This window comes from Eriocheir sinensis, unplaced genomic scaffold (genome assembly GCF_024679095.1).
Source record: "Eriocheir sinensis breed Jianghai 21 unplaced genomic scaffold, ASM2467909v1 Scaffold301, whole genome shotgun sequence".
In the NCBI taxonomy this organism is placed as follows: domain Eukaryota; kingdom Metazoa; phylum Arthropoda; class Malacostraca; order Decapoda; family Varunidae; genus Eriocheir; species Eriocheir sinensis.
This window is the reverse complement of record NW_026111612.1, coordinates 199,518-271,606: the sequence shown is the minus strand read 5'-3', so window position 1 is coordinate 271,606 and position 72,089 is coordinate 199,518. Positions and strand designations below refer to the sequence as shown.

At 45.0% G+C, this 72,089-nt stretch overlaps 1 protein-coding gene and 2 long non-coding RNA genes across 21 annotated transcripts; all 3 read left to right on the top strand.

Annotated features, from left to right (window-relative positions):
* The first annotated feature begins 42,133 nt into the window (after positions 1–42,133).
* LOC126991576 (complement factor H-related protein 4-like) lies at positions 42,134–56,649 on the top strand. Its single transcript, XM_050850297.1, has 9 exons — positions 42,134–42,247; positions 43,009–43,099; positions 45,572–45,651; positions 47,349–47,469; positions 48,716–48,922; positions 49,542–49,621; positions 50,875–50,995; positions 53,161–53,355; positions 54,271–56,649. Exons 1-9 carry the CDS (start codon positions 42,164–42,166, stop codon positions 54,465–54,467), a joined length of 1,176 nt encoding a protein of 391 aa, XP_050706254.1. The 5' UTR covers positions 42,134–42,163; the 3' UTR covers positions 54,468–56,649.
* A 2,276-nt stretch (positions 56,650–58,925) lies between these two features.
* LOC126991578 (uncharacterized) lies at positions 58,926–63,488 on the top strand. The gene is made up of 3 exons (XR_007745662.1): positions 58,926–59,053; positions 61,901–62,085; positions 62,203–63,488. It is a non-coding gene; the product is annotated as an uncharacterized LOC126991578 (long non-coding RNA).
* A 1,736-nt stretch (positions 63,489–65,224) lies between these two features.
* LOC126991580 (uncharacterized) lies at positions 65,225–68,985 on the top strand. 19 transcript variants are annotated; one of them, XR_007745674.1, is made up of 7 exons: positions 65,801–65,843; positions 66,261–66,400; positions 66,539–66,678; positions 66,984–67,263; positions 67,404–67,622; positions 67,763–68,207; positions 68,791–68,985. It is a non-coding gene; the product is annotated as an uncharacterized LOC126991580 (long non-coding RNA). The 19 variants fall into 19 exon arrangements; XR_007745667.1 differs by lacking the exon at positions 65,801–65,843 and adding an exon at positions 65,961–66,120; XR_007745679.1 differs by lacking the exon at positions 65,801–65,843 and adding an exon at positions 65,963–66,120 and having other exon boundaries at positions 66,261–66,339; positions 66,479–66,678.
* The last annotated feature ends 3,104 nt before the right edge of the window (positions 68,986–72,089 follow it).

Sequence of the window (72,089 nt, the reverse complement as noted above, 5' to 3'; positions counted from 1 at the left end):
CACAACCGTAGAGTTCAATATGTCCTGCGACAAGCAAGCATTGTCCCTTCAGATTGGAAAAAGGCTAACGTGACACCCTGATTTTTAAGAAAAGGAGACAAAAGTACCAGGTAATTACAGGCCCATTAGTCTAACTTCGGTTGTAGGTAAGCTACTTGAGGGCATACACTAGAGACAAAATTGTGAGTTACCTGAAAGCCACTCATTAATTGGGGACTCACAACATGGCTTCCTGGGAAACAAAAAGATCCTGCTCTATCAAATCTATTAACCTTTTATAAATCCTAATTCTCTCTTCACTGTTTATGACGCAGAATTCAAATCACTGGACGTAGTCTATCTTGATTTCCAGAAAGCGTTTGATAAAGTCCCGCATCATAAATTACTTTACAAATTAAAACAAATAGGTGGCTGACGGTCAGGTAAAACCAATGGATCGCGAATTGGTTGAGCAAATGTGACAACAAAGAGTAGTATTGACGGATTTAACTCAGAGTGGGCGCCTGTCACTAGTGGCGTCCTCAGGGCTCGGTTCTGGCCCAGTGCTCTTTCTTCATTATTTTACATCAACGACGTGATGTTGGACCCAATAACCGCATTAGTAAATTTGCAGACGACACAAAGATTGCAACTCGGTTCTCACTGACGAAGACAGGCAAAGCCTCCAAGAGGATTTGCACAAAATTTCAGCTTGGTCGGATAGATGAGATGCCTTTTAACGTAGACAAGCTAGGCCCCAAGTTAACGAGGAATAAAAGTTTGATTACGAAATGCGCGGCGTTAACCCAAAGCGTTCAATGCGTCAAGGACTTAAATAAAATCGCGTCAAACCTCAAATTTCACAGCAATGCATCGATGCAGCAAATAGCGAACAGAAGGTTACTTCATTAAAAGAAACTTTTTATTTAAGAATAAAGATGTAATAATTCTGCCTCTACAACAGTTTAGGTCAGACCCACTTGGAATATGCGGTACAGTTTTGGTCGTCTCCCCCACCATGCAAAGGATATTGCTAAATTAGAAGGTGTTCAGTCGGGCAACGAAATTGATCCCTTCCTTGCGCAACAAAATCCTACGAAGAAAAGGCTTTTCTACCCTTAACATGTTTCCTCTTGAGAAACGTCGCCTCCGAGGAAACTGATCGAATGTTTTAAAAAATACTTAATGGTTTGTACGAATGTAGACAGATCAACATTAAGCTTTGGTGACCGATGACACACTTTGCGCACGAGGAACAATGGCGTAAAACCTGATGTAGACAAGTAAATTCAGGACTGCACCAAATCGTTCTTTCACCAACGTTGTAGTAGCGAGTATCGAATAAGTTCCCCATCATCAGTGGTCCAGTGTAACACGATTGACTCCTTCAAAATAAGCTCGACCGTCACTTCCTCCGCGTAACTTAATATCAACTAGAGTAGAAAATGCAACGTTTTGGAGTCTTCTGATTAATGTAAAATCACTTTGAGTTTAAGGACAGACCAGTCTGGATCTATGTCTGTGTGGTCTGGATTTTCTTATGTAAATCTATCTATGTAAATACGCCAAATTTTCTGTCAAAGCAAGACATCTCAGTTCATCAAACTTGTTTCTTAGGCTACGCGCATTGAAACTAAGGACTCTTAGGTTATCTTGAGGCTTGGTAATAGAGGTGGTGGTACTTGCGGGTTCATGGTTACGCGTTTGTTGCGATGCATGGCGTCTATTTACGCGGTCGGGGTGGAGGGACGTGGCTGAGAGCGGTTTTTTGATCGGGTGTCACGTACTGCATCGTTGAGGAGCCTCCCGAATCTGGCTGCCCCGATGGGGGGACAGGTGTATTCCGTCCCTGTGGAAGAGTTTACTCTGGCCGTAGAAATTGTCCCAGGCGTTAAAGAACTGAACGTAAAGGGGCTCTCACACATTCCCGGTCCCGGTCGCGACAGTCCCCGATGACTCCCGATAAGCCAGTTGCCGGACGACCGGCTGTAAGATCGGGGATTGTCGGCGGCAGACCGCCGGTCTACCGCCGGTCGACCCTGAGGACCGTAGACGCAGCCGACCACCGCCGGTCAACTTTAAAATTTTCAAAGATATCGGCGATGCGCCCGGTCGACCGGCGGTGTCGAAAAATGCGCCCTCCTTGGTTAGGAGGGGGTCGAGGGGGGCGAAGCCCCCTCGTTAGCAGGTCATAAAGTTCGGTTGGAGTAGTTTAAATATGCTCCCCCACCTAAGAAAAAAAAAAAAAAAAAGATTTTCCGGCGCATCATACATGTGGGGGGGGGGGGGGTCCAGGGTGGGCGCAGCCCCCCTTGGTTAGCAGGGGGGCGAGGGGGGCTGTTAGGTTATATAGTTGGGACTTTCCTTACTTTCGAGACTAGGGATTTTTCCTTAATTTAGGGATTTTTCTAGGGAAATTTTGGAAACCCATTTTTCAGTGATTTTGGCTTCCCCCCAAACCCCAGTTCCCCAGGCTTGTCTTGAGGGGTAGGGGGGGGCTGGAGTGGCGAAGGGGGAGGCGGACTTCTTATAAAGTATTACCAAAAAAAAATCTACTATATGACTGGGTTTGCATACAATCTACAAGAAAACTATTCATGCTATATAAGTCTGCACATGAGAAAACCTTATCCTGCTTGTATAGTTTTTTTTTTTTTTTTACAACAAAGGAGGCAGCTCAAGGGCACACACAAAAAAAGCCTGCTAATCGCTGCTTCCATAAATTAATCAAGAGGTGCCCAAAACCAAGGTCAAATTTGGGAGGAGAGGTGTCCTGATACCCTCCTCTTGAAAGAGTTCAAGTCGTAGGCAGGAGGAAATACAGATGAAGGAAGATTGTTCCAGAGTTTACCAGCATGAGGGATGAAAGAGTGAAGATGCTGGTTAACTCTTGCATAAGGGGTTTGGACAGTACAGGGATGAGCATGAGTAGAAAGTCGAGTGCAGCGGGGCCGCGGGAGGGGGGGAGGCATGCAGTTGGCAAGTTCAGAAGAGCAGTCAGCGTGGAAATATCGATAGAAGATAGAGAGGCAACATTGCAGCGGAATTTAAGAGGTAGAAGATTATCAGTATGAGGAGGAGAGCCCCTGTATATGGATAGTAACTGCGCGGGGGAGAAGAACTGGCGGAGACGATACAGAATGCCCAACCTCGAGGAAGCTGATTTAGCGAGAGAGGAGCTATGAAGTTTCCAGTTGCGATTTTGAGTTAAGGATAGACCGAGGATGTTTAGTGTTGAAGAAGGTGACAGCTGAGTGTTGTCGAAGAATAGGGGATAGGTGTTTGGAAGATTGTGTCATGTTGATAGGTGGAGAAATTGAGTTTTTGAGGCATTGAAGGACACAAGGTTCCTTCTGCCCCAATCGGAAATGATAGCAAGGTCTGAGGTTAAGCGTTCTGCAGCCTCCAGTCTGGAGTCGTGTACTTCCTGTTTTGATGGTCTTCTATTGAAAGAAGTTGAATAATGCAGAGTGGAGTCGTCGGCGTACGAGTGGACAGGACAGTTTGTTATGGAAAGAAGATCATTGATGAGATACAGTATATGTATGATAAAACTGTATATGCCTTTCACAAGATTCACATGCAAAATTAAACAATGTATTGACTAGCTTCTAGGTATGAGTGTGTCCCATTAGGGGCAATGATCTAGTACAGAGTTGAGTTTAGTGTAGAACACCTTCTCATCAGTCTCACACATCTTGATAAGAGCATACACTGTTTTTGCCATTGAGCGTGCTGCATTCACTAGAGCTAATCCATTGCCTATCTCTTAGACTGGGGCCAGCAATCTGGGTGGGATTAGTCTCCACCATTAGACACCACCCTCCTCCAGTTGGTTGGAACGAAGCACTCCACTCTCGCAGGCGACAACCTAACCTAACCTAACCTAAGGCCTGGTACCAAAATGAAATAAATGGAAATAAATCTGATATCAATTTGCAAAAATATATCTGAGGAACAAAAGATGGAAAATGACAAGAATTGAACTATGAAACAAGAATTGTCGGCTTGAAGATGACCTCAACTGACTAAGAATGACAAGATGTATGCAATGTGACAGGTCCGAATTGAGTCTTGAAAATGATTTCTGATGATTAAGAATGACATGATCTACTGAATGACAACTGTCATCTTTGAAAATTACCTCAGCTGAAATAATACTGCATGAATTTAATCACCCTTTTTACATCCCTCTCCAACATTCTATTCCATTATGTTACTACTGTTACCATAATCCCCTTTTCTCTCTTATATACGTACATCACTCAAGTAGCATGTGCTCTATCATATCGTCAACCCCCTTTCAAACATACATGAATGTCATACCTACTTCCCCATCAGGCACCAGTGCTCCCACCTGCCTCTCCCTTGTCCACCGCCCTTGCCAGGCGGCTCCCAAGACTTGCCTCCTGAGCACTGTCAAATCTCTTCCTCAGCTCCTCATCTCTCCTCAATGCATGTATCATGCATTCCTGAGCCTCTAACTTCCTCTTGTACCCACACACTTTGCAAACGTTGTTCACCTCTAACACACACCTCTCTGCTGCGCCTGACAACTGTCCCACATCTAAAGTTCTTGACCATCGTTATTTCCAGCACGGTAACCTCCTCTCCGGCCAATAGGCTACTCACTAGTCTTCCCCAGCTTAGCTTGGCTGTACGGACTAGAGAAAATACTTACTCGTGGTAGTTTTCGTTGCTGGTGCCATTTGTTTGCAATCACCTTCCTTGATCCTGATTGGCTGTCTTCTTTGTTTCGATGATTTCCATTGGTTGCAATCACAGCAGCTGGTAATCGCTGCCCGCCCTCTACCGCCTCACTCGTGAACCATAGGACCAACCCTTAGTACCCCGTGGCAACCGGGCTGTGCACTGCGGCACAGGACGGTCCTAGTATGGAGCTAACTAACGATGGGACCAGTGACTTACAACCATTGCCTGACTTACAACCACCTTTGAGCATCCGGGCACTGGTGTATTATTAGAGAGACAAGGGTAGCAAGTAATTAATTTACATAGAACAATTTTTTATTCAGTATATACTTTCTTAATAGGAAAAGTAAAGATTTGCTGCTAAATACTAAATAGATATGGTTTCCTTAAAAAAAAAAAAAAAAAAAAAAAAAAGGACTATCGAAATATTTATTCTTTGAATAAATAACTTATGACCCCCACCACCCCATCTCGGTGAATCTTTGAAAGGGCAGTTTAGGTTCTAAGGGGAGGATATATATATATATATATATATATATATATATATATATATATATATATATATATATATATATATATATATATATATATATATATGGGCACTTGGTCGGTGGCACCTCCGCTCCGACCTTTCCTGGACCAGACTAGCTAAAAAGTCTGGGCGATTTTTCAAAAGAAGTAAGTAACAGGTGACAGGCGAAATTTTGGGTCCAGACTTCCGCACCTGAGATTTTCAAAGATAAAAAAACGACCAATGTCCAAGGGCATTACTTTCGCTGCTTTGGCGAATACCAGCTGATCACTGTGTCAATTTCTTTTTTCTTTTCAGAATCTTTGACATTTAGTGATTCACTGCGATTGTTTAGTGTTTAGTGTTTACAAATAACATGGACAGATACGTGAAAAGAGGTGATAGCGACAGCAGGAGCAGGTGTGTCAGGGGGTCAGTGCGTCAATAAGCTACCGACCTACAGAACCAACACGCCTGCACCGTCAGCCTCCAGAACCTTGAACTAGTGACGTCAGACCTCATTTCTGTGTTATTTACGCTGACATTTCCTTGTTCATATTGAGAAAATGTCTGGATGAAAATTGGCCAGTAATTAGAAAGAATGGGAAATGTAAGAATAGACTCGCTAGAGAGGCCCAGATTTGACATTCCCAATATATTTTCTCTCTCTCTCTCTCTCTCTCTCTCTCTCTCTCTCTCTCTCTCTCTCTCTATCTAGATATATATATGAAGCTTGCCTTGTACTATTTTGTTTTATTTTTGAGGTGCGGACTAGTTTTTCAGGCGCTTTAATAGTTTTATGTGCAAGTAGGAGGTCCGTAGCGGACCGAGCGAAATTTTGCCACAAGACAGGTGCCAGACTACCCAGAGGTCCAGTGCGGAGGAGCGGTAGCGACTACCCCAATCCAGTAACGCTTAGCTTGATATATATATATATATATATATATATATATATATATATATATATATATATATATATATATATATATATATATATATATATATATATATATATATATATATATATATATATATATATATATATATATATATATCATTTCCTCTGATACCCCAAACTTATCTTAGTGCCTTCCATGTATCTGATCTAAATGATGAAAGGAAGTATAATCCTAGCTGTTATATCTTTTATATTTTGCATAAATATCACATATGTATAATGTATTTCAAAATGAAACAAAAAGTGATCTATTACACAGACAATAACTAAAATTCAATGTGTTTACATTTTATAAACTTGTAGCCAAATGTAAGCTCATATATCTTGTTTGCATTTTTTTTCAACAGTGTTTATAATTTTCAAAGTGCAATATTTTTTTTTTGTAAATATCCTACAATATTAGAATAGTTAAAAAATGTACAGTAGTCATTTCTTTCCTTATTTAAAAAAAAATCTTCAATAAATAATGCAGGCATCATGTGTACCTATAAGTATAATAACCTTTTCATACATATTCAGGCCAAATTATTCCCACAGCAAAAAAGAGAAAAGGCATGTTTTACACATAAACACGAATATATACATTACCTAACACCAAATTAAATATGAATGTGAAAAACACAGAAAATCAATTATAATAACAAAATCGATTATAATAAAAAAATTATTTTAATAATAACAACTGATTTTTTTTATTAAAAAACCTGTTTTCTTCCAACCGATATATATATATATATATATATAATATATATATATATATATATATATATATATATATATATATATATATATATATATATATATATATATATATATATATATATATATATATATATATATATATATATATATATATATATATATATATATATATATATATATATATATATATATATATATATATATATATATAAAATATGGTATGGTAAGGCACCCATCTTGTATATCAGCTCCCCCCTTCACCTCGAGCTGGATCTAACACTGAGGGGTTTATTGTTACCAAAAGAGTGGCAAAGGTTGCCATACCTTTTCTGAAAGCCTGGAATCTCAGCTTTTTAATGACATATGTGATGGCCATCTAAGAAGCGTAGCTGTTACAAGTTATTGCACATAATGTAAACTAAGGTTGCGAAAATTATGCGTACGAACCAAAGCAGAATAGGTCAATCAGGGTGTTTCGGACCTTAAGGTGGACCAGGGTGATTTGGACCACCTACTTTCTTTGGGCTCTGGTTTCTATATAAATGGAAGTTATGCTGTTCTGCATATCCCATGTAGTTGAGCAACTATTCTAGCATTTTGAGTGTGATTATGGACCCATAAATCGATGTGTAACAAATGATGAAACAAAAATGAATGAGCTTTGCAGAAGAGGAATGCAAGAATGAAGTGGTAGAGGAAACACATTCCACTTTCACAACCATATCTCTATCAGCAGAGGGGAATAAATCTGAGATAGGGAAGAAAAATAACTACAAAAATTGGGAAAAGAAACAAATATCTGGATACACAGCAAAGAATTTATATAGATAGTTACTATGCAGTGTACTTTGACAAAAACTATTATGGTGGAAGAGTTTTGCAAATGGACAATGATAATGTAACCTTGACGTTCATGTATAACAAATCTAATAGTAGTCTTTTTGACTGGACTCAGGGATGATATTTGTTCTGTACACCGAAGTTCATTTTTCATGGTCCATTGATTGTAAGGAGTACAGTGCCTTTCATTTTTTATTTGAAAAGTCTTCTAAATGAATACAATAACTTTACACTCTATGTAAAGGAGTTTGCTGAGGTATGAAACTAAAACAGAAGACATAAAGGAAGCATTAATTTCTGTATCTATGTTTTTTCATATTTTTTTTACTGTGAGGTCAAAGTAAAGTCATAACCAAATTACATTTGTTGTTAATCTCTGAATATGACCAGCTAATATTTTTGAAGGAAATTAATGATTTTTTATGTTGGTCCATAATCACCCCAGGCTGGTCAACAATCACCCCAGAGTATAGTCCAAATCACCCCATTTTTTCTCTACAATGTGGTCCACACTTTTTGATATGTATCTTTATAAGTTACAGTGGAAATTAGTTTTAACTCCAGTATCACATAGGCAATGACTCATTTATATTTGCATTGAATAGTCTTTTTTTATTTCAAAAAATATGGGAGCTAAATCAGTCTGTCAAAACCTGGTCTGAATCACCCCGGTTGACCTATATCTCAAATTCTAAAAATGGTACAACAAATGAGGCATGGATTCCTATGTTTTAGGGCATGGCAAACCCAAATTTGACAAGGTCATGACCTTTTGGCATGGTCAATCACATCTTTTTTTACTTTACTAAATGATATCACATTTCTCTCTGTTAGTCGTTACCGAAAGAGTGGCAAAGGCTACTATACCTTTTCTGAAAGCCTGGAATCTCAGGTTTTTAATGAGATATAATGGCCATCTGAGAAGCGCAGCTGTTACAAGTTATCGCACATAATGTAAACAAAGGTTACGAAAATTATGCGTATGAACCAAAGCAGAACAGTAAGATACCTCAAAAAAAAACAACAAAAAAAAAAAAAAAAAAAAAAAAAAAAAAAAAAAAAAAAACACCTGTATAACAACAAATGAGGCATGGATTTCTATGTTTTAGGGCATGGCAAACCCAAATCTGACATTGACACTGCTGTAAAAGGTCATTGACCTTTGAAAAGGTGACTGACTATGATTTTGTCATAGTCAATCACATTTTTTACTCTTTCACACAAATGATATCATATTTTTCTCTATTTTCCCTGTCCAGAATTTTTGTAAAGACAGATGTATACATTCTTGAAATCCCAATGAAATGCTCTTTCAAATGATATATAACATTTGTATAATATACATTCATAATAATAATAATAATAATAATAATAATAATAATAATAATAATAATGACAACAATAATAATGAAAATATGTTTTAGGCATTTACTATGTAGGTTCTCATATCCCAGAACTACAAGTGTTTGGTGAAATCAAGACGAGAGCATTGTGTTTTTTCTTTTTTCAGGTGCAAGATCAGCAAATGGCATGGAGTATTCACAGCTCACTTGGCATGTACGCATATATTTACACCCAAATGAATGATGACATGCAGCTGATGACGCAAATCATGATTTCCATGGGTGTAGATATGCATTAAGGTGACACTTATTTGCCGACTTATGAATTTCAACTGGGACGAGCAGTCAGAATGTTCCATTTGCTCAAAAAACACCGTGTAAAATATTTTTGAAAAATATTTATATTTAGAGGTCACTCAATGAGCTTAAAGTTTATTTTTCAAAATTAAGTTACTATGGTTCTTGATTTACAATTGTAATTCATAATTAAATTTTGGCTAGCATCTTAAGTAGAAGACTAATCAACACAATAGAAATACCAATTTATGCACAAAAACAAATTAAATAAAATCAAAATAAGGCACAGCACCCACTCTGTATGTCACGTTATTAGAAATAAATAATGAAATACATGAATAAGGTGTAGCCTAGCAACCACTCTGCATGCCATGTGATCTATATCATACAAATATATATATATATATATATATATATATATATATATATATATATATATATATATATATATATATATATATATATATATATATATATATATATATATATATATATATATATATATATATATATATATATGGATCTGCCACTGTTCATTAGTGTCATAAAAATCTTGTAGAATTTGGGAACAGCCTAACACTGACTCACTACCGCTTCCACTATACCATGATATTTACAGTAGTTGCTTGGGTGATGCTGTGAGAGACAGATGCATAGTGTCGCTTCCCTCTTTACTATATGCAGTTCTACACTGCAGCCTTGACAATAAGGGCCTTTTTTTTTTTTTATGGTACCATGGCATCTGGAGCCAGAGCTATGACAAGTGTCTACCTACTTGATTCAGTCGAGTCTACTATCATGGGGAGCATGCTGCCAACATGCAAACAGGTGCTTCAATACTATCTCTACCTCCATCTTAACCAGAAGATGAAGACCAAGGAAGCAGCAGCGGAAACGATTAACCTAGTGAGTACCTTCTGGGATCAAGCAGATATTCCAATGCAGAAAGTGCAGCAAGCGAGAGAGAAAGTTGTACGACTACATGATAACTGGAAAAGTCTAAAGGAGAAAAAAACGGGCAAACAGAAAAACAACAGAAGAATGAGAATGATTTTCTTCTGTCCCCCTATCGCCTCTTTGACATTGCACATGAAGATGCAATTTCAATGATTACAATCGCCGAGGACAGGGAATTTCTATGAGCACAGAGGAAGGAGGTGTGCCGGGGCACAATGGCAACAACACGGGTCATGTCTCTTGCACGTTGAAAAGAACAACAGCAGAGGGATGAAGAGAGGAAAGAACAGCGAATGAAGCGCTCTCAAGCTGAAAAGCGTAAACTGGAAGAAATAACTGAACTGGTATCCAGCTCTACATCAAGTTCCAGCAGCTCCAGTCCCATTCATTCCCCTTTTCAGTGTCATGGTGCAGAAGAGGCTGCTGACAGCTGTGTTGCAGGGCCATCTTCAGTCGTCATACCCCCAATAAAGTGCACCAGGAGCTCGAAGAAAATCATGAATGCACAACTCTCAGCTGTGATGGATAGTGCCAAGATATCCGATCGTGCAGTTCATATACTTGCACCAGCTGCAAAAACCCTTGGTCATGACCCCAAAGAGCTGGTGTTAATCCGCGAGTCCTTCCGGCGAGACCGGATGAAGTTTCGTGCATAGGCTGCCAAGGAAATTAAAAATTCGTTCAGGCCTTTGGTGCTGCTGGTTGTGCACTGGGATGGCAAGATGGTGCAGACAATGGCAGGTGGTGCTGCAGCTACAGGCGACCGACTTTCTGTTCTGGTATCAGGACATGGTGTTGCAAATCTATTGGGAGTCCCAATCCTTCCCAGTGGCACTGGACAAGCAATGAGCGATGCTGTGATGACTACTCTCTAAGACTGAGGAGTAACGGATCACATTTCTGCCCTATCCTGTGACACCACAGCTTCGAACACAGTGATTTTGGCAGGGGCATGTGCCATAATCGAGCAACAGCTCAAAAGCAGAGTTCTTCACCTCGCTTGTTGTCATCACATCATGGAATTGGTGTACGAGAAGGCATTTACAGCATGCATTGGCCATTCCTCTAGGCCTGACATTTCTCTCTTCAAGCTATTTCAGACCAAGTGGAAGGACTTGGACAAATCTCTGCCTGAGCCGTTCACAGACAGACATGCCACCACATCTTGAACGTGGCAATGACCTCATGATTGGGTTCAACCGACTACTGGAAGAACACATGCCACCAGACGACTACAGGGAGCTACTAGAGCTGTCTATAATCATCTTGGGTGGACAGCCAGAGCGTGGGATCAGGATATTGCATCCTGGTGCCCTTCACCATGCCCGCTGGATGGCAAAACTCATCTACGCCATCAAGATCTACCTGCTCCAAAATTCAGAGCATTTTCGCTTCACTGCAAGCGAAAAATATGGAGTTCAACGATTCATCGCTTTCAGCATCTCGACGTACATCGTGTCTTGGTTCCATACGCCATCTCCAGCTGCAGCCCCGGCACAAGACCTTCAATTTCTTAAGATGCTGGTGTCTTACCTGACAAGGTAGTGGCCAAGGCGACAGCTAGTCTTTGGGCGTGTAAAGGTGTGGAATAGTTAATGATATTTAACATACGAATGCATGTGTCGAAACACAAGCTCAGTGCCTTTGCTAGGATGTTATGGAACACGTAGGTGCTTATGGCCATGAGAACAAAAGCTTGGCTGACACTAAATCAGTAAATGATGACACCCGAACATTGCAAGTTCTGGCGAGTCATTACCGGAAGATCAACACTTCCGGTGAAAGAGCAACGCACATAAATACATTTGCCACGCACTCAAGAGAGGAGAGAAACCGGGGCAAGGGTCGAGACTAGACAAGCTCCTCCATCCTCGGGTGTGGCTTTTCTTTTCGTGCGGCCGCTCACATAAACTTTGTAACTGTTGTGTAAAATTGTCAATACCATTTTTATACTAAAAACTCTTAAAAACCACACACCTTTTTATGTCCCAGTGAGAGAGACAGTGAACTAAGTTAAGTGAACTCAAAGTGAAATACGGCTCCGCTCAGCCAAACATAATCCACATCCTTAAATTAAAGGGCTATTGTGTTATCTCGCCATCTTCAATCAACTGGTGAAGCATGCAATGGTACACCAGACCTGACGAGAGATAGTAGTTCTTGTGCTTAACACAAAACATAACACTTACCCGCAGTTACACTATAAAAATCTGTAACATAAATGGTGGCAGCGGTGGGATGGGCAGCGGGCTTTTCGAATCTGATCCTCTCCAGAAGCTCAGTCTGGTGATCTGGGTGAAAGGCACGGCTTAAAGCAGACACTCAAGATCAAGAAGACTTCACCCCTAAAGGTCCGCTTCTCCTGCACTGGGACGCCGAGATTCTCCCAGACTAAACTGGGGATTGGGGGATGGTGGACCGTGGGGCCGTGCTCGTTACTGGCCTGGGCAGTTTCAAGAAATTGTTGGCTGTGCCAAAGATGGAAAGGGGAACGGGAGAGGCACTTGCGGCGGCATGCATGGCGGCTCTTGATGGTTGATCTCTCCGTCCTCATTCAATGCCTGGTCTTCGACACCACCGCCTCCAACACGGGTCTCCACCATGGAGCCTGTACGCTGATCGACGAAGGACTCCGGAGGGAATTCGTGTGGACAGCTTGTTGTCATCATTTCTTGGAGATCGTCCTCTCCAGCGTCTTCAAGGTAGTCTTCGGGCCAATGGGTGGACCTGAATCTGGACTCTTTTTCGAGAGGTTACAGAAGAAGTGGCCCAACGTCAACCAAGAGGTGTACGTTGGTGCCCCCGGCGAGATGTTCCACAACCACAGGTTGGAAGAGCAGCGCATCGACATGGTTTTCCACATCCAGCAGGCACGGTGGATGGGGAAGGAATTGTATGTCCTGAAGATCTTCCTCTTCCAGGACCAGTTCCGTCTCTGCCAAGGAATTGTGTGCCATCAGATCACTCTCGCTTTTCATCGCCTTGATCTATGTCCGGTTCAGGAAAGAGGCTCCCATGGAGTACAGGCCCCCGCAACGACTTGGAATTCCTCCAAACCCTTCGAGCGTACCCGGACAAAGTGGTCACAGATGCTGCCACCACCGCCTTTGCACGTCATCTCTGGTAACTGGCGGAGTACCTGGTTGGACTGGCGCTCTTCAACGAGGACATGGACATAGCGAAGCGCAAAATGGTGACCAACCTCGAGCGGGAGAAGAAGCCAGGGTGTCCCTGTCACTTGCAAGGAGTCCCAGAGATTGGAGGCAGGCTGGAGGAGTTCATGACCAAGAGGATGCTGAAGATGTTTAGCGTCATTGGTGAACAGGGGAAGGAGAAGGCAAAATCATCCTTCTTGAAGGAAGACCCCAGAACGTGGGAGACGAACATGTTCCTGGAGATAAAGAAACCTGCGGGTTCCTTGAACGTTGTGAACAACGCAACAGAAAGAGCCGTTTCCCTCGTCCAGACCTTCAACGCGTCACTGACCAAGGATGAAGAGCAGAAACAATACCTTCTCCGCCTCGTGACGGATCTCCTTCGATGCCTCTCTGCTCCGACCAAGAAGGGATTGATGAAACAGGGTGGTTGCTGAATTGTAAAGGGATAGGTTGAAATCCCAACTCATTTCGTCGTTCAAGTACGCACGGGGAAGCATTATTATTGATTCAGTTATTCTGTTTTCATAGAAAATGGGAGCTATGCTATGCAAAAGAAAAGCAAAAATTGACATCCCTTCACAGTGCTGGATTAACATAGTAGCAGATGTAGCAGCTGCTACGGGCCCCGCGCTTCACAAGGGCCCCGTGCTTGGTTGAGCAAAAAAAAATAAATAAATAAATAAATAAATAAATAAATAAATAAATAAATAAATTGTAACAATTGGGGACTTGTTATGTGGAAGAAAATATTTCTTTGTGTGTGTGCTGTCGCGGGCTGTCGTGAGGCCCGTGAGGGGGACTAGGGACCCCGGTCCTTCATCCCTTCGCACCCTTCATGTATGTATTGTAGGTTGTTTACGGGAGTTGAATAGTGGTGGGGATTGTGTGTAGTTGATGATGAGAGAGTGGGTGATGAGGAGGGTGTGTTTGTTGAGTAGCTAGTGAGGTGAGTCCTTATGACGAAGTTGTAAAGGCGACAGCGTTGGAGGAGGATAGGGAGTGTAAGTGGGATGCTGCGTATGATAATTTGTGAACTGTTTATTGGCTGTGTATTGTTGTGGGGGTATTTGAAGTTCTTTTAAGAGTGTTGTGGGTTGTGTAGAAGTGTTTGGCTGTGTGTTATGATAGATCCTAATTAGTAGCGAGTGTATTGAGAGTGCAAGAAGGAAAGTGAAGTAATGTCACGATGTGGCTACCATGAGGGAGCAGCGAGCTAGGCAGAGGCCTGGCAGGCAGAGACGCGCTTACCACCACTCTAGATAGACGTATGGCTTGTGCTCTCTGCTTTACTGTTGTGGGGAATCTTAACGTAAATGTTGTGGGCTTTCTTGCCTTTGTGTGCTTTTCCCCCCTCAGTAAACAGTGACACAAGCTGGCTGAGGCCTCATACACAGTAGTATTTGGGGGAGTTTTGGCCCTTGTTGATGGTGGTGTCTCTCCTCCCCTGTGTTGATGGGAGTATAAGTCAACCGTGGGTGGCGGTTAATAGTTTGGAGTGAGAGCTGCTAAGGGCGTGTTGACGCCAGCAGTTGCCCTTAGGGGTACTGGGAGTGATAGAGATCCTCCCTTATTTGAGTGCTTGTTGTTTGCACTGTATAGGCTTTTTGTGAGGCCTTAAGGGGGGCTGCTTGACCTCCCTTTGTTCTTGGGCACCGCGAGGGTGCTGACTGTCTGTCTGTCTGTGTGTGAGTGAGATTGGTGTGTTTTATTTTTATTTTGAGAGGGCCTGTAGTGGCTGAGTCTTGCCCTACACCAGTTAAAGCCCGTGTTTATTTTCTTTTGTGTGTGTACATAGTCTGTGAGGAGTGTTTGGAGTCCGAGGGAGGAGTAGAAGGAGGAGTGTGTTGCTGTTATTTTCTCTCCTGATGGTCCTGTGTTTTTTTTTTTGGTGTTGGTGGAGTGGACCTGGGGGTATGACCAGTGGGTGTTTAGATAGTGTCCCGCCGTTGTTGTCCTTGATGGAGCAAGAGAGGCCCTGGGGTCTACTGTTTTTTTTTTTTGGTGGTGTTTTGAGCTGTGTGAAGCTCTGTGGGGGTGACCAGTGTGTCCTCCACTTTTTGTGCTTGTTTAAGCACTGTTTAGGACTGACTTCACAATGACTTCACGAGCCAGAGATATGGGAAGGAAATATCTTTCCGGAGCAGAGAAAGCCAGAAGAAAGAGAGAGGCATCAGAAGAGCAACAGAAATTACTGCAAAAAATGCCTAAACTCACAACGTTTTTTTCTACTACGTCACCATCTGCTGTTGGTTCAACTACTTATGATGATGATACTATGCTGGAACTTCAGCAGCCTTGCTCAAGCTCAAGTACTACAGAGCAAGAACAACAGGAACCAACCAAGGCAATAGAAACTCAACAGCCTTGCTACTCACCAACACCTATCATTCCAGATCTGGCAGCTCAATCCAATGATTTGGGGAGTGGCCTTTAATTCTTACATATGAACAAAAAGGAAATGGGCAGCAAGAGGCAGCTCAGAATGTCAACACATGAACAGTGACTTTACCAAATCAAAGAGATTCTATGGGGCTGAAGGTTGCAATAGATATTGTAAAAGCAATATTTTACTCATGTACATAAAACCACAAATGAAAAGCGGCTTAGGGAGTGGTTATGCTACAGCGAGACCAAAGGCAATTTGTACTGTTTTATCTGCAAACTAGAAGCCTCATCAAACACTGAATTGCACGTATTTTGTGAAGGTTTCAATGACTGGAAAATGCACAGTTGCTCATTGAGAGACACGAGTTAAGTTCGAGGCACAAAGCTGCGGTCCTGTACCTGATCAATCTCCGAAAAGATGGAGAAAAATTGATGCTGCCCTGACGAAACAACTTGAGGACGAGAAGAAATACTGGGGTTCCCTACTGGAGAGGATCATAAATGTCATAAAGTTCTTGTGTGAAAGAGGGTTGGCCTTCAGAGGAACAGATGAAACAGTAGGGTCTCCTAGCAACGGAAACTATTTGGGACTGTTGGAGCTTCTTGCAACTGTAGATCCATTCTTGTGCCAACACATCAAGATGCATGCGAACCGTGGAAAAGGGCACACTTCCTACTTATCAAAGACCATTTGCGAAGAGGTAGTCGAGATATTGGGAAAAGCAGCTGAAGATACAATCGTCAGTGAACTGAAAGAAGCTAAATACTTTTCCATATCACTAGATTCAACCCCGGACATTACTCACACGGACCAGCTTTGTTTCACAGTAAGATATGTCAAGCCAACAGGGCCTGTGGAAAGGTTTCTGGCATTTCTGCCAATGGAAGGCCATACTGCTCAGCAGATTTTCGACAGCCTCGTACAGTACACCAGTGAGAAGGGTATCAATCTTGCCGATTGCCGTGGACAGAGTTACGACAACGCGTCCAACATGAGCGGGAAATATAATGGAGTACAGGCACTTGTCAAAGAAAAATTTGGTGCTGCTGCAGAATATGTTCCATGCTATGCTCATTCATTGAATTTAGTTGGTGTATGCGCTGCACAAGCGTGTCCAGAAGTAGTTCAGTTCTTTGACTTTGTTGAAAATATCTATGTATTCTTTGCTGCTTCAACACACCGGTGGTCCATTCTGGAGCGTGCAGGTGGTGGAGTGCTAAAGAGGCTCTCTGCAACACGGTGGTCCGCAAGAGCTGATGCCATTAAGGTTATTAAAGAGTGTTTTCCTTTATAAAGGAGGCACTGGAGAAACTTGCGAATGACCAAGAGCAAAAGGCAGAATGTCGACAGCAGGCAAATGGACTCCTCGAGAAAATGGAGTTGTTGGAAACTGGAATCTTAGTGGTTGTTTGGAATAGCTTACTGGAGCGCTTCCAGGCAACTCAAGCCTCTCTTCAAGCAAAGCAGCAAGATCTCAACATTGCTTCAGCATTGTGTGCCTCTTTGGCAGGATCTCTACAGAATTTCAGAGAACAATTGATACGTTTGAGTCAGAGGCGCAGAACCTGACTCAAGTGCAGGATTACCGACCAACAAGAACAAGAAGAATTGCTCGAAATCGAAGGCGCGATGAGGATGTAGGCAGTGGCCGTTCAGTTCCAGATGCAATAGATAATCAATCACCTAAAGACCGATTCCTGGTGGAAGTTTTTCTTGCAGTAATGGACAGCCTACTATCTGCGCTGGAGCAACGTCGCAAGGCATACACTCAATTGAACACACGGTTTAGTTTTTTGCGAAATCTGCATGACCTAACACCTGCGCAGATCCAAGAAAGTGCTGACAGACTTTTAGAAGCATATCCCCATGATTTGGAAGACGGATTGAAAGATGAACTACCTCAGTTTTCAGAATTTGTAAAGCACATTGGTGTTGATTGCTCCTCTCCAGAACTCAACTATTTCACTTTGATTAAAGAAAACAATATTGATACCACGTTTCCTAACATTGACAATTTGTTACGCATTTATCTATGTATGATGGTAACTAATTGTACTGGAGAGAGATCATTTTCAAAAATGAAGTTGATTAAAAACTACCTACGAAACACGATGGGGCAAGAGCGGCTACACTATTTAACTCTTCTGAATGTTGAAAATGACGTTCTGAAGTCACTGAACTCCTCTGAAATAATTGCCAAATTTGCAGAGATCAAAATGCGTCGAAAAGACCTTTGAATGTCATTGTTTGAAGTTTTTATTTTATATTTCTCCTTGCAAATAAAACATTACATTAGACTTTTGTTGTTTTTGTTTTTGTTGTTGTAGAATGTAGATCAAATCTATAAAATATTCAATTACTTCCCGGTCATTATCTGTACATCAAATCAATCTGCTACAGGCCCCGCACTTGGTAAATCCGGCACTGTCCCTTCAGTTTCTCTTCTGTCGGCGAGACGCCTTTTTGCGTGACCCCAAAAATTAAAAGAAATTTCCTGAAAATTGGTTTCAATGTTACTAAGGAACAGTGTAACAAAATAAAACTTGTGGAGCAAACAATTTTTCAACTTTCCTTTTTTGGACCACCCTACTATCCAGTCCTGGGTTATGTTCATCTCTCTTTCAAACTAGACGACGATCTCCCAAAGATTAGTGCCATGCTTTACGTGACAGAGAAGCTCAATATCCCAGGTGATGTTCTCTTGGGTTTAGAGGACATGGCTCGGTTTCAACTCAACCTTTGCCCATCGATTCGTTGCATCACTCAAACTGACATTGCTACCGACACTATTTTATCCAGGACCCTTGTTAGCCAAGTCGCTGGTAGCAGTGACGGCTCAAACTGATCTTGCATGTGTGGTCATGTGGTCGTCTTCAGAGGTCCATTCGCAGTCACTGCCATAAAGGAATGAACATACAGTCACCGCGCAAAATGACTCCACTCCTATTCCTCCGAATTTTCCTTATTCTTCGCAAGACTCCGTGGCCATTCGAGGCTGCCTGGCTGGAGACATCCTGCTAGGTGGCCACGAATCTACCCTGGTCACGTTGAGGCTTGCAGGTGTGCATGATGTGTGTGAGGCTATCAGTGTTCCTGAGTCACTAAAAGAGAAACATCTATGCCTGGAGTCAGCATTGTGCAACGTGGACCATGAAGTTATTACGTGCCTGTTAATTCACAACCCAAACCCATCTCCACGTACCTTACGCAAGGGTACATATATCAAGGACTTTGTCCTGTCCCCAGTGCGCATAGGGGCAGTGACGGAGTTGGCGGATATTCCACCTTCGCAGCCACATGACGAAGCGGTGCACGCCTGTACGATACGTTGGGCTGCCGCCATCATTGGCCGGCACCACCGCTATGTAGGCAGCCTGTTACCAGCAACATTAAAGGACTCACGTACGCTCAGCCTGTGTCTCACTTGTTCCCTCGTACATGGCGCAGTGAGTCTTGGACCATGGGATCCCGACGCCCCCACTTCTCTGCAACACCACAGTCTGGTCACCGGCCCCGGCGGGCACCTACGGCTCTTGAGCAGGCGCAGCAACTGCTTGAGGCGCAGACTCAGGCCATTGTTGCACTTCAGCGGCAGATGACGCCTCTCCCTCCTGGGCAGCACCCTCCGGCCAGGCCACCGGCGTCAGCCATGCCCAAGAAGTGTGAGGCTGTGATGTCAACTGCAGCGTTCAGATCCTGGAGGAGATCTATGGAGTGCTGGCTGGAACTCAACAGATGGGGACGTGAAGAGGCAGTTCTTCACATACGCCTCTTCTGCACCCCAGCCCTGCAGCGCGCCCTGGATGCGAAGCTCACCGTGGTGGAGTGGCAAGGACTATCAACAGTGGAAGCCTTGGATCAAGTCGGTCGCCTTGCGCTCCAGGCCATGAATCAAGCCGTGGAGTGGCGCAGGTTCTTCGCCATCAGCCAGTTACCCGAGGAATCCATAAGTGAGTACTTTGTGCGCTCGGCACATGGCGCGGCGGACTGTGACTTTCTGTGCCATAGTTGTGATAGTAGTCTCACGGATTATGTGCTGCTGCAGAAGCTCATGTCGGGCCTGTACTCTGTGGCGTTAAGAGAGGAAGTGTTCCGCAACTTTGCGTCATTCAGTGATGTGGACTCGCTGCGTAGTTATTGCACAGCGTTTGAAGCGGCTCACAAGGACGCCGGTCAGATTCTGGCGGGAAACTGAGCGTCGCCCAAGAGGGCGCCGTGGCAGTGGCCGCAGCCCCGCAGCCAGACGTAGCAGACAGCTGTTGCGCGGCGACCAACACTCACCACCCGTGCAACAAGACCTGCAAGTGTGGCGATTGTGGCTGCAAACACCCCCCAAGAAAGACTGATTGCCCAACTAGGAAGGCGGTGTGCTACAACTGCAGCAAGGTAGGGCACTTGGCGTCAGTATGCAAGCAGAAGAAGCAGGCGGCGGCAGCGGAGGACGTGGAGGCGTCTGGCATTGTGGTAACGGCTACTGGCAAGGCACCGCCGCAGCCGAGTATCGCTGACGGTACGCTGCGCGCATGGGGCAAGCAAGCTGGTAGGTACCCAGGGGGTGCCAGACACGAGTGCACAGGTGTGTGTGGCCGGACCGAAGCTGATGAGTGCCCTCGGCATCTCACACTCACTGCTGAAGCGCCGTGGCGGCCTGCGCGACGTAGCAAACGTGCTCCTCCAGCCTTTGGGTTCCGCCACATGCAGCGTCCAGTATGGTGGGCTCTCCACAACTCAAGAGGTGTTCTTTGTGAAGTCGGCAAGCAACTTCTACATTTCACTTGAGGCATGCAAGCAGCTAGGGCTGGTGCACAGCAACTTTCCTCACCAGCCTCCCACCGCAGCAGTCGCCACACTGGACAGCGCCAGTAGCGGGCCTGGGCCAGCAGTCAAGATACCCCCCAGGCCTGACGTGGTTCCCTTCACCCCGTTGGAGGAAAGTGTGCCGCAGCTGGAGGAGTGGCTCCTCCGGCACTTTTCAGCCTCAACCTTCAACACCAGCCGGAACCCCTTACCTGTAATGGCTGGTAAGCCCCACCAACTTCACCTGATTGAGAACGCAAAGCCCTACGCCTGCCAAACACCAGCGCCCGTCCCAAGGCACTGGGAAACCGAGGTGAAGCGGCAGCTTGATGAAGATGTAGCAAGAGGAGTGATTGAGCCAGTACCAGTCGGTGAGGCGACAGAGTGGTGCGCAAGGATGGTGGTGGTGGCCAAAAAGTCTGGGCAGCCACGGCGCACCATTGACTACCAGCAGTTGAATGCTGCCTGCCGTAGGGAGACCCACCACACTCCCACGCCATTCGACATGGTGTCCAGTATCCCGCGCCACGTCTACAAAACAACGGCTGACGCTCACTGGGGTTTCCACCAGGTAGAGCTGGAAGAATCAAGCAGGAGGCTTACGACCTTTATCACGCCCTGGGGACGTTACCGGTATCTAAGGACACCCATGGGTCACTGTGCAGCCCCAGATGCGTACACTAGGAGGTACGACGACGCCATCGCGGGAATCACGAGGAAGCTGAAGTGCATTGACGACACGCTACTGTACGACACCAATGTGGAGGACTCGTTCTGGCACACCTACGAGTTCCTGGAGACGTGCACGAGGAAGGGCATCACACTCAAACCAGAGAAATTCAAGTTCTGCAGGAGGGAGACTGACTTCGTGGGCTTCCACATAGGGTGGGACTCCTACAAGCCCACAGCTGAGCGACTGGCTGCCATACAAAGTTTCAGCATGCCCGAGGCACCCACGCTGACAGACATTCGCTCGTGGCATGGTTTTGTGAACCAGCTGGCGCCGTTCCTCGCCACAGCACCCGTCATGGAGCCGTTCAGAGAATTACTTCGTAAACCACAAGGCAAGGTCTACTGGGACACGCAATTGCAGCAGAAATTCCTACAAGCAGAGGAGATCATATGTAAACTGGCTAAGGACGGCTTAACGTTCTATGACAAAAACAGACCAACTATCGCCATCACTGACTTCAGCAAAGTAGGCATCGGTTTTGTGGTGCTTCAACAGTACTGTTCGTGCCCAGCTAACGACGCTCCGTTCTGCTGCAAGAGTGGGTGGCGCCTTGCACTTTGTGGCAGCCGACATTTAACAGCTGCAGAGGCGGGTTATGCCCCGGTTGAGGGTGAAGCACTGGCAGTGGCCTGGTGTCTCCGCAAGGCACGCCTCTTCCTCCTTGGGTGCCCAAACCTGGTGGTAGTCACTGACCACAGACCACTAGTGAAGCTCTTGGGCGACAGGGCATTGAAGGATATAGTCAACCCAAGGCTCTTCGCGTTGAAGGAAAAAACGCTACAGTACAAATTCCAAGTTAAATACCTTGCAGGAAAACGTAACTGTGCTGCTGATTTCCTGTCCCGCTATCCTGTGCTTGGGGAGCCTGATGCCACAGACGAGGAACAAGCTGACGACCTCGAGGTGGCCGTGGCTGCTGCAACTGTCAACGCCCTCGCCATAGATGAACTCATAACGCTGGATGACACCATAGTGCGACAAGTTGCTGCTGAAGATCCAGATTATCAGCTATTGGTGTCCAAAGTGTCAGCTGAGGACTGGCACCAACAACGAGCCCGTGAGCCAGCCTGCCTGCGGCCCTTCTATGGTGTGAGGGACAGGCTAGCTGTCTCCCAAGGATTGGTGACTTACACATACGACCAGGGAGCTGTTCGCCTGGTTATCCCTGAGAGTCTTCGTCGGCGGGTGGCTCTTAACCTTCATGCAAGTCACCAGGGCCTTGACAGCATGCAACGACGAGCGAGACAGCCGGTGTACTGGCCCGGTATAGACGGTGACCTGCAGCATATCCATGACTCTTGTGCCTCATGCAACGCCCACGCGCCTTCCCAAGCAGCCGAGCCTTTCATCCTGACGCCCCCACCGGAGTACCCATTCCAGCACACGGTAGCCGATCTGCTCCAGCTCGAGGGGCAGGTGTATCTGGCATATGCTGACAGGTGCACAGGTTGGCTGGAAATCAACCACCTTCCCAATGGCGCTACGTCAAGCAAAATTATGGCAGTGCTTCGGCAGTATTTTGCAAGATGGGGCGCCCCAGAAAGCATTTCCACTGATGGTGGCACCAACCTCACCAGCGACGAGGTGAGCAAGTTTTTGGAGTGCTGGGGTGTTGCCATGAGGACGTCATCGGCGTACTTTCCCCAATCAAACGGCCGGGCAGAGGCAGCGCTCAAATCAGCGAAGAGGCTTCTACGTGATAACACCACCCCGGGAGGCAGTTTGAACAGTGACAGGTTCCCCAAGGCCCTACTGCAGTACCTGAATACACCTCTGAGGGAAGGGAATAAGTCACCTGCACAGTTGGCTACAGGGCGGCAACTTCGCGACGGCATACCAGTACACCGACAACACTATATGGTGGACAAGTATTGGCAGCAGACGCTCCGCGGCAGCGAGCGTGCGGTAGCCCGTCAGCGCCTAACCGTGATGGAGCGACAGGGATCCCCCAGGACGCTCCCTGCCCTGTCGCCCGGCACTCAGGTCTGGGTCCAGAACCAGGCCACACACGTCTGGGACAGACGCGGCGCGGTTGTGGAGGCTTTACCACACCGCCAATACACGATCAAGCTGGAGGGCAGTGGCCGCATATCACTGCGTAATCGGAGGCACCTTCGGCCCGTCCGTGCTGGGAGCACACCCCTGCCCCCGTCCCCGCAGCACGCCTCGACGTCCCCGCCATCCGAGTCACTAGTGTCTCAGCGTCCGGAGCGACGTGTCAAGCGACCAGGATGGCTGTCTGACTTTGTGACAGATACACCCACGTAGGGTGTGTGTGTGCGTGTGTGTGTGTGTGTGTGTGTGTGTGTGTGTGTGTGTGTGTGTGTGTGTGCTGTTGTGTGCGTGCTGAGTAGAAGGATATTTCTGTACTTTGTTAGTTCTGCCTAACACAGGCTGAGGTAATTTATTCTCTGTACCACCATTTGTATTTAGTTATCAGATATTACACTTTTGTTCCTATTACTTGTCAATATCTTGGGGGGGGGATGTACGATATGTTGGGCTGCCGCCATCATTGGCCGGCACCACCGCTGTGTAGGCAGTCTGTTACCAGCAGCATTAAAGGACTCATGTACGCTCAGCCCGTGTCTCACTTGTTCCCTCGTACAACGCCGAGGAGGTAAAGGACGCCTTACCGGCCTACCTCACTAACGTGGAGTATCCCGACATAGGACAACTTGACAGAGCTACGTACACAGTACCACTCTGTGACCTCTCTACCAGGGGACCCATTGGGAGTCACCACGTTGGTGGAACATCACATCCCGCTACAAGCAGGCACGGAGCCAATATATATATATGTGTATATATATATATATATATATATATATATATATATATATATATATATATATATATATATATATATATATATATTTTTTTTACAACAAAGGAGGCAGCTCAAGGGCACTAAAAAAGAGAAAACAATAATAAAAAAAGCCTGCTACTCGCTGCTCCCAAAAAAGAATTAAAAGAGGTGACCGAAAGAAAGATCAATTTCGGGAGGAGAGGTGTCCTGATACCCTCCTCTTGAAAGAGTTCAAGTCGTAGGCAGGAGGAAATACAGATGAAGGAAGATTGTTCCAGAGTTTACCAGCATATCGGTTCCCCCACTCACAATGCAAACAACTAGACATGATCGTTAAGGACATGCTAGCTCAAGATGTTATTGAGAGTAAGAGTAACTCACCGTAGAACTTTCCACTGTTCCTAGTCCCTAAACAGGACGGCACATTGCCGACAGGAAAGGTACCCACTACCAGTTCTGCAGGACATTATGATGTCCAGATGTAGTGCGGCGACTATGCCTGACGAACGAGCCGCCCATAACCCGCTTAGCCAGTGGGGTACCTCTTTGGTCAACTCGATAAGGAGTGGCTCTCCTGTCACACTGGTCGCAGCTTCAATCCCAGGCAGCCGGGGAATACCCTCTCCTTGTTGTGATTAATTTCTCGTGTGTTTCGATACACGCAGAGAACGTGTGGGACCGAGAGAGTAATAGAAAAGAGAATAGAAAACCTCTTCATTAAACTGGTGGCATACGATGGGCATCCTATCCTGCGGTTCCGTTGAGTTTCCCCAAAGGGGTAACAGGTAGGATGGCCCATGCTCCGAGGGTAATAGAATATGGGAAGTGTTGGAGGTATGTCTCTACGGGGACATTGTGAAATAGTGCACCAAAATGGGTCACAGTCTAAAGGTCTCAACACACAGAAATTAATCTATATAGAGGGGAAAGTCGTGTAGTGCGGCGACTATGCCTGACGAACGAGCCTCCCATAACCCACTTAGCCAGTGGGTACTTCTTTGGCTGACTCGATAAGGAGTGGCTCTCCCATCACGCTGGTCGTGGGTTCAATCCCAGGCAGCCGGGGAATACCCTCTCCTTGTTGTGATTAATTTCTTGTGTGTTTCGATACACGCAGAGGACGTGTGGAACTGAGGGAGTAAAAGAAAAAGAGAATAGAAAATCTCATCATTAAACATCGGCCCACAAAATAGGGTCTTTTCTACACTTGACTTACAGACAGGGTGCTGGCAAGTCCCATTGGATGAGGAATCAAAGGAACTAACTGCCTTCATCACACTGTCAGGCCATTTCGCCTTCAAGAAAATGCTGCGGACATGGCACTGTACTCCAAGCTATTGGCCATAATGCTGAACCTCAAGAAGGACAATTGGATGATCAGAGTCGGGGACATTCACGTCGTGATGACCATGCTGAGATGCATTGGTGTGCACATCGATGGTAGCAGTCTTGACGAGATCCTCTCTGAATCTGGCGTCTATGGACCGGCCACTATGCGCCAAATCCATGTGGGGAACCATGTGAACCAGGCAGTTGATGCGCACTGTATCCTGGTCTCTGCGCTTCTCGCTTTCAAGCGGTCAGGTTCAGGTCGAAGGCTTTTGATGGAAAAGGAGGAAGCAGTCATCAAAGTATGTACTGAAGGAACAAAAGCGAGCTTGGACAGGATTTTTTAAAAATTTTTTTAAGGTTGTGGCCTATTGCGCTGGTAGGTTTCTTCCCGGTGGATCCTGATGGTCGGTCCAAGGCTTCTTCCCGGTGGGTCCTGATGGTCGGCCCAGCCTGTTCTGGCGCAGGCGAGTGTTTATAGTGGCGCCATCTTGCATTGGCTCATGCTGCCCTCCCGGAGCTCATCTTTAGTCCTAGAATCTAGAGTACGGATTGATAGGTGGTCTTCTGTACAGCATGTGGGTAGTTTTAAACCACTCGGCGACGGCTGAAAAATCCCAGCTTGGTGGCACCGGTCGGGGATTGAACTCGCGTCCTCCTGAACGCGGGGCCATCTTGCTATCCATTCAGCCACTGCCTACCCAAAGGATGTTGGAACTCATGGGTCAGGATCTCAAAGAACTGATGTCGGTCGACGACGGAGATCCCATGAGTAAGTTCTTCCTATGCGAAGATGGTTCTGCTGCTGCTGAACTATATTCACTACATGAGGACAGGAGACTGGCTACTCCACCTCTCAAGACACTCCAAGACTTTGCGCCCTTTTTATTTGCTCTCAACTGAAGCATGTACGCCCGTTTCGTACCCGTCAATGTTGGTACAATGCTTAGGTTGGAGAAGCAGAACCCTCGCATCTGGGAGTACCTGACCAAGCACTGGGTCGTCAGGAAAAGTCAAATTGCTTTCACCGCGACTAATTGCGGTCACGCTCTCGAGCAGGTGAATCGAGTCTTGAAAGGTGAAGGAGGACTCGTGGGTATCACAAGGAATGACAGTGCAAGGACTCGACACTTCCTGATCCAGGATGAGATCCTCCGCATCAAGGATGCGACAACTTTGTCGAGTACACGTACAGGGAGTGAGAAGCACCACCGGGACAGCCCGTCACTCACAATGAAACACCAAGAGATGATCTACGTAGATTCTAGAAGATGATCCAGATTGCAGGGGACAACCAGGGGTGTGGAGTTAAATTTTCCAACTCCGACTCCAGAAAATTTTAAAGTTGCGACTCCGACTCCAGCCCCCTTGCCCCTCCCTCTCTATTGCAAATATTATTATTATTATTTTTTTTTTAGATGCTGCCTGTAGCCAGGGCCTGAGAGGGGGAGGGGGGCCTGGTATCTCAGCACCAGGGCCCGGTCTCATAGGGGGCCCGGCACCCCGGGCATGATGTGTGTAAATTAAGATACTTAGGGCCCCGGAATTACTTGCAGCACCAGGGCCCATTGGTAGCTCTACCTGGCGCCGGTAGACTCTCTTGAGGTCCTTTTTCTTACATGTATTTACATCAAAATTACATGTACTCTATATAGACAACTACATTACACGTTATATGATTACATTAAGAAGTCGGAGTTAGTATTTTATCGACTCGACTCGACCAAAAGTAGCCAACTCCGACTCCGACTCCACACCCCTGGGGACAACAACCCATTCTCGCACGCATCAGAATCCCTGAACACCCTGCTGTCGCGGAAAGTCATTCCTCCTGACAGGTTGAAGACCTTGGAGGAGCAGCCCTCTTGAAGTTCCAGCAGGAGAGGCTGGAAACAGATCTTGGAAGCCTGTGGGATGTCCTGCATTGTCTTCCGGTGAAAACTTTCACGGACCTGGTGAAGAAGACCGAGGTGACGCTTGCCAGAGCGGAGATGGCTGTGGCAAGATCCACTGATTTCACGAGACGTGTTCTTCTGGCCGTACAAAGGAACCCAAACCTGGATGTGAGGGAGCTTAAGGCCAACTATGAGCTCTATGCTTACCTGCTAGCTCTCTTCGACGAACATGGGGACCTGCGGGTGATGGCTAGGAGCACTCTCCTCAACATCATCAAACCATCGTGTACAGATCTCACGTCACCCTCCTGCGGGACATCGTCGCACCGAGTCCTGATGCTGGATGGCATGGCCCTTCTCCAAATGTTTCCAGTCAGCGAGGCGAAGACTTTCAAAGAACTCTGCAAGGTGTTCTTCGAGATGATCACCCGGTCTACAGGTTACCAAGAGGTCCACTTGGTTTTCGACTGATGTGACATCGGAGTCTCACTCAAGGACAGGACAAGGCATTCCCGAACGAAGGCTGCAAGTTGCTGTGTCGATATTCAGCCTTCTACTCGAATCCTGGCAGGAATGTCGATGGCGAAGATTCTCTCCATGAATTCAAACAAAAACTCCTTGACAACCCTGATCGCTACCGAGTCCCAGTCCTTCCCATGGACGTTCGCCTTCGTGTGCTCGTGGAAGGACAAGATCATTGGATCCCCAGGGAAGGACGTGAAACCCTTCGCTTGCGCTCATGAGGAGGCAGGCACCAAAACAATCTGCCACCTCTCTCATTGAGAGGGGGGGGAGCTGGTATCTCAGCACCAGGGCCCGGCCTCATAGGGGACCCGGCCGCCCGGTCATGATGTGTGTAAATGTTGATACTTAAGGGCCTGGAATTACTTGCAGCACCAGGGCCCAATGGTAGCTCTATCTGGCGCCGCTGCTCATCCGCCACTTCATCAGGATCCCGAAAGAAACGAAACTCCGCCATGGAAAGAACCTATACAACAGTGGCAACGTGAGCGAGACGGTCGGACGGCGAACTGATGTCATCACCACCTTTCATGCCCTGACGGGATGCGATACCGTCGGATCATTCTTCAGGAAGGCCAAGCAGGTCGCCTGGGCTGCCTTCGTCAAAGCCAACGACGCCACACTCGCCGCCCTGGCCAAACTTCAAGGAGGACAGACGAACGTAGAATCTCTCAACGCAGTTCTGCTGTTCATCAGCCATATATACATGTATGACTGTCTGTTGTCATAGGCCAGGTGGATTGCTCTTCATAAAAAGAAGGTACAGCCAGCTCTCACACCACCGACGGAGGGTGCAGTGACGCAACATATCATGCGGGCGCAACTCCAAGCTCTTGTTTGGGAAAGAGTGTAAGAGCTGTCCCTGGTGACACTGACCCCACTGATTATGAGAAGATTACTTTCCAATAATTATTCAGTCGTCCATACTGCCTGCGCCACAATCAGTCCTGGAAGTCATCCGGTGCGGCTGCAAGGCCACCTGTGACACCAATCAGTGCTGTTGTCACCGCCAGGAGATAACCTGTTCCAACCTGTGCGAGTGCAGTCCGGACAAATGCCTCAACGATGACCCGAAACCCGATTTTGCTTTGGACGACGAGGAAGAGGACGGGAATTAGTTATGATTACTCACGATACGAAACAGAGTTTTCGCTGCCACGCCGGTTGAGTACCGATGATTACGTTCCATGATTCCATTTCGTAGTTCAGTTCCGTTACCGTCACCACTGAATTTATTGTTTACCTACAGTTATGAATTTTCAATAAAATTAATTAACACTATCATGCACGTGGACATATACACGTCACTCTGATTGTCTGGTCAAAAATCACGGCTTTTGATTGATGCAACTGTCGTGTCAAAAAAAAAAAAAAAAAAAAAAAACACACACACACACACACACCAAAAGTTCTGCAATTCTCATTGACGCGTGATACTTGGTCTGTAGACAGGCTAGCACATGTCAGCTTGAGGTAAGCTGAAAGACCCTTCTGGCAGGTTTTTTCCTGGTGTAAAGAAAATCTCTTATGTTGACTCTCTCTAGCGGTCGAGGACGGGTTAGTGTGTGGCAGGGGGCAGGGTTCTGTGAACGGCTCAGGCAGAGATTTGTCCAAGTCCTCCCATTTGGTCTGAAATCGCTTCAAGAGAGAAATATCAGGCCCAGAGGAATGGCCGATGCATGCTGTAAATGCCTTCTCGCACACCAATTCCCAGATGTGGTGACAACAAGCGAGGTGAAGAACTCTACTATTGAGCCGTTGCTTGATTATGGTACATGCCCCTGCCGAAATCCGTGTTCAAAGCTGTGGTGTTACAGGATAGGGCAGAAATGTGATCCGTTACTCCCCAGTCTTCAAGAGCAGTCATCACGGCATCGTCCATTAATTGTCCAGTCCCACTGGGAAGGATTAGGAGCTTTGCAACGCCATGTCCTGATGGGAGAGCCTGCACACATCTCTTTCCCCGCACACTCTGAGCATGTGCAAGCAGTTTTGCCTCCTAATTGGTGCGAGGATTATCACCTCGTGATTGGCCGCCTTCTCTTCAGCTGATACATGTAAACATTTCATCAGCTGATACATGTAGAGACAATAATAATAATGATGATAATTTTAATGCTCCCTTCCTCCACTGTCCTCCCTGCCAGTACATCACCCACCACTCACTCCCTTCCTCCACTGTCCTCCCTGCCAGTGCATCACCCACCCCTCACTCCCTTCCTCCATTGTCCTCCCTGCCAGTGCATCACCCACCCTTCACTCCCTTCCTCCACTGTCCTCCCTGCCAGTGCATCACCCACCTCACTCCTTCCTCCACTGTCCTCCCTGCCAGTGCATCACCCACCCCTCACTCCCTTCCTCCACTGTCCTCCCTGCCAGTGCATCACCCACCCCTCACTCCCTTCCTCCACTGTCCTCCCTGCCAGTGCATCACCCACCCTTCACTCCCTTCCTCCACTGTCCTCCCTGCCAGTGCATCACCCACCCCTCACTCCCTTCCTCCACTGTCCTCCCTGCCAGTGCATCACCCACCACTCACTCCCTTCCTCCACTGTCCTCCCTGCCAGTACATCACCCACCACTCACTCCCTTCCTCCACTGTCCTCCCTGCCAGTGCATCACCCACCCCTCACTCCCTTCCTCCACTGTCCTCCCTGCCAGTGCATCACCCACCCTTCACTCCCTTCCTCCACTGTCCTCCCTGCCAGTGCATCACCCACCCCTCACTCCCTTCCTCCACTGTCCTCCCTGCCAGTGCATCACCCACCCCTCACTCCCTTCCTCCACTGTCCTCCCTGCCAGTGCATCACCCACCCCTCACTCCCTTCCTCCATTGTCCTCCCTGCCAGTGCATCACCCACCCCTCACTCCCTTCCTCCACTGTCCTCCTGCCAGTGCATCACCCACCCTCACTCCCTTCCTCCACTGTCCTCCCTGCCAGTGCATCACCCACCCTCCCTTCCCTCCACTGTCCTCCCTGCCAGTGCATCACCCACCCTCACTCCCTTCCTCCATTGTCCTCGCTGCCAGTGCATCACCCACCCCTCACTCCCTTCCTCCATTGTCCTCCCTGCCAGTGCATCACCCACCCCTCACTCCCTTCCTCCACTGTCCTCCCTGCCAGTGCATCACCCTCCCATCACTCCCTTCCTCCACTGTCCTCCCTGCCAGTGCATCACCCACCCCTCACTCCCTTCCTCCACTGTCCTCCCTGCCAGTGCATCACCCACCCCTAACTCCCTTCCTCCACTGTCCTCCCTGCCAGTGCATCACCCACCCCTCACTCCCTTCCTCCATTGTCCTCCCTACCAGTGCATCACCCACCCTTCACTCCCTTCCTCCACTGTCCTCCCTGCCAGTACATCACCCACCCTTCACTCCCTTCCTCCACTGTCCTCCCTGCCAGTACATCACCCACCCTCACTCCTTCCTCCACTGTCCTCCCTGCCAGTACATCACCCACCTCCTCCCTTCCTCCACTGTCCTCCCTGCCAGTGCATCACCCACCTCACTCCCCTTCCTCCACTGTCCTCCCTGCCAGTGCATCACCCACCCCACTCCCTTCCTCCACTGTCCTCCCTGCCAGTGCATCACCCACCCCTCACTCCCTTCCTCCACTGTCCTCCCTGCCAGTGCATCACGTACCCTCCCTTCACTCCCTTCCTCCACTGTCCTCCCTGCCAGTGCATCACGTACCCTCCCTTCACTCCCTTCCTCCACTGTCCTCCCTGCCAGTGCATCACCCTCCCTTTCTTCCCTTCCTCCACTGTCACTGCACTGCACTGACAGGTAGGAGAGTGGAGGAAGGGAGTGAGTGGTGGGTGATGCACTGACAGGGAGGACAGTGGAGGAAGGGAGCATTATCATCATTATTATTATTATCTTTACATGTATCAGCTGATGAAATGTTTACATGTATCAGCTGATGAGAAGGCGGCCAATCACAAGGCGAGAATCCTCGCACCAATCAGGAGACAAGACTGCTAGCGCTCAGAGTGTGTGGGGAAAGAGCTGTGTGCAGGCCGTCCCGTCCTGATACCAGAACAGAAAGTCGGTCGCCTGTAGCTGCAGCACCACCTGCCATTGTCTGCACCATCTTGCCATCCCAGTGCACAACCAGCAGCACCAAAGGCCTGAACGAATTTTTAATTTCCTTGGCAGCCTATGCACGAAACTTCATCCGGTCTCGCCGGAAGGACTCGCGGATTAACACCAGCTCTTTGGGGTCATGACCAAGGGTTTTTGCAGCTGGTGCAAGTATATGAACTGCACGATCGGATATCTTGGCACTATCCATCACAGCTGAGAGTTGTGCATTCATGATTTTCTTCGAGCTCCTGGTGCACTTTATTGGGGGTATGACGACTGAAGATGGCCCTGCAACACAGCTGTCAGCAGCCTCTTCTGCACCATGACACTGAAAAGGGGAATGAATGGGACTGGAGCTGCTGGAACTTGATGTAGAGCTGGATACCAGTTCAGTTATTTCTTCCAGTTTACGCTTTTGAGCTTGAGAGCGCTTCATTCGCTGTTCTTTCCTCTCTTCGTCCATCTGCTGTTGTTCTTTTCAACGTGCAAGAGACATGACCTGTGTTGTTGCCATTGCGCCTCGCACACCTCCTCTGTGCTCATAAAACTCCCTGTCCTTATGATTGTAATCATTGAAATTGCATCTTCATGTGCAATGTCAAAGAGGCGATAGGGGGACAGAAGAAAATCATTCTCATTCTTCTGTTGTTTTTCTGTTTGCCCGTTTTTTTCTCCTTTAGACTTTTCCAGTTATCATGTAGTCGTACAACTTTCTCTCTGCTTGCACTTTCTGCATTGGAATATCTGCTTGATCCCAGAAGGTACTCACTAGGTTAATCGTTTCCGCTGCTGCTTCCTTGGTCTTCATCTTCTGGTTAAGATGGAGGTAGAGATAGTATTGAAGCACCTGTTTGCATGTTGGCAGCATGCTCCCCATGATAGTAGACTCGACTGAATCAAGTAGGTAGACACTTGTCATAGCTCTGGCTCCAGATGCCATGGTACCAAAAAAAAAAAAATAAATAAAAAAAAAAAAAAAAAAAAAAAATAAATAAAAAATAAATAAATAAGAAAAAAAAAAATAAATAAAATAAAATAAATAAATAAAAAAAATTAAAAGGGGGACCTTAATGTCAAGGCTGCAGTGCAGAACTGCGTATAGCAGAGAGGGAAGCGACTCTGTGCGTCTGTCTCTCACAGCATCACCCAAGCAACTACAGTCTCCGCAGAAAAAATGTCCGCACCTGGCAATAACATACATCTTTCCGACACAACATTACATTCTTGTTTAATTAAGCACACATGGTCACAAAAACTATTGATATGGACAGAAAATTTGCCCAGTATGATAGCCCCTTTACACTTCCCAAATTCTGCAAGATTTTTATGACACTAATGAAACCTTGTTATTAGAGCAAACATGTATTACTATATAATAACTTTATATAAATAAAGATAAAGTTGGGGGCATACGCTGTAGCAGCGCATGGCCTTGGTGCTCTTCTCCGTAACACTGGCCCTTGAGCCTGTGGTGGGATGGAGCCCATTACCCCAGGACACAGGGCCAGTGTGACATCCGGGTTACCATAGTTTACCTTCCCCAGGCTTTCCCAGGTACCCATTCATCGACCAGCCCGAAAGGGAGGAACAGCTGGGTGAGCTGTACACCGATTGCCCGGGCCGGGATTTGATCCCGGGCCCGTGGAGTAAATGCCGGGCACGCTGACCACTAGACCACAGTGGCATTATATAAATAGTTGCAGATAAATTTAGCAAATAACATATAATATAGAGTATTCATACATTCTTTTTCTAGTGATTTCTATTCATTCATTAATTCTCATTAATATATATATATATATATATATATATATATATATATATATATATATATATATATATATATATATATATATATATATATATATATATATATATATATATATATATATATATATTATACAAATATATAGTATAATATCCACACAATCAATAACATCGCCCTCCTTGGAGGCAGGCGATACATAATAAATGTGAAAAAAATAGACATTATTAAAATTAAATCCTCTGATCGATATTAATCTACACACAACTTAATATTAAATATTAGATTACCGTAAGACTTATGCAGCATTTTTACAGGAATGTAAGTCTCAGGAAGGAGTTCTGCGGAAGAAGATAAATGAGTATGAGTATCAAAGTACCAATGTAAAATCCCCCCCCACACACACACACACACACACACACCACTTTCACCAGCCAACAACTACATAGCAGTTACCTTCCCGCCTTACAGGCTTGGATCATACTGCCCCTTCCCCCCCATCTCCTCTTAGTGAGTCACATCCAGTGGTAGGGTTGAGAAATTAATGTCAAGCAAATGATCTTTGGTCCCTTGAAAGCAATAAAACCTAGCCCAAACCCAGCAATTCTCAGAAACGGCCCTCACTCACTACACACTTGTTGGCATACAGACAATCATACATACGTAACCCTCCCATCCCTCCTACCTGCAACACACAAACAAACAAACAAACAAACAAACACACACACACACACACACACACACCAGCATTCCTGAAGCTGAGACTGAAGGCTGAGACAATGTTAGCACAATGTGGCAAGGCATTTCAGTACACAAGACAGCAAAATGAAAAGTTCCTGAATTATACTTTTCAACATTTAAAATTATCTTCTCCATATAATATGTTTTCTTTTGCTAGTTGAGCTAGGCACTTTTTACATATAACTATATCTGCTTCGGAAAACGTCATAGTATTATACTCATTTTCATTTTTTCACCTACTGTTCAGACTTCTTGTTTTCAATGTGTAAATTTATGGCATTTAAGGCTGTTATAATGGATTCTAGTGGTTCGCCACAAGCTTAGTAAGCACACTTTTTTATAGTAACGTTTATCTTGTTTGCCTGGTTCATACTGCCGGCCCCTCTCCCTCACCTCTTGGGCGAGTAACAATCAGTCAAGGTTGATGACAATGACATTTGGTAACTTTGGTAGAATAGTAGTCAGAAATCCCAAGCTGTCTGCATTCACTATTTCATTGTATTAAGCACTCTGCCACTGCCTCCTTGAAGCAGTTTGCTGATCGGACTCCATTCAGACAGAGCTATTGAACACAGCAGTCAAAAGTATTTTGCCTAATCAACTCCCTTTCTCTAACTGGCTGTCTAATTTCTCTAAATCTTTTACTGCTATTTTCAAGTTAACTGATCCATTGGACTTGTTAGCTGTATGCCTCCTGAAGACTACCAGCACAGGACTTCATACCCTTGGGTCTCAGTCCTATGATGTCAAACTTTCTAATGCAGGAATTAATAAAAATTTCAACTAGTATTTCATCCCTATCTCTGGTAAACTCAATTTCAGTCTTCCTTCAACTGCATTCCCTTCTTCCTATGACTTACTTTCAAGAGGGGAGTATTAAGACCTGTCTAATCAATTTCTCTTTTGGAATATTCTTCTGTTGTTTTATGGGTACTAGAAGTGTGCCCACAGACAGTTTGTCTATGGACAATGTGCCTACAGACAGTTTGACTACCGGACATTATGCCTACGGGCACCATGGCTACCGTTCATTATGGCTAACGGACATTTGGAAATTATTTATCTATTTATTTTTTTTTATTTTTTTTTTTTTTTACATCTTCAACTATGGCGCCTGCAGGTTTGTTTGGAGGGGCCTGGTAGTATGGCCCAGCCCGTTGTGGCGCAGGCAAGTGTTTAAAGTGGCGCCATCTTGCACTGGCTCATGCTGCCCCCGGAGCTCATCTTTAATCCTAAAATCTAGAGTCCGAGTTGATGGGTGGTCTTCTGGACAGCATGTGGGTAGTCTTAAGCTGGCGTCACACAGGGCAAATTTCTGCCAACATATTGCTCGTTTTTGTTGGTGATAATCGCCAACCAACAATGTTGTGCATCACACTGCTTCCCTGAACACTATTGTGTTGACACCACGCTCCAACAACAACAAACACCACACCAGCATCATCTCCAGCCACTTTACCATGAATTGGAAAGATATTGAGGATTTAGAAGATTGTACTGCTGCATTGCACATAATGAAGAATGTGCTATGACTGCAGGAATGCCAGAAGAGGCATTGGGGGCGTCCATGGCTAGTTTGTTAAACTTTGTTTATAACTCGCGCCAGGCACAGACTCCACCCCAGGGCGGGGGCCGGGACCGGGGTTGCCAGATTCTTTTGACGATAAGTAGTACACATCAAAAAGTAACGGATTTCAACATGAAGTAGCCCAATACATTTCAGAATTACTCAAAATTTAAGTAGCAGGTAGTGGATTAAAAAGTTAGTAGCGGGGTCGGTGACCCACCATACAGTCAGTTGAGTGTTATAAATAACTTTACACAGTGGTCAAATAAATCACAAACACATACTTGCACATGTATGTCGGTTTGGAGTTTTACCATTTACAATTAGAGTAAATATGTACAATGATTGATTTTCAATCTACATTTACAACTTATAGCACAAATGTCATTTGACCCCGTTTCCTCCCGACCAGTCTGACATCACATCTGTTGTCCAATCTTCTCGACCCACCAGATCTTGTTGATTGTTCATTTTGCCCAACAGCCAACAAAACGACCAACATGTTGAGCAAAATTTGCCCTGTGTGACGCCAGCTTTAGGCCATCGCAGCGGTTGAAAAATCCCACCTTGGTGTCTCCAGGCGTGGATCGAACTCGCGTCGTCCTAAACACAGCACCGTCACTCTACCCACTCAGCCACCACCTCCACAAAATGCTACACTAAACACCCTATACACTATTCATGCCATGATAACTCAATCAAGAACAGTACCATTGGTGTTCTGTGTCACAAAGCATAAGAACAAAGGAGCCTACGATGCAATATGGACTTTTCTTGAGAACGAAGAATTTTAAACCCAGCATCCCTGATGCTTGACTCTGAAAGAGCAGCATTAAATTCTATCAAGATACGTTCCAGAGTCAAATCAGTAGTTGTCTGTTTCACTTTGGGCAAGGTGTGTGGTGAAGAATGAAAGCCAAAGGACTTGCCAGCTGGTATGCTCAGTGTCCCGTAAATGAACATGATTAAATCACTTCAAACACTTGCATTCGTTCCTTAACAAGATGTTAGCCACATATATGAACGATTTATGTCTGCACTGGATGAGGAAATGGACAATATTTTGGGAGATTTTCTAAACTATTTCGTGTATTTGTGGATTGGAAATGTGGATCGAGTAGAAAGATGACAGCCAGTATTTCCGCAGGAACTTTTGAATTTACATTAAAGAGTTTTACAAAAGTTGCTTCACACCAACATGTCGATAGGAGGCTGGCACACAGCCTTAGACCTAAGTGTTGCCACTGAACACCCAACTCTGTGCTGACTATATATATATATATATATATATATATATATATATATATATATATATATATATATATATATATATATATATATATAGATCAAATCGTATGATAACGGATTCGTAAGGCAGTTTCCTATGACGCAGTATTGTTTCAGAACCGTATGTTCAGATCACACGGGTAAAACCATCTATGATGCAGTTCGTGGTCTGCCCTGCCAAATGAGCGCAGAGTTGCCAGGTTGGATTTTTTTCAGAGGGGGAAAATCTCATGGTGGCAGTTGTTCTGGTTTTTGGGAGGATTTCTATCCCATCTCTCTCTCTCTCTCTCTCTCTCTCTCTCTCTCTCTCTCTCTCTCTCGCTCACTCTTTCTCTCTCTGCATATTTTTGTATTCAGTAAGTTACAAATTATCCTCACTATCAGAATGATCATATATAGCCAAAATTTATAGATGTAAACAAGAAGAATGTTCACAGTCGGCTGCCGTGGCCCTCACTCAAATTCCAAGTCACAGTCATGGCGTGCTCCCCAACCACTCCACATCTATTCCCGTCAATCTTTTCCTCCTCCTTTGCTCCTTTTTTCATATAAAGTGGACCTGGCCCAACTGTCTATTCTGGCAGGCAAAAAAAAGAAAGTGATCTGGCTAACTAGCCTATGAAAGTCTACAGCAGGCGCCACTTCTCCATATGTCAGCCTGCTGGCAAACTGGCTTTTAAAAATCTAAATTGGTGTTCCTAGAGCCTTTCCTTTCTTTTGTCTTTCTTGCTGCCCAGTCCAAAAGGGAAGAAATCAGAGACACGATGTATAAAAAACTAATGAGAGAGAGAGAGAGAATCTTTGAAAGTGGGTGGTCACCACTAATTATTGCATTAATATGCATGCCAAATATTATTTTTGTCGATTTTGGGTTGGCAGGGAAAGTAAATGGTTGGGCGAGACTGGGCGGTTTTTGGGTGGAATGTGTATGAAAGTACAGATCTGTATTATTAGATGTACTTGCTAATAATGTGTATTTGTATGTGTTATGTATTTGTGGGAATTCTGCCAATAACTATGTGTTTATTTGTATATGCATTATGTATTTGTGGAAATTACGCATTCTATGGAGAATGCGCTATCGATGCTCGCCGTGACGTGTAGCTTTGGGAATTGTGGTGGCAGGCAGTGCTGCCTCAGTGGCCAGTCGCTAGGTGGTCAGCGCCTCACATCCACTCGATGCTCTGAGAGCGTAGGGAGGTGGAATGCATCTGTGCATGCATTAAGTGACTCTGATGGTGCTGAAGTGCAGCTTCTGTGTGTTTATAAGGTATGTCATTATTATATATGCAAATTGGGGAAAATGTGGGTTAACTTCATATCACTGGTACTAAGTTTGTAACAGCTGGTTCGCCTATTCATATCATTTGTGATTGGATTACTCTTTTACAATGTACAGTCGCGATATGAAGTGATGTCGTCGTGTTGGTTTATTTTCGATCACGCAAGTATCGTTATATATTTTCAAGAGTACCATTATTTTCCTGTATCTTCATCATAACTTAACTAAATATATTTTTCAAGCTACAAAAAAAAAAATAGAAAAGAAATATTCAATGATGTCTTACGCAGAGTTGTCGAAATATTTTGACACAAAGTGTTTTCATTCAGCAAGGAACAAGTCAAATGAAGTCCAAATATCGACATGCTCAAACAGAAAGTAAAATTAACTTTTCATGATCATTGTTGACAACAATAAATCTAACATATGCACAATATATAGGACATGAATGATTAGTCGATATCCTAAACTAAGATGGTAATTGATTTAATTTATACTCAGATGATGATGACGTCATCGCCTCGCACTCATACCTATTATTCAGCCCTGACTCACTTTTTGCCTTTCGTGGTCACCATAATGATAACAAAGCTTTCCGTGGACTTTAATGCATGATAGTGATCAAGGGAAGATGCTACAGCCTATAACTACTGAGGATAGTCGGAGATGGAAAAATAAGAATAAATAGCTTTAGAATAGTCGTGTTTTGTAACTCCAAGCTCCTCACTCTTTGCTGCCGATCAAACATCATTGCCTTTCTTGGTCAATATAACGATGACAAAAGCTTCATGTAGACTTTTAATGCTTGGAGGTGATCAGTGGAACATGTCCACAGCTTATAAGTGCCATAGAATAATCAAGGAGGGTGGGGAAATAAAAAAATATGGCTTTGAAATGGAGGTGGTGGTGGTGAGGGTAGGCTAATCGCAGTGTTGCCAAACATTAGGCTATGGTCGAGTGTTCAGTATAGGCGTTCAAAATTTTGATCGCTCAGATAATTATGGCAACCCCTGCCCATGAAGACATTCTTCATTCATCATCGTTACTGAGCAATGTTACTATATATTTCAGTGCCCATGCTTATGATAAGAAGCAATCATAGTGAATAAAAGGTATTTAATGTGAAACCTTATTATTTGATCATTTCTTAATCAATAAAATGCAAAGTAACGCCAGTAACTGTCCATTCGCTTCATGTCATACCAGTGTGTATAACTGATACCCACACGTAACACTAACATGCCACATGCCCCTGTCTCATTCTCCCCCTGCAGGTGTAAGTGTCGGGCAGCCAATTGTCGCCAACGCTACAACGAACTGGGAACGCCTTCGGAAATTTTACACACTGAACGAGACCGTGACGCCAGACATGCTCCGGGATGTAACCACCTCCTGCACAGATTCTCGACGATTATGGCCTCCTCTGGGGCCCAGGTGCCTGCTTTGGAGATGGGCTGGGAGGAGTGTGGTTCTGCCATGAGGGGTGAGTGGGAGGGGGAAAGAAGAGGAAGAGATGGGGAGACGTGAGGAAGGAGTAGGAAGTGGAGAAGAGGAGAAATAGGTGGAGGAAGGATGGATGTAGGGAAGAGGAAGAAGGAGGAGGAGCGTTGGAGAAGAGAGGGTTAATAAAAAGTTGGAGGAAAAGAAGGAGGAGGAGGAGGAAGAGGAGGAGGGGGAAGACGAAGAAAATGAGCAGGAATTGGGGCAGGAGAAGTAGGAGGAGGAGAGGAGGAATAGGAGGAGAAGGATGATTAGGAAGAGGAAGAAGGAGGAGGTGAAGGAGAAGCGTTGGAGAAGGAGGTTAATGAGTGTTGGAGGAAAAGAAGGAGGAGGAGGAGGAAGAGGAGGAGGGGGAAGACGGAGAAAATATAAGGGAATTGGGGCAGGAGAAAAGCAGGGAGGAGGAGAGGACAACAGAGGAGAAGGAGGGACAGGGAAGGAGGAAGAAGAAGGAGGAGGAGGAGAAGCGTTGGAGAAGGAGGTTAATGAGTGTTGGAGGAAAAGGAGGAGGAAGAGGAGGAGAAAGTAGGATGTTTTGGAGCACGAGAGGGGTGATTAAAAATGGGGAGTTTGTTGTTGCCTGTTCTTGTTCTTGTTCTCACTCTGTCTCCTCCCTCCTTTCCTCCTCCATCTCTTATCTCCCTCGTCCATGCTAGTCAAGCTGTTAGTCTGCTTATCTCCCTCCAACATACTCCTCCTCTCCTCGCGTCCCTCACTCTTTCACCTTTCAGCCTGCTCCTACCCAAAGCTCCACCTTTACCTGGCAACTCCACCCACGCCTCATTTTATCTTTCCTTTTCTTTAGCTGTTGTTTTCTATTCTCTTCTCTTCCTCCTTTCTTACCCTTCGTTCTTATCTTTTCTTTGTGTTTATCTCCTCACCTTTCACCTTTTACCTGCTTTCTACCTGTGCTCACCTTACCTGGCAACTCTACCTACGCCTCATTTTGTCTTTCCTTTTCCTAAGCTGTTGTTTTCTATTCTCTTATCTTCTCTTCCTCCTTTCTTACCCTTCGTTCTTATCTTGTCTTTGTCTTTGTCTTATCTCCCTCACCTTTCTCCTTTTCACTAATTCCTTCGCTCTTTCCTTATTACTCATCCTTTTTTTATATTTTCCTCACCTTCTCCTACTTTCAATTCCTTCTTTCTTTTTTTCTCTATCTTTTTCTCCTGACCTTTTGCCTCTTCCACACTTTTCCCGACTCTTTGCTATTTCCTTTTCTTGTTCTTTCATTTCCTCACCTCCTCCTCCTTCCCTACCTGTCGTTTTTCTTTCTTTTCTTTACCTACAATTTTCTTTACCTCATGTTTTTTTTCTTTTTATTTCGCATCTCTTAGTCAATTTCTTTTTCTCACTTTGTCCCATTTTCTTATGTTTTCTTTACGTCACCTTTTGCTGTTTTCTTTTTTCTTCTTTCCTGTTGTTTTCCTTTCTTTATCTCCTCTTATTTTTCTTTTCTTTGCCTTTTTCTTATGCCAGCTTTCCACTCCTGCTTACTTTTCTTCCTTCCTCTCTATTTTTTTTATCATTAATATCTCTCTTTACTTACTCCTTCCTTTTCCTTTTCCCCGTCAGTGTCTTTTCATTTATTCTTCCTTTCTTTTCCGCTTCTTCGTCAGGTTTTCTTTTCATTAATCTTCCTTTTCCATCTTTTTGTCAGTCTTCATTTTTATGTAATTTTCCTGTCTTTTCCTTTCCCTTATGTAGCTTTCTTTTCATTTCATCTTACTTCTTTTCATATCCCCTTCAGGTTTCTTTTATATAATCTCCTTCGTCTTCCTCTCTCCTGTCAGTCTTTTTTTTATCTATTTTCACTTTCTTATTATCTTATCTTCCTTCTTCTCCCTCTTCCATTTTTACTTGATCATCCTTCTTTCTCCCCCGTCAGGCTTTCTTTTCATCGCATCTTCCTTGATTTCCCTCTTTCCTTTTCATTCAGTCTCCCCTCTTCTTCCTCCCCTCCGCCAGCCTGTACTCAGGACCCACCCAATCCCGGAGCCAACATGACGCAAGGAAATGGCACACGGCAGGTGGGACACAACCTTACCTACACCTGTCAGCCCGGCACCTTCATCCCGCCCCGAGAGGTAAGGAAGTCTGGCTCACCTGTTGCGTCTATATACCTGTGGCTCACCTTTTAGGGGGGTGGGCGGATGCGGTTGGAGGTAGGAGTTTGTTTGTTTGGTTGTTTCTAGGTGGGGTTGGGTGGGGAGAGGAGGGGTCAGTTGGTTTGTATGTTGTTGGTGGTTGTGTTTGTGTTTGGGAGCGAAGGGGAGACTTTTTTTTTTTTTTTACAGCAATGGAAGTTTCGCAAGGGCAACAAAGAGAGAAAACAATAGAGCCTCTACCTCTAATTCTACCTTCAACTTTACTTTTCTACCTGTATCTCTCTCTACCTGTCTACCTCTACTTCTCTACCTCTACCTCTTCCTCTCTACCTGTCTACCTCTCCCTCTATTTCTACCTGTCTACCTCTCCCTCTATTTCTACTTTTAACTTCAACTTTTCTACTTTTACCTCTAACTTCGACTTCTACCTCTACGTATAACTGTCTACCTCTACCTCAACTTCCCTATCTCTGCCTCTACTGATCTACCTCCCACTTTGCTCCTCTACCTTCTCTACATCTGCTTTTCTACCTCTACTTGTCAACCTCTACCCGTAACATCTATCCCTCTCTCTCTACCTGTCTACCTCTCTCTCTCTCCCTCTACCCATCTACCTCTCCCTCTATTTCTACTTCTAACCTCAACTTTTCTACTTTTACCTCTAACCTCAACTTCTACCTCTACCTATAACTGTCTACCTCTACCTCCTCCTGCCTACCTCTACCTCTCTCTACATACAGCTGTGCGAGGAGCCGCGGACTGAAGTGGAGGTGATGTGTGAGACGAACTACACCTGGACGTACAAGGAAGACGACCTGGACTGCTACCCACGTGAGTCCCCCTTCACCTTGTCACCTGGCGGACCCTTAACCCTTCTCCCCTTTCTCCCCTGCAGCCCCTTTAAACTCCCTCACATACAAGCACTAGACCCCATAATTAAAAACCTCCCCTTAGCCTCCTCCCCTTAGCTTACCCCTCCCCTCCTATATATCGCTTCTCACCCCTCCCGTACTCCCCTCCAGCCCCTTCAGACTCCCCCCCCCCCACACCACAAGCACTGGACCCCTTAGGCACCTCCCCTTACCCTCCTCCCCTTACTTCATCCTCCCTCCATCCTCAATCTTAAGGGAGTATTACACTGGGCAAATTTTCCGTGGATCTTCAGTCAAACCACGATTTCCGCTGGCGTGGCTCTCATTTGTTTCTTGTTATTGCTGCTGCTGATGATGGTGAGTAATACCGTCGTCATTCGGTGAAATCTGTACCGTAGCTTTGGAAGATCGTGGACACGTCAGAAAACCACGGAAATATAAGAACCACGCCAGCGGAAATCGTGGTTTGACAAGATCCACGGAAAATTTGCCCAGTGTAATAGCCCCTCTAGGATGGTTTATTACACCCACCCATTGTTTTTGTTTTGTTTTTGTTTAATTACAGCAAAGGAGACAGCACAAGGGGACGAAAAAAAAAGGAAACAACAATAAAAAAAAAGCTCGCTACTCGCTGCTCCTGTAAAAAATCCGAAGAGGTGGCCGAAAGAGCACTGTCAATTACGTGTTGTTGTTGTTGTTGTTGTTGTTGTTGTTGTTGTTGTTGTCGCCTCTGCCCCGCCTCCAGACCATCCATTCCCATCCATCCATCCGTCATCCTCTTCCCTTCCCTTCCCTTCCTAAGCCTTCCTCATCCATTTTTGTTAGTTCGTTCGTTGGTTCAGCTCCCGTTCATCCTCTTACACTGCTCGTCATCCTCTTACTCTACTCGGCATCCTCTTAGACTCCCACTACTCTACGTTTTTTTTATCATCATTATCATCATTATTGCTCATTATGTCTTCGTTTTGTCTCCCTTTCATTCCCCTTTTCATCATTCCTCGTTTTTCTCTTTCTAGATGTCGCTCTCCATTTGTTTCTATTATTTTATCCCTTGTTTTTGTCCATATTCTGATTGTATAGTTTTCCTCCTCATCTTTTTCTTTTTTTTCTTTTCTTTTTCTTTCCCCTTTAGTTAATGTGTCTGTTTTTTCTGGGTTTTTTTGTGCGTGTAATTGGCGTCCTTTTGTTTTCTACTTGTTTTGTTTTGTTTATCTGATGCTCCTTTGTTTTGGTACTCATCCTGTTTGTTTTGATTTCTCCCTCGTATCTTTTTCATTTTTTTTCTTTCTTTTCCTTTCCGCTCTAAATTGATCCGCCTGTTTTTTTTTTTTTTTTTTTTTTTCATGTATTTGATGACCTCCTTTTCGTATCCATCCGTCCAAGAAACTGCGAATATTTTCCCGTCATCTTGTTTCTTGTTTTCATTTTTCTCTGCGATTTCTTTCTCTTTTTATTCATCCGCTGTGTTCTGCCTTTTTCGTACCTTCATCTTTGCATCTTCACTTCACTAACTCAATTTTTCGCCTCACATCGCGTTATTCCATTCCCCTTCACTCATCCCCTTCGTACTCTTATCTCTGTGCATCGTTCGAGCGTCAGAGAATAAAAATCGTAGCGTCTGTGTACCAGGATTTCCATTTTCCTCGTTGTCAGGAAAATTCTTCGTCGTCATGAATGTTGCGAAAAACAGCTTCCCTTGATCGTCCGTTTCTCGTTTGGTTGCTGTTTGTTCCTCTTGATTACCTCGTACCTCTCGTTCTTGGGATTTTTCATGTAAGGAGATTGATCTTTAATTGAAACTGAAATGGAACGGTTGGTGTCTTTCTTTCCCTTTGGTTCAGAACACTTGAATCTGATGTGACACTTTTAATTTATGTTTCTTTTCCTTTGGTTCATTACACTTGCATCTAAAATGAAACTGCACGTAGGTTTTTTTTCTCTTGGTTCATAACACACACTTTTAAAAATCGCGTCTGTGTCCTGAATTACTTACCAACAGACTGAATGACTGGCTTGCCTGCTTCCCAACTGACTAAACGACTGACTGACTGACTGACGAAGTTGCTTGACTTTTTAATGTATTTACTGACTGGCCAATTGAATGGGTTACTGACTGATTGACTGACCAACTGACTAAAGGAGTGAATGAATTGTTTGACTTACCGACAGACTGACTGATTAACTGATTGACTGACAATGATTTATGACTGATTGACTTGACTGACTTACTAACTAAACGAATAGACAGATGAATGAATTATTGACTGACTGACTTGACTGACTGACTGGCTGACTGACTGAATGACTTGAAACTGATTGACTTTACTGACTTAACAACTAAATGAATTACTGACCCACTGATTTACTTGACTGACTGACTGGCTTGCCCATTTACCTTCCACATTTTATAGTCCTGTGTTTTTTGTTTCAGTGTGCCCGGACGATCCTCCTTACGTGAGGGACAACGTCACCTCCTCGTGGGACGAACTAACCAGGCTTGTCGGGACGCAGGTGAGTGGGTGGAGTGTTTACCTGTCTGGCTGGCTGTTTGTGTGTCTGCTTGTCTGTGTATCCGTCTGTCAGTGTTGATTTGTCTGTCTGCTTGTCTGTGTATCTGTCTGTCTGTGTTGGTTTGTCTGTCTGCTTGTCTGTGTATGTGTCTGTCTGCTTGTCTGTGTATGTCTGTCTGTGTCGGTTTGTCTGTTCGTATATGTGTGCCTGTCTTATGTTTATGTGTGTGTGTGTGTGTGTGTGTGTGTGTGTGTGTGTGTGTGTGTGTGTGTTTATTTTTACAGTAAAGGAAGCAGCTCAAGGGCAAAAATAAATGAGAAAAAAGCTTGCTCATCAGTGTCCCTGTAGTGTATGTATCCTTATTTAAGTCAATATTTTTTTAATCTGGATACTGTGTGTGTGTGTGTGTGTGTGTGTGTGTGTGTGTGTGTATCCATTTAAGTCTGTTTTCTGTTTTGCATATGTGTCTGTGGCTGCTTATATACCTGTGTGTGTGTGTGTGTGTGTGTGTGTGTGTGTGTGTCCCTTTAAGTCTATGTTTCCGTGTTAAATCTGTGTCGTCTAGCGGCTACACGTGACCACTCGGCCTTGTCTACCTCTACTCCCAGGTATTAACGCTGCAATCACCTCTCATTTTCCATTCAAGCCTCGTCTACCTTCTTAGCCCAGTCTCTCTTTATTCCCCTTTTATCCATTCCCTTATAGGCTTATGAATGTGGACTCAGCGGGGGTGGGTGGGTGAGGCATCGGGGGTGTGGAGTGAGCTAATTTTATTCAGGTCTTCTAATGAATACTTTTACCAGGTGTGTGTCAGGTGTATACCCCTCACCCCCTCTCCCCCCTCCTCCCCCTTGTTGCTCTGCCTCTTTGAAGTTCCAGTAAAGTTAAGGTCGTTTACTGAAGGCTGAAAAAAATAAACTGATTTGCTTTATTATTTTCCATTATTTATATTTCTGATGGGTTTTTTTTTATTTATTTTTTTATTTTTTTATTTTGTCGGTTTGTCGAAGGGATTACCTGCCGTGCTTATTTGATTGTGTTACGTTTGGTTAGCCGCCTCACCTGTTAGTATTACCTGTTATATTGTACCTCTTAATGTTGCTCTGCGTCAACCTGTATCCGTTCACAAAACTCATTCACTGTTATCTCATTGGTATCGGCCCCTGTCTACCTGTTGGTTTTGCCTGTTTCTGTATAAGTGTTATTTTTTGTCTGTTAGTGCTCATGTTGCTTGTCATTTTTTGTCTGTTAATGTCACCTGCCAGAAAAGATGAGTTAAAAATACTCTAGTGAGATAAAGAAAAAAAAGTAGGCTGTCTAGTGTACGTGTAACATTTGTCTTAGTGTCTGTCAGTCAATTATTCTGTCTCTCTGTTGGTTGGTTTGTAGGTGTGTATGCCTGTCCGTCTGTCTGTCTGTCTGCCATTTCACCTGTCTGTCTGTTTGTCTGTGTCTTCCTATCTGTCTATCTGTCAAACTGCCTGTGTCTATCTGTTTATTTGCCAATGTCTGTCTGTCTGTTTATCTACCTGTCTACCTGTCAGTTCACCTGTTTATTTATTTTATTTTTTTACAACAAAGGAGACAGCTCAAGGGCACAAAAAAAGGAAACAATAATAATAAAAAAGCCCGCTAAACTATACTACCTATGTGTATATTTTGTACCTTATATTTACGTGTCCAACCCTTTCGCCCAGGTAAACTTCACCTGTCCCACCAACCACACCTTCCCCGACCTCAATGACACCGTGATCGTCACCTGCGAGGATGACGGGGAGTGGACGACGCTCAACACCTTCTTCCTCACCTGCCGCATCCGTGAGTCCCTGCGTGGTGATGAGGGTGGTGATGACGTGGTGGTGGAAGTGACTGGTGATGGTGATGGTGGTTACAGTGGTAGTGATTGAGTGGTAGAGAAAAAAAAAGGAGGACGAGGAGGGAAATGAGAAAAAGAGAAGGAGGATTAGAAGCAGAAGAAAAAGAAGAGAAAGATAGAAAAAAGGAGGAGGATAGTGGTGTTGGTAAGGTGAAGGTGATGGTGGTGATAGTGGTGATGAGGATGGTGCTGGCAGTGGTTATAGTGGTAATGGTGATGAGGGTGGTGATAGTGGTGATGGAAGTGACTTGGTGTTTTTGTGATGGTGATGGTGGTTAGGGTGGTGATAGTGGTGGTGGTAAGATGAAGGTGATGGTTATAATGGTGATGGGGGTGATAGTAGTGATGATGATGGTGGTGATGGTGGTGATGATTTTACGTGGTGTTTTGGTTTAGAGATGAATGGCCAGAAGAGAGATCAGTTCCGGTTATCATCATCATCATCATCATCATCATCATTATTATTACTACCATTGCTATTATTATCATTATTACTTTATGCTAAAAATGTAAGTCTCTCTGGAGTGTTCAAAGGATTCAATATGTAGCCAACTAGGAAGCAGAGGGGGAGAGATTAACCTGGTAGCAGCGGGGATCATGTTTCTTAATGGGCCCTCTAAGCGAGAAAAATGAGAAGAAATCATTACTCACACAAACCATTTCATAATATATATCAAAGCATTTGTGATCAGTTTATGCATCATCTATTTTGGGGGGGTTTATATCATGGCACAAATTTGGCCCGTCGCTGCTACATGGTAAAGCCACAAATTTGGCCCGTCGCTGCTATACTGGGTTAATATCCTACCCATGAAAAAGAAAATAACATGAAAAAGAAACTATTTGCTCTACTCTTAAACCAGTGCTGCAGGTTTTCCGCATTCACAGCACTTTTAGGGAGCGAGGTCCATCCTTCATTCCAGCCCGTGATCCCTTTTACCTTCACATTACTTTGACGGCGTTGCATTTCTTTAGCCTGGCCGGCCTCTCATGCCTTCCGTATTCCCTTTGCTAACTCAAGGAATGAATAGAAGGTGAAAAGAGGAGGGGGAGTAGGAAGGAGGGTTAGGAGGAGGAGGAGGAGGAGGACTTTCACCCCTGTCTTGTCTTACCCTCCCCAAACCTTTCCCTTTCCCCTTCCCAACTCTTCCCTTTCCCCTTCCCAACTCTTCCCTTTCCCCTTTCCAGCCTGCCCCGACGCTGAGCCTTTCCCAACCCCCGACAACGCCACCGTCGAATATGCCCCGAGTTCCGCCCCGTACTGGGTCAGCGACGAGTTTCTCTACATGTGTCCCGATGGCTACGTGTCCCCCTTGTCCAACACCAACGCCACCCAGCACTGTGAGGAGGAAGACGGGTGGATCCTCAGCGAGCCGGGCTTTGGGTGCTACAAGGGTGAGCTGTGTGTGTGTGTGTGGAGGGGTGTCAGTGGGTGGGTGGATGGGGGAGTTAGGTAAATGGGTGTGCATGAGGTGTAGATGTGTGGGTGTATTTTTTTTTTTTTTTTTTTTTTTTTTGAAGGGGTGTAGTGTTGATGCATCACACTTCCTGACTGGCTGCTTGGCTGAGTGACTGTTTTCCTGACTGGCTGAAGGGCTGTCTGACTGGTTCGCTGGATGGTGGGTTTCCTGGCTGATTGCTTGGCTGGTTGGATGGTTGGATGGATGGGTCGATGACTTGGAGACTGGGTGATTGATTGGCTTTCTGGCTGGCTGGATGAATGAGTGGATAGGTGGTTGGTTTGCTGGGTGGTTGGCTATTTGGCTGGTTAACTGGTTGGCCGGGTGGGGTGGTTACTGTTTGACTGGTTGAGTAGGTGTCTGGCTGGCTGGGAGACTGGTTAGCTAACTGACTGAGAGACTGGCTGGGAGACTGGCTGGATGGTTGGCTGTTTGGCTGGGCGGGTGGGTGGCTGAGTGAGTGGGTGACTAACAGGGTGGGAGGTCAAGGCTATAACTTTGTTGCTAGTTGGTTATGTAGATCTTATTCCCCTTCAACCCCCTCCCCTCCCCAGCGTGCCTTCAGGACCCGCAGCCCATCCTCGAGCCGGGCAACACCACCTGGGACGGGTTCAGTAGACTCGTGGACACGCAGGTGGGTCTGGGTGGGAGTGACCGCGTCCAATCACCGGCCTCCGTTCTCCATTTCCTTTCTTCATTACATTATCTTCTATCAGGGCTTCCTTTCCAGCAGGTTGTTTTCTGCACCCTTATCAATATCTTCTCTTCTTACTGCCAACCAGGTTCATTATAGGAGCAGTGAGTAGCCGGCTTTTTTTTTCACTTTTGTTACCTTTATTTGTGCCCTTGAGCTGACTCCTCTGCTCTATAAAAAAAAATAACACCATTAACATCATTAGCATTCCCCGTCAGTCTGGGTACTTTTCTTTCTATCCTTCCTTCCCTTCCAGACACCGTTTATTTTTTTTTATTTTCATGAGCCTTCCTTCCAGCGAACACCGGGTGTCAGACTTAAGGGGCTATTTTCCGTGGATCTTCAGTCAAACCACGATTTCCGTTGGCGTGGTTCTCATATTTCCGTGGTTTTCTGACGTGTCCACGATCTTCCAAAGCTACGGTAGATTTCACCGAAGGACGACGGTATTACTCACCATCATCAGCAGCAGCAATAACAAGAAACAAATGAGGACCACGCTAGCGGAAATCGTGGTTTGACTGAAGATCTACGGAAAATTTGCCCAGTGTAATAGCCCCTTTACAACATTGCCCTTTCCCGCCAGGCCTTCCTCTTAAGCCACAGCTCGGTTATTGGTTTTCCTTTCTCTGCATCTTCCCTTATTCCTCGTTATTCCCTCCAGGTTACACTTACCACGTTTTCCTCCCATGACGGGCCTATCCTCTAAGGACTTGGTAGCATTGTTTTCTTTATTCCGAACCTTCCCTCCTTATGAACTCTCCCTCAAGCCCAAACTAACCAGATAATCTCTTTCGTTAGGCCAACTCTCCTCGCCTCAAGTTGCTTCATTCTTTCATCTCAAGCTTCTCTTCTTATCATCTTTTCCTCAGTGCCTTCTCCCCTCACCTCAAGTTGCTTCATTCTTTCATCTCAAGCTCCTCTTCTTATCATCTTTTCCTCAGTGCCTTCTCCCCTCACCTCAAGTTGCTTCATTCTTTCATCTCAAGCTTCTCTTCTTATCATCTTTTCCTCAGTGCCTTCTCCCCTCACCTCAAGTTGCTTCATTCTTTCATCTCAAGCTCCTCTCTCCATCTTTCCCTCAAGGCCAAAGTAACCACAATAATCCCTCTCGTTAAGTCTTTTCTCACCGCAAGCTGTTCTATTCTTTCAACTCAAGTTTCTATTCTTACTACTTCTTATTGCCCCTCCAGGTCAATCTTACCTGCCCCGTCAACCACACCTTCAGCGACTTCAACTCGACCATCAGCCTAACCTGTAATGAGGACGGAAACTGGACCTACGTAGACCCTGAGCTGCTCGTCTGCCGCATAGGTGTGTTGCTACGGAGGGTCGGTGTAGCGGTGGAAAGGGCCTTGAACGGATAGAAGTGTGCGCGTGATAGGACTGAAGATTCGTGGATCCTGACCACATGTTTGCTCTTCTGTTCAGTGAATAAGTGAGGCTGTTTTGTGTTGCTGCGGGGGGTGAGTTTTGCGCTGGAGTGTCTTGAAGGGGTTTGAATGGAGAGGAGGGGACATGTGTTATGGATTGAAGATACATGGATCCTGACCCCATGTATTCTCTTCTGTTTAGTGAGTAAGTGAGGCTGTTTTGTGTTGCTGCGGAGGGTGAGTTTAGCGCTGGAGTGTCTTGAAGGGGTTTGAATGGACAGGAGGGGACATATGTTATAGGACTGAAGATACGTGGACCTGATCTCCAGTGTCCTCCGTAGCCTATAAGTGAAGGAGTGAAGTTAGTTTACGTTGCCTCGGAGGGTGAGTTGAGCGGCGGAACGGATCTTGAAGAGTTGGGAGTGGACAGGAGTGAACGCGTGATAGGACTAGACGAATGGGAACCTCGACTTTCTCCTGTCACTTATTTTGCTCCTGAGGGTGAGGTTATTCTTCTTCTTCACATCAACGTCGAAACTGAACTCATCCCGCACTAGTCCAGCCACCAAAACCAAGATGTAGTTACGTTTCAATCAACAGGATCACCAAACAGCCCATGAAAATCCCAACAAGTTCTACGAAGGTCTTTTCAAACTGGCAAACTGAACACTACGGCCTTGAGTCAAACACGTGGAAGGAGTGGCCGTAGAGGAGCTGCCGAATCTTAATTGTCGCTGTTAAGTCGACCACAAAACCAAAGGACGTGACGATATTTAGAGGCAGAGGAAGCGTATGGTGTGCCCCGCCTTCTCAAACACTTCGGGGCTAAGGGCCGCTTTCACAATCACTTTGTTTGTTTTGATCGTTACCAATGGCTGTTATCGCTGCTATAGTGTTTCCACGTAAAACTGGCCGATGGGGTAGTGGCGGCTGCGGGGTTAGCCTAGCCTCAGGGGAAGCTAAAATAGAAAAAAAAGTACAATAGGAAAAAAAGGAAAGAAAGGAAGGCAGAAAATACACACACACACACACACACACACACACACACACACACACACACACACACACACACACACACACACACACACACTCACCCCCACCCCCCCACACACACTTAAAGACGCCCTAACCCTCGGAGGAGTTAAAAAAAAAAAGCAGTGAAGCAGGAGAGCGGCACCGGTGAAGGGGGCGGGGGGGGGGGGGGGCTCCAGGCGCTCCCTTTCAGCCTTGGGTAATTTGATGAGACTCTTTACGCCCTCGAGACCTCCCCGCCATTGAAGTGAAGGTCAGGTATTTTAGCTAATTAAAGGTGTTAGTGGGGATGCCAGGTGTTATTAGTATTGTCTTAGTATTATTAGTATGAGTGTTATTTGTGTCGTTTTATTGGCGTTATTATTTTTCACATTCATTATCGCTTTCGTTTTACTCTTTTTATTAGTATTGTCTAAGTATTATTAGTATGAATGTTAGTAGTGTTGTTTTATTTCTGTTATTATTTTTCATTTCATTCATTATCGCTTTCGTTTTACTCTTTTTTTTTTATCTACCGTCCATTCTTTTCTCCCTTCCAACCATCCTTCCTTTTCCTCATATGCTCCTTCCCTCTTTTATCTCCCTCTTACCCAGTCTTTCCCTTCCTCCAAGTCCAATCCTTTCCTCCCTCCCCTTCATCCTCTCCAACCCTTGCCCCATCCCTCCTTCATTTCTCCCTCACCCAATCCTCTCCCTCCTCCCTCTCAGTTATCCTTACTCCCATATCCTTCCCTCTTCATCCCTTCCACCTAATCCTTCCCTTCCTCACCCAATCCTTTCCTCCCTGCCATCCATCCATCCTCCCACTCACTACCCCTCCCCTCCTTCATCCCTTCCTCACCCAATCCTTTCCTCCCTGCCATCCATCCTTCCTCCCACCCCTGCCTCCCCTTCTTCATCCCTTCCTCACCTAATCCTTTCCTCCCTCCCATCCATTCTTACCCCCATCTCACCCCCTCCCTCCCTCCTTCATCCCTTCCTCACCTAATCCTTCCCTCCTTCCCATCCATTCTTACCCCATCTCACCCCCTCCCTCCCTCCTTCATCTCTCCCTCACTCAATCCCTCTCCCCAGCATGCCCTGAGGACCCCCCCGAAGCCCCCGCCAACGCCACAGTGGAGGGCGTTGATCCCCCTTACTGGGTTGGGGATAACCTGACGGTGGCGTGCGAGGAGGGGCTGGGGCTGGAGTGGGGGGGCAAAACCGTCATCATCCAGTGCCGGGAGGACGGATGGACCGAGTTGAACCCTGGGTTTAATTGCACGCCAGGTGAGCAGGTGTGAGGGGGGAAGGTAGGCAGGTAGGTAAGAGGGTAACTAGATGGGTTGATGGGTAACTTTTGGGTCGTAAAGAGGTTGTTGGTACGAGGAGAGAGAGGGCGAGGAAGGTAAGTTGATGGAATGCATTGGTGTGAAGAAGAGGGAGGTAAGAAGATAGGAAAGAGGGTGATAGGCAGTTTTGTGGTTATGAAGGGGGAAGTAGGCAGAAGAGGTATGAGGAGGAGATGGATTACTGGCTAGATTTAAGGTTACGAAGGAGAAAATTTATGAGAGAGGAGTGGGAGGAGAAGGTAAACAGGTGGGCAACTAAATGAACCTATGGATGAATCAGTAGATAGGTCAGTGGTTTGGAAGATATGGACATAGCTAAGCAGATAGACTGGTAGAGAGATGCTTAGATAGATAATAACATATATATTTTTAGTTTGGGTAGTAGAAAGCTGCGTTTGTAGTTATATACTAAGATGAATGCACATTATGGTTGTTAATTTGGACAACATAAAGGTTAGCAGATTGACAGGTAGGAAAATTAATTAATAAATATACGTATAGCTAGACAATATAGTGGAAGAGGTAGATATTAGCGGTTTATATACTGATTGGGAGACATAAATAGATAGACTGATAAAAAGTCGATAAAACAGAAATGTAAGTAAATAGATAGAGGCATGAGAAGTAGATAGATAGTTCGTAGGTAGGTAGATAGATAGTAAATAATCAGGGAAGGGAGTCTGAGCTATAAAAGGACGGAAATGTTCTGTCTAAAGCAATGTTGATGTATAAGATCGATAGGAAATGTGTGTGGGAGGAGAGAGAGAGAATATGCAAATTAAAAAGCAATCATTTTCCTGTCGCTTCCACATCCTCTCCACCACAACCACCACCACCACCACCACCACCACAGCCTGCGACCCCCCACCCTTACCCCCGGGGCGCGCGACGTACAACCACACGGGGCCAACTCTCTGGGGGGTGACGATCGAGTATTTCTGCTCCTTTGGGTTCAATCTCGGTCCCACCAATCTCACCTCCACCTGCAAAGAGGGAGCCTGGACGCGCACCTCCCTGCCGCCCTGCTTTGGTGAGTGTCATGTGTTGTAGTAGTAGTAGTAGTAGTAGTAGTAGTAGTAGTATTGGGAACGCACAATTTTACGAGGTATTCTCATTTCTCTTATTATTTTATCCTCTTCCTCCTCTTTCCTTTATTAAACTGATAGATAGATAGATGGATAGATACATACATACATAGACAGATGGATATGTTGTAAGATAGATAGATAGATAGATATGTTGGTAGATAAACAGATAGGTAGATAGATGGAAAGATAGGTCGACATATGTAGTACTTCTATAAGACCTTCTTCTATAGTCTAATACTTCCAGCCCTTTAAATAGAGCAGGAAACTGATTGCCTTGTGCTGTTTTCATTCTTTTTTTTTTTTTACTTTACAGTTTCCTCCTTTTTCTCTCTTACTTGCTCTTTTCTCTCCAGGGCGAGGAAAAAAAAATAGTTCGTCTTCTTCTTTTTTCTACTTTTCCCGATGAGTTGCAATTCACTCGTCTCGTTGGCAGATCAAGAAGTATTGTCCCGTTTTTTCTTATTTTTTCCTGTCTTTTCTGTCTCGTACTCGATCTTATGTTTAAAAGCCAAAAAAAAAAAAAAAGAAAGAAAGAAGCAGTTTGCCTTTTATTTTCGTATACATTCCCTGGCAAGATACATTTTTGTCCTCTTCCAATTTGGTCGAGTAGTAAACTGTCACCTTTTTTCTTCTTTTTCTTCCTTCCTTCCTCTTCGTACGTCTCTTGTTCGCGATTCTTTATATAACACAAAGGAGACAGATTACCTTCTATTTTATTTCCTGGCGACTTGGATTTTCTCTTCACGACTCTTATCATTTTTATTTCTTCTTCTTCTCCTTCTTTTCCTCCGTTTTATTTCTCCTTCTTCTCTTTCTTCTTCTTCTCCTTTTTATTTCTCCTTTTCATTCTTTTCCTTCTTCTCCTGGCGACTTGGATTTCCTCTTCATTCCTGCAGCCAGAACAGGATTTAAACGACTCTATCATTTTTATTTCTCCTTCTCCTTCTTCTCTTTCTTCTCCTTCTCCTTTTTTCTTTCTGCCTTTGATGTTCGTCGACGTACCTTTCTCTCTCTCTCTCTCTCTCTCTCTCTCTCTCTCTCTCTCTCTCTCTCTCTCTCTCTCTCTCTCTCTCTCTCTCTCTCTCTCTCTCTCTCTCTCTCTCTCTCTCTCTCTCTCTCTCTCTCTCTCTCTCTCTCTCTCTCTCTCTCTCTCTCTCTCTCTCTCTCTCTCTCTCTCTCTCTCTCTCTCTCTCTCTCTCTCTCTCTCAAGCCTGTAGGTGTATACATAAAGACAGCTGGGTAAAAAAAATAATAACTGCTGAATAACATGAATAAAATAAATAAAATCGTCACTTCATCAGTTCGCACAAAGTTACCTCGGCTGCGTTTTTTGCCTCATTTGAATTTCCGTCTCCCTAATGGAATCTATTTGATCTTCCAATTTAAAAGAACGTTTCGGATATGTAGATTTATTATTTGTTCTATTTGATATTTCAGCGAGGTATTTAAATTAGTTTCCATCAGTAAGAAAAAATAAATTATAAAATGGTTTCTTCGTTAACCTTGAACTTGACCTTCTTCTTCTTCTTCTTGTTTTAGTTTCGTTTTCTTCTCATACCGTTTTGTTAATGAGTTCTTATTCAATAACTAAGAAATCCCTAACCTCATCTATTTCTTTACATTGTTCTTATCTTTATTTATTTATTTATTTTGTTATCTGTTTTTTGGTTCTTTGGGGTCCGATGAGTTTATTTTTTATTACTGAATTGATAAAAAAAAAAAACATAAAAGAAGGGTGTAGAAAAATCCCTAATCTTATCTATTTATTTACATTCTTATCTCTGCTTTTTCTTGCTATTTTTTTGTTTTCATTGATATTTTTTTATTGTCAGGTATTTCATTTTATTCCCTTAGTGAAAAGCTGAAGATAAAAAGTGACGAATTTTATCATCAAAGTTTTCTCACTATTGAAATGCTAAGATTGTTGTGATAAAAATGTGAAATTTGTGAAAAAAATGCTATATACTTCTTTTTTTTCAATGAGTCTGTTTCATAATACTAATGCTTTTTTTCCTAACTTTTTTCTCATAAAGATTTCAGGAACATTTTTCATATAACTGTGCATATCTGATTACATGCCATTACCTCTGTAGTATTAAGATAGCCCCATGTGTGTGTGTGTGTGTGTGTGTGTGTGTGTGTGTGTGAGTTATATACTTCCATGATTGTAATGTATTAAACTATTGTATGAATTTTGAATATTCGTATTATTTCTCACTTCATGCTGCAGGCAATCCTTTTAAAAATAAATCACAATAGCTCATTACCACGGCAAATAACCTCCTTTCTGCCTGTGATGATGTGAAGGCCTCTTGATGTAATGTTTATTTCCTGGGCGGAGAGGAATGTGTCAAGCCTATCATATTACACAGCTACGGTAGGCTATAATCAGAGACTTACTAAATAGGTGCTTACATTACCACGGCAAACAACTCCTTTCTGCCTGTGATGATGTGAAGGCCTCTTGATGTAAAAATGTGGTGATTAATAGACCTTTTATGTCATGTTTATTTCCTGTGCGGAGAGGAAGGCGTCATGTCTATCATATTACACAGCTAGGCTATAATTAGGGACTGTTACTAAATAGGTGCTTTCATTAATTGGTCGTGTTTGTTCATTTTTATCTTCGACTGATTTTTCGACAAACTGATTGGGCACACTCGCGTATAAATAACCTCCTCAGAGGCTCGGTTAAGTATTGTGATGTCCATCCTCGAATCCTTAAATTGTAAACTGTATCCTCCACCTCAAACAAAGGAACGTGACTCTTGAAATGGTATTATAACCTCACTCTAGCACGTACAAATAAGCCTACTCCTCCAAATGGCCAAACAAAGTGTCTTACAAAGTGTTGGGGCTCACAGCAAAGGCAGAACACCATTTTTATTGTGAACATATATTACGAATTCTTAAACTCATCGGTAAGAGGATTGCTATTAGTCAAAATATAACCAGGAATTGCAAGTGGTGAGATAAGTATAATCCCATAGCCTAGTATATCCTTATGTATTTATGGACATTTTTTTTTTTTATATATCAGCTTGTCGAGTATTATACCAGGAGATGCAAGATTATCGTACAGATCAGAAATGTAATAATGGTACTTTCTGTTAACTTAATGTCGAACTGCCATTGTTGTAAAAATAAACTTTCTTCTGTAAGTCTAGTCATTGTAATTTAGAATTTATCAAAGGAGAAAGTGAGGAGCAGAAGCCATAAGAAGTTCAGCATTTCCTGTTTGCTGCACCGAGCTTGGCTATTTACATATAAAAGCTGGTGAGACGAGCAGAAAGTTCAATAAATATTTTAAAATTCATGTTTTGACGAGCATGCTTTACGGCGTTCCACAATTATATTTCCTGTGAGCTCCCCGGAAACGGAAAAAAATAAAAATAGAGGAGAATTTGGGTCACAATATTCTGGGAAATAAGTTTTTTAATTTTTTTTTTATACAACAAAGGAGGCAGCTCAAGGGCAACAAAAAAAGAAAACAATAATAAAAAAAAGCCCGCTACTCGCTGCTCCTAAAGTAAAGCAGGTTTATCCTTCACATCCTCCTCTGGAAATCTCTCGTGATGGAACGGAGAGGCCTGACAGCATAGTACTTCTGTTCGAAATTTGCTATTAACTAGTAGATTTTCACTCCTCCACAAAGTTAGGTACCAGAAGGAAAGTATATAGGAAAAAAATAAGAAAAAAATACACACACGGAAGCCTTCAGTACACACACACACACACACACACACACTAAAAAAAAAAAAAAAAAAAACATCCCCTCCGTGGCGTCCCGAAGCAGTACAACATAAACAGTACAAACATCAAAAGGAAAAGAAAATATATTGTTTGTAAAGAAAATCAGGCAAACTAAAAAAAGTCCAATGGATAAAGGCCAGAAAACAACCAATAATAGAGAAAGGAGCATGAAGAAATCTACCCATATAGTGTGCCGTTGCCAAGACTGCACACCTCAACACCCAAACAGCGGGACAACGTTGCCAGGTTGTCGTACTCTGCCTCATACGTTTGCCGATTTTCAACCCAAAAACTGCTTTCATCACCCAAATAACTCCCTTCATATACGGTTATTGTTTATTTGGTTGATTATTGGTGCTTCTTGGCAACAGATATGGGCCAGAAACCGGTAAATACGCGGCTCTTGAGTACGACAATCTATCAACGGTGCCCGGGCAACGTTGCCAGATTCTCGTATTCAGCCTCTTATGCTTGCCGATATCCGACCCAAAACCTGCCTCCTCGACCTCAATAACTGCCTACACATATATTTATCGTTAAAATGGTTAATTATTGGTGGTTCTTGGCAACATATATGGGCCAGAAACCGGTAAATACGCGGCTCTTGAGTACGATAATCTGCCCGGGGTGGGACTCACAGCGGCCCTCAGCTCATCACGTGCGCGGTGTTTGTTGTGATGGCGGCGCTGTGTGCTTACTGCGGGTTGTCTTCTGGACCCGCTGGCCGCTGCTTGGACCCCTGGAGACTGGCAGGTGTGCAAGGGACGGATTGGCGGACTATTGACGGACTGAAAGGTATGTAGGTTATAAGGTGTGTGGCTGAATGGCTAGGGGAGTGAGGGAACGTCAGGGAGTGACAGGTTCAAGCTTGCTCGTCTGTCTGTCTGTCTGTATGTCAGTATCTGTTTGTCCGGTTGACCAAACTTCGCGGCTGACTGAATTACTGACTTGCTGACTGATTGGCTGACTGGCTGGGTGAGTGAGGGAACGTGGGGAGTGACAGGTTCAAGCTTGCTCGTCTGTCTTTCTGTCTGTCTGGTTAACTCAACAACCCCGTGTCTGACTGGCCAACTGAATTACTAAGTAGCTGACTGACTGACTGAGTTCCTGGCTAGCTGACTGATTGGCTGACTGTCTGACTGGCTGGGTGAGTGAGGGAACGTGGTGAGTGACTGGTTCAAGCTTGTTCGTCTGTCTGTGTCTGGTTAACTAAACAACCCCGTGCCTGACTGGCCAACTGAATTGCTAAGTAGCTGACTGACTGATTGAGTTCCTGGCTGGGTGGCTGACTGGGTGTGGAGTAATTGATAGTTTAGGCTAATTGCTGGACTGGTTGATTGCTGGCCGAGTGATTACGTGGTTGACTACTTAACGACTTGCTCACTGACTGGCGGGAAAGTGTTAATACTGCAGCAGCGGGTGTCACCGAGGAGCACCTGGCATTTTCTCCTCTTCCTGGAGAGGTAAGTGAAAAAGACGTTGGGTGATTTTTGAAATTTTTGTAGCCACCTCCGCTGCCATGTCAACAGCGGCGCAGTGCGAAGCGTATCACACGTAAACAAAACAAAACAAAATAATAATAATAATAATAATAATAATAATAATAATAATAGTAAGACTAAATTCAACTTTACCTTACATAACCTGACCCTAACATTACCAAACATGACCTGTGCCCTGAAATGCAATGTGCTAAACTGTGCTCATAATTTTTTTTAACGTAATTATATTGAAGTTTCTCTTATTATCCCGAGGTACTCAGTTACTGCACTGCATACAAATCACATTATGATTTTATTAACCGCGCGAGATGGCTACAATACATTCAACATTCCTCAAGGTCTATTTATAGTTTGAATGGTTATTTTTACGTGTGGGGGCGGCAGCAAGGAATGTAGAGGAATGCAGGCTTATTCGGACCTTGGGTCATTCGGACCGGATTCGGACCCACGTCGTGGGTGATTCGGACCCATGTTGTGGCTGATTCGGACCCTTGTTGTGGCTGATTGCCTGATTCGGACCTTTCTTGACTATTTCGCAGTGCATGAGGAAACGTTTCTTTTGTATAGATAATCAGTTGCCAGGCTGACCACACAACAAGATGAGCGACGTGCAGTACAGAGTGCAGAAAAACTGTGACAGAGCGCCACCAGGCCAGTTAAATCTACACTCGCTAGAAAGGCGAAGGTTGCGAGGAGACTTGATCGAAGTCTATAAATGGATGAAGGGATTTTATAAAGGGGATGTCAATATGATTTTGATTGTAAAAGAGCCAGGTAGGACGCGTAGCAATTGTTTTAAGTTAGACAAATTCAGATTCAACAAAGACATAGGCAAGAATTGGTTCACCAATAGAGTGGTGGACGAATGGAACAGGCTTGGCAGCCATGTTGTGGGTGCCAATACCGTAGATACATTCAAGAAGAGGTTAGATAAAGCCATGGATGGTGAGGTAAGGTGGGGTTGAGTGTACAAGAGCTGCCTTGTATAGGCCAACCGGTCTCTTGCAGACTCCTTATGTTCTTATGACTGCGACTTCTGTGGCGGCTGGCAACACCGACGATGTGGAAACACAGGCAATAATTATGTTGATCTTTAACTCGAGCAAAAAAATGGTGCCGAATTATGGTGCCACGCCCTTTGTGTTGAGGAGAAATAACCTTTTACATGTGTAAAGTGTATAAGTGAAAACGTGCATTTAATCCTATATCTTGCTCTCTGCTTTACAGGTTTATCTAGATATATGTACAACAAGCTGCGCCGCGCTGATATATCTTTTACCTTCGTGTGCGATGGATGCAAGCACTTAAGTTCAATGAGCTTACACAACAGGTACATGCTGTCCTACTGACGGAGTGACATTTCAGATTTAATTAAAGTCTGTTACGAAATTATATTTATAAATCCAGCAAATTCATGTTGTATATGTTTATGTGCGATAATTTTCATCATTCCGAGGGAGTCGGATGAAGAGTCCTTTGATGTGTCACGCCCAAACCGGTCACTGAATGACGATAATGAAGCATTGTGAGTACCGCGCAAACTACTGTCAATACTACATAAAGAGCAGTGCTTCCACAACAATTTTTTTTTCTTAACTCTGATTCAAAATTTCCTCAGATTTCCTTGAAATGAGTCACTAATTTCCTTACATTTCCATATGATCATTTAAGTCCGGTTCTATTATTTTTTTATATATTTATTCCCAGATCCTTTTCTGATGACTTAAGTTATGCAGACCCCCCTTCGACGCAGGATGATAAGGATACCTTTACTTGCGTTGAGTCCGGTACTGAGCGGGGCAAGCCAACGTTGTCTGGTACTGAGCGGGGAAGCCAAAGTTGATTTCCAGCGAAGGCTTCGCATTTACTTTGAAACGCACACAAAGAAAGGGGACACTAGAATGGCGATGCAGTTTCCGCGGAAAATTGAATCCAGGCTCAGTTATTGTTAGGCAGACTGGTGAGGATTCATATTCAACTGGAATGGTAACCCACACACCCAGCCAGGCCTGGCCTCCTTACAGCTGTTTAGATAAACTCTCAGGTGGGCATGCAAGGGCGTAGAGGGGATTCGTATAATTATATTATATTGATAGGCGAGATTGATTATTCTTGCTCTCAACGATTTCCTTTTTTTCAGTGAAAACTACAGGAAAAGCACACGTTTACGAGTCGGCAAGCGACGTAGTGGGTGTCGTCAACGATTGCTTTAGTGTTCCAAGTCGACCCGAGGCTTCGAGGCCGAACCGCAACACACTCATAAGAATAGTTGACAGAGCACGGGCCTCGCATCGGCCAAAGGATCCTACTGACTTGTTCTTTGAGGTGCGTTATAATGATGGGGAGACTTGATGATGCGGACATACACTAAGGAAATATAATGAAAAAAAAGTTACTCGTTTTGTTGGGGTTCTCTAATGTACCTTATTAATTCTTTTTTAGATCGACCATGACTACCTCGAGGAGACGATACCTGAAGAATTCTTACGGGCAACTGTAACAGCTGGAACCAAAAAGCACCTTATATTCTTTACAACAAAGTAAATGCATTTGTTACTTAGGGGAAAAACTTTGTTCATTGATGGCACCTTTAAAGTAGTCAAGAGTCCATTCTGTCAACTGGTTTCAATTCAATGCTTTGTGAAATATGACAATTTTATTATTGTTTTTTTTATACTTATCACATTGTATAACAATACTATCTGTATTATTGTAATGCCCTTTGCCGTCACTGGTGGCTGACCTGTTATGATCCTTTTTATATAGTAACAACCTTTTTTTATTTTCTTGTATACTTTGTACTTTTTATTTTGATCATGACACACACACACACACACACACACACACACACACACAACGTATTATTAACACTAATTGGCTACGAGGGCCGAATAAGCCAGGAACAAGGGCCGAATAAGCCAAAGTGGTCCGAACGAGCCAGGGTCCGAATAAGCCTGCACCGATGTAGAGGAGTAGGAAAGGAAGGGAAAGGAGAGGAGGTATAATTAATGTAACCGAGGAAGGGAAGAAGGGGATCACAGGTACGGCAAGGAATTTAGGGAAAAGAGGGGAAAGAATTTTGGAATGTTATCGAGGAGGAGGAGGAGGTGCTGGTGGCAGGCGTGTGAGGTGTTTGTGAGGAAAAGGAAGGAAATTCGAGCTGATGTGTTGATGGCTTGGGAGGAAAAGGAAAGGAGAAAAAAATATCGTATACTGCTAAAGGTGTAAGTGTGTGTGTGTGTGTGTGTGTGTGTGTGTGTGTGTGTGTGCAACAGGACTGAGTCTAGGTCCTATGTAGCGTATCATATTACAGTTATCATATCGGTCATTGATTTTGTAAGTGTGATCCGATTTAATTAGGAAAAAAAGGTGTGCATGCATGTGTGTGTGTGTGTGTGTGTGTGTGTGTGTGTGTGTGTGTTCTAATAACTTTCATGCTCGGGATATTAATTTTACCGAGTGTTTGCTGATTAAATTAAGATCCATTAGCTGATATTTATGCTTTCCCCGATAATGGTTCGCCTCGTTACGCAGTGAAAGAAAGACTCGTGGAACAGTGTGTAATTAAAGCATAAGAAACTGTCCCCCCTGGGCCCCCTCCCTGCGCTGTGCTGGCCTCATCACCAGCAGTTTGGGGTAAAGGTCTGGGATTTAGGTCACGTGATGATGGTGATTAGCCTTGCAGAATGAAGCGAATCGGCCATTGTCTGTTGCGATAGAAAGAAGAAAAACGGGAACTGTTGGTGCGGAAGGAGCGTAAAAATATATATTGTTGGTGCTGAGGAAAATTTGGGTCATGTGACGATAATGATTAGCCTGGCATAATGGGACGCCTCTCTGCTGCGATAGACATAAGAAATACGGGAACTGTCGGTGCGGAATGAGCGTAAAAATATATAGTATTTGTGCTGAGGGAAGTGTGACTTTGACACGGAAATTGAAGCTTAACAATATTCCCTCAAATTAATTTGATAGTAGATTATAAACAAGTGGCAATAAGCTTATGGATAATAATAATGTAAAATACGTCTGGGTGTCTTTATAAAATAATATATATTTCGCTATCTACCTATCTATCTACCTATCTATATCTATCTGTTCGCTTCTCTGTCTGTCTGTACTGTATATATATATATAATCCCCCTCCACGCACACACGCTGCAGTGGAAGTGTTTGAGGACTGTATTGACATAGAGTGAACTCAATGGACCTTGATATCCTGCAATAAAAGCACACTGGCGTTGAACGTATATTGCTGATATTTTGCAAAAGTTCGTGTCTGATTCTGTAAAAAAGGTTGTGACCTATCACCAGTAATTTGCAGTTTCGCAACCATGGCGGCCGTCACACAGCACTAATTCGGGAGCAATGGTGACTGGACCAGTCAGGATGCGTGTGTATATATGATATGTTGTGTTTCAATAAAATGTTTTATATATATATATATATATATATATATATATATATATATATATATATATATATATATATATATATATATATATATATATATATATATATATATATATATATATATATATATATATATATATATATATATATATATATATATATATATATATATATATATATATATATATATATATATATATATATATATATATATACATATATATATATATATATATATATATATATATATATATATATATATATATATATATATATATATATATATATATATAAGAACGCAGGAGTCTGCAAGAGGCCGGTAGGCCTGTACGAGGCAGCTCCTTTGACCCTAAGCTCCCGTGTATCTAACCCCACCTAATATCGCTGTCCATGAATTTATCTAGTCTATTTTTGAATGTGACAATTGTATTGGCACTCACCACATGACTGCTAAGCCTATTCCACTCATCCACCACCCTGTTAGTGAACCAATTTTTGCCTATGTCCCTGTTGAATCTGAATTTATCCAGTTTAAACCCGTTACTTCGTGTCCTACCCGGTTCTCTTACCAACAAAACCTTATGAATGTCTCCCTTATTAAAGCCCTTCATCCATTTATAAACCTCGATCATGTCTCCACGCACCCTTCGCCTTTCTAGAGAATGCAAGTTTAACTGTTTGAGTCTTTCCTCGTATGGCAAGTTTCTCAACCCCTGAATCATCTTAGTCATCCTCCTCTGCACCGATTCTAACATTTTGATATCCATTCTATAGTAGGGTGACCAGAACTGAACCGCATAGTCAAGATGAGGTCTAACTAATGCTAAATATAGTTTGAGGAAGACTTCGGGGCTTCTGTTGCTTACGCTCCTTGAAATAAATCCCAGTACCCTATTAGCTCGATTTCTAGCTTGAATGCATTGTGCCCTTGGACGGAGATCAGAGCTCACTAAGACCCCTAAATCCCTCTCGCACCCAGACCTACTTATGAGAGTATCCAGTACCGCATAACGCCCTCAAACCTTCCTTTAAAAAATACCTGCAGGTCAAATTACTGATACATGAAACGGTTTTAAGTAATGTAAGAAATGTAAGAAATGCAATCCCAGACGCCATACTGTTGCTTCTAATCCTCCCTCACCAGCCCCTTCAGCCAGGGCCTTGGGCTGGGTAGTCACCCGCTGGCCTGGTGAAGGAGTGGCAGGGGGAAGTGGTCTTTGTCTGTGGTCTGTGGTCGTCTGTACGAGGAGTCTGTAGTCAGCGGTGTTTGTGTGTGCGTTAATGAGTAACCGACTTCGAGTATCACAAACACCGCTACTGTTCAGAAGAGCGACTCCGAAGTGATCCCAGTGTACTGGGCATGGTTGAGAAATTCCCTCTGTACTAGGAGTCTGTAGTCAGGGGTGTTTGTGTGCGTTAATGAGTAACCGACTGAGTATCACAAACACCGCTACTGTTCAGAAGAGCGACTCAAGTGATCCCAGTGTACTGGGCATGGTTGAGAAATTCCTCTGTGCTAGGAGTCTGTAGTCAGGGGTGTTTGTGTGCGTTAATGAGTAACCGACTTCGAGTATCACAAACACCGCTACTGTTCAGAAGAGCGACTCGAAGTGATCCCAGTGTACTGGGCATGGTTGAGAAATTCCTCTGTACGAGGAGTCTGTAGTCAGGTGTGTTTGTGTGTGCGTTAATGAGTAACCGACTTGAGTATCACAAACACCGCTACGGTTCAGAAGAGCGACTCGAAGTGATCCCAGTGTACTGGGCATGGTTGAGAAATTCCCTCTGTGCTGGAGTCTGTAGTCAGGGGTGTTTGTGTGTGCGTTAATGAGTAACCGACTTCGAGTATCACAAACACCGCTACTGTTCAGAAGAGCGACTCCGAAGTGATCCCAGTGTACTGGGCATGGTTGAGAAATTCCGTCTGTACTAGGAGTCTGTAGTCAGGTGTGTTTGTGTGTGCGTTAATGAGTAACCGACTTCGAGTATCACAAACACCGCTACGGTTCAGAAGAGCGACTCCGAAGTGATCTCAGTGTACTGGGCATGGTTGAGAAATTCCCTCTGTGCTAGGAGTCTGTAGTCAGGGGTGTTTGTGTGTGCGTTAATGAGTAACCGACTTCGAGTATCACAAACACCGCTACTGTTCAGAAGAGCGACTCCGAAGTGATCCCAGTGTACTGGGCATGGTTGAGAAATTCCCTCTGTACGAGGAGTCTGTAGTCAGGTGTGTTTGTGTGTGCGTTAATGAGTAACCGACTTCGAGTATCACAAACACCGCTACTGTTCAGAAGAGCAACTCGAGGTGATCCCAGTGTACTGGGCATGGTTGAGAAATTCCTCTGTACGAGGAGTCTGTAGTCAGGGGTGTTTGTGTGTGCGTTAATGAGTAACCGACTTCGAGTATCACAAACACCGCTACTGTTCAGAAGAGCAACTCCGAGGTGATCCCAGTGTACTGGGCATGGTTGAGAAATTCCCTCTGTACGAGGAGTCTGTAGTCAGGTGTGTTTGTGTGTGCGTTAATGAGTAACCGACTTCGAGTATCACAAACACCGCTACTGTTCAGAAGAGCGACTCCGAGGTGATCCCAGTGTACTGGGCATGGTTGAGAAGTATCGTTAAACTGGTGCTTTTCTGTGGTCGTCTGTACCAGGAGTCTGTAGTCAGGGGTGTTTGTGTGTGCGTTAATGAGTAACCGACTTCGAGAAACACAAACCCCGCTACTGTTCAGAAGAGCGACTCCGAAGTGATCCCAGTGTACTGGGCATGGTTGAGAAATTCCCTCTGTACTAGGAGTCTGTAGTCAGGGGTGTTTGTGTGTGCGTTAATGAGTAACCGACTTCGAGTATCACAAACACCGCTACTGTTCAGAAGAGCGACTCCGAAGTGATCCCAGTGTACTGGGCATGGTTGAGAAATTCCCTCTGTGCTAGGAGTCTGTAGTCAGGGGTGTTTGTGTGTGCGTTAATGAGTAACCGACTTCGAGTATCACAAACACCGCTACTGTTCAGAAGAGCGACTCCGAAGTGATCCCAGTGTACTGGGCATGGTTGAGAAATTCCCTCTGTACGAGGAGTCTGTAGTCAGGTGTGTTTGTGTGTGCGTTAATGAGTAACCGACTTCGAGTATCACAAACCCCGCTACTGTTCAGAAGAGCGACTCCGAAGTGATCCCAGTGTACTGGGCATGGTTGAGAAATTCCCTCTGTGCTAGGAGTCTGTAGTCAGGGGTGTTTGTGTGTGCGTTAATGAGTAACCGACTTCGAGTATCACAAACACCGCTACTGTTCAGAAGAGCGACTCCGAAGTGATCCCAGTGTACTGGGCATGGTTGAGAAATTCCGTCTGTACTAGGAGTCTGTAGTCAGGTGTGTTTGTGTGTGCGTTAATGAGTAACCGACTTCGAGTATCACAAACACCGCTACGGTTCAGAAGAGCGACTCCGAAGTGATCCCAGTGTACTGGGCATGGTTGAGAAATTCCCTCTGTGCTAGGAGTCTGTAGTCAGGGGTGTTTGTGTGTGCGTTAATGAGTAACCGACTTCGAGTATCACAAACACCGCTACTGTTCAGAAGAGCAACTCCGAGGTGATCCCAGTGTACTGGGCATGGTTGAGAAATTCCCTCTGTACGAGGAGTCTGTAGTCAGGGGTGTTTGTGTGTGCGTTAATGAGTAACCGACTTCGAGTATCACAAACACCGCTACTGTTCAGAAGAGCAACTCCGAGGTGATCCCAGTGTACTGGGCATGGTTGAGAAATTCCCTCTGTACGAGGAGTCTGTAGTCAGGTGTGTTTGTGTGTGCGTTAATGAGTAACCGACTTCGAGTATCACAAACACCGCTACTGTTCAGAAGAGCGACTCCGAGGTGATCCCAGTGTACTGGGCATGGTTGAGAAGTATCGTTAAACTGGTGCTTTTCTGTGGTCGTCTGTACCAGGAGTCTGTAGTCAGGGGTGTTTGTGTGTGCGTTAATGAGTAACCGACTTCGAGAAACACAAACCCCGCTACTGTTCAGAAGAGCGACTCCGAAGTGATCCCAGTGTACTGGGCATGGTTGAGAAATTCTGTCTGTACCAGGAGTCTGTAGTCAGGGTGTTTGTGTGTGCGTTAATGAGTAACCGACTTCGAGAAACACAAACCCCGCTACGGTTCGGAAGAGCGACTCCGAAGTGATCCCAGTGTACTGGGCATGGTTGAGAAATTCCGTTAAAGTGGGCATTGTCTATGGTCGTCTGTACCAGGAGTCTGTAGTCAGGGGTGTTTGTGTGTGCGTTAATGAGTAACCGACTTCGAGTATCACAAACACCGCTACTGTTCAGAAGAGCGACTCCGAAGTGATCCCAGTGTACTGGGCATGGTTGAGAAATTCCCTCTGTACGAGGTGTCTGTAGTCAGGGGTGTTTGTGTGTGCGTTAATGAGTAACCGACTTCGAGTATCACAAACACCGCTACTGTTCAGAAGAGCGACTCCGAGGTGATCCCAGTGTACTGGGCATGGTTGAGAAATTCCTCTGTACGAGGTGTCTGTAGTCAGGGGTGTTTGTGTGTGCGTTAATGAGTAACCGACTTCGAGTATCACAAACACCGCTACTGTTCAGAAGAGCGACTCCGAGGTGATCCCAGTGTACTGGGCATGGTTGAGAAATTCCCTCTGTACGAGGAGTCTGTAGTCAGGGGTGTTTGTGTGTGCGTTAATGAGTAACCGACTTCGAGTATCACAAACACCGCTACTGTTCAGAAGAGCGACTCCGAAGTAATCCCAGTGTACTGGGCATGGTTGAGAAATTCCCTCTGTACGAGGAGTCTGTAGTCAGGGGTGTTTGTGTGCGTTAATGAGTAACCGACTTCGAGTATCACAAACACCGCTACTGTTCAGAAGAGCGACTCGAAGTGATCCCAGTGTACTGGGCATGGTTGAGAAATTCCCTCTGTACGAGGAGTCTGTAGTCAGGGGTGTTTGTGTGTGCGTTAATGAGTAACCGACTTCGAGTATCACAAACACCGCTACTGTTCAGAAGAGCGACTCCGAAGTGATCCCAGTGTACTGGGCATGGTTGAGAAATTCCCTCTGTACGAGGAGTCTGTAGTCAGGGGTGTTTGTGTGTGCGTTAATGAGTAACCGACTTCGAGTATCACAAACACCGCTGCTGTTCAGAAGAGCGACTCCCAAGTGATCCCAGTGTACTGGGCATGGTTGAGAAATATTGTTAAGGTGTCAAGTTTGGTGAACCGGCGATATTGGAACTACGCCGTTGATGTCACAGTCGGTGAGCCAGCGATGTGAAGCAACGCTGACGATGTCATAGTCGCTGAGCCAGCGATGTGAAGCAACGCTGACGATGTCATAGTCGGGTAGCCAGCGATGTGAAGCAACGTTGACGATGTCATAGTCGGTGAGCCAACGATGTGAAGCAACGCTGACGATGTCATAGTCCGTGAGCCAGCGATGTGAAGCAACGCTGACGATGTCATCGTCGGTGAGCCAGCGATGTGGGAGCAACGCTGACGATGTCATAGTCGGTGAGCCAGCGATGTGGGGGCAACGCTGACGATGTCATAGTCGGTGAGCCAGCGATGTGGGGGCAACGCTGACGATGTCATAGTCCGTGAGCCAGCGATGTGGGGGCAACGCTGACGATGTCATAGTCCGTGAGCCAGCGATGTGAAGCAACGCTGACGATGTCATCGTCGGTGAGCCAGCGATGTGAAGCAACGCTGACGATGTCATAGTCGGTGAGCCAGCGATGTGGGGGCAACGCTGACGATGTCATAGTCGGTGAGCCAGCGATGTGGGGGCAACGCTGACGATGTCATAGTCGGTGAGCCAGCGATGGGGGAATAACGCTGGTGGTGTCATAATCGGTGTGCCAGCGATGGGGAGTAACGCTGGTGGTGTCATGATCGGTGTGCCAGCGATGGGGAGTAACGCTGGTGGTGTCATAATCGGTGTGCCAGCGATGGGGAGTAACGCTGGTGGTGTCATAATCGGTGTGCCAGCGATGGGGAGTAACGCTGGTGGTGTCATAATCGGTGTGCCAGCGATGGGGAATAACGCTGGTGGTGTCATAATCGGTGTGCCAGCGATGGGGGAATAACGCTGGTGGTGTCATAATCGGTGTGCCAGCGATGGGGAGTAACGCTGGTGGTGTCATAATCGGTGTGCCAGCGATGGGGAGTAACGCTGGTGGTGTCATAATCGGTGTGCCAGCGATGGGGAATAACGCTGGTGGTGTCATAATCGGTGTGCCAGCGATGGGGAGTAACGCTGGTGGTGTCATGATCGGTGTGCCAGCGATGGGGGAATAACGCTGGTGGTGTCATAATCGGTGTGCCAGCGATGGGGAGTAACGCTGGTGGTGTCATAATCGGTGTGCCAGCGATGGGGAGTAACGCTGGTGGTGTCATAATCGGTGTGCCAGCGATGGGGAGTAACGCTGGTGGTGTCATAATCGGTGTGCCAGCGATGGGGAGTAACGCTGGTGGTGTCATAATCGGTGTGCCAGCGATGGGGGAGTAACGCTGGTGGTGTCGAAACCATCAGGGAGTCTTGCAGAGGGCTTATTAGACAGAGCAATATCGGAGTGCCCCGTGAGCTTCAAGTATCTACGCGTAGTCAAAATGCCGCAGAAAGCACACGGGAGTCACTGGGACCACGCCTTACAAGACCCTTCATCGTGCGTGTGTCTCAGCTGCGGGACGGACGGGAAGCAGACGCGACGCCTCCACCTCAGGCTGGATCTGCTCGTGGGGAGAACTGGAGGTCTCGGCGAGGCGGTCGGCCGTGGGACTGGCGCTCACCCTCGAGACGCAGGTGGCGATACTGAAAAGATAAGCAGCTGAAGACATAGATGAATTATAAATTGTAGGAAAACCTTTGATCAGAAGGTTGTGTGAAGTAGGATGGTAATGTTTATTTGAAGGTGAGGTGGAGTGAAGGCGGCGGTGGTGGTGGTGGTGGTGGTTGTGTGGGGACGGTGGATGCTGGTGGAGAAGGCGGGAAATTGATGCGAGAGAGAGAGAGAGAGAGAGAGAGAGAGAGAGACGGAAACACTCATACAAACTACAAAAGAAGAGCGAAAGAAGAAGAAAAAATAATAACAAACTTCCTCGTTTTGGCGACGTTAACTTATGGCATCTTAAGTTTCAAAGCAGCAACCAGCCAGGTAGCAAAGAGGTAACTAACTAACCAGGACAGGTGTGTGAGGAGCAGGTGTGTGAGGGAACCGTAGGGAGGGACGTCAGGGAGGAAGGAAGGAAGAAAGCAATGAGAGTGAGAGGAGGATGAGGAAAAACCACTGGGAAATGAGAGATGGGAGGGAGAGAAGGAGGAAAGGAGGGAGATTGAGAGGAAGGGAGAAAGGATTTAGAGTGAAAGAAGAGGCGAGGACGAAGAATCACTGCTAAAGGAGAGGAGGGAGGGAGGGAGGGAGAAAGAAAAGACGAAAGAACTGGCAGATGAGAGGAGGAGAGGTGTAGGAGGGAGGGAAGGAGGGAAGAAGTCTAAGCGAGTGTAACATTGTTTTGTCCCCGGCGTATGTACGGAGGAGGAGGAGGTGGAGGTGGAGGAGGAGGAGGAGGGGAAGGAGGAGGAGGAGGAGGAGGAGGTGGAGGAGGAGGAGGTGGAGGAGGAGGAGGAGGGGAAGGAGGAGGAGGAGGAGGATCAGGACGAGGAGGAGGAGGAAAGGGAAAGTTGCAGCCGCGTAAACTGCGGTGTTGCAGGTAATTGGCGAAGGTAGTGTGTGTGTGTGTGTGTGTGTGTGTGTGTGTGTAGCAGGAAATGCAAATCAGACCAGAATCAGCAAAAAAGAAAAAAAAAAGAATGCAAAACGAATAAGAAAGAAACGAAACGAAAAGCAGAAACAGAGAAAATAAAAGAAAAAAAAGTTGAAAACCAAACAAAGTATACCGAGAA

What these genes read in the sequence shown, in the direction of transcription:
- LOC126991576 (XM_050850297.1), top strand. Translation starts at nt 42,164, where the DNA reads ATGACGCAAGGAAATGGCACACGGCAGGTGGGACACAACCTTACCTAC. An exon ending in CCTTCATCCCGCCCCGAGAG is followed by an intron (nt 42,248 to 43,008) that starts GTAAGGAAGTCT and finishes CTCTACATACAG; the next exon opens with CTGTGCGAGGAGCCGCGGAC. An exon ending in GCTGCTCGTCTGCCGCATAG is followed by an intron (nt 50,996 to 53,160) that starts GTGTGTTGCTAC and finishes CCCTCTCCCCAG; the next exon opens with CATGCCCTGAGGACCCCCCC.